At 37.6% G+C, this 64,998-nt stretch overlaps 1 protein-coding gene across 5 annotated transcripts; it reads left to right on the top strand.

Moving 5' to 3' along the window:
• Nucleotides 1-5,303: 5,303 nt before the first annotated feature.
• Nucleotides 5,304-51,867, top strand: UHRF1BP1L (UHRF1 binding protein 1 like). Of its 5 annotated transcripts, XM_015628565.1 has the most exons (22): nucleotides 5,304-5,509; nucleotides 12,600-12,746; nucleotides 18,502-18,664; nucleotides 19,769-19,807; nucleotides 22,280-22,371; nucleotides 23,878-24,067; nucleotides 27,011-27,151; nucleotides 27,652-27,822; nucleotides 29,094-29,274; nucleotides 30,756-30,839; nucleotides 32,960-33,142; nucleotides 33,242-33,360; nucleotides 34,158-34,299; nucleotides 35,043-35,236; nucleotides 37,175-38,673; nucleotides 39,163-39,338; nucleotides 40,653-40,789; nucleotides 41,497-41,647; nucleotides 45,459-45,715; nucleotides 47,899-48,007; nucleotides 48,918-49,087; nucleotides 49,818-49,943. In XM_015628565.1, the coding sequence occupies exons 2-22, from the start codon at nucleotides 12,724-12,726 to the stop codon at nucleotides 49,941-49,943; spliced, it is 4,347 nt and encodes a 1,448-aa protein (XP_015484051.1). In that variant the 5' UTR covers nucleotides 5,304-5,509; nucleotides 12,600-12,723. The 5 variants fall into 5 exon arrangements, with proteins under 5 accessions (XP_015484051.1, XP_015484052.1, XP_015484050.1 ...); XM_015628566.2 differs by lacking the exon at nucleotides 12,600-12,746 and having other exon boundaries at nucleotides 18,502-18,589; nucleotides 49,818-51,867; XM_015628564.2 differs by lacking the exon at nucleotides 12,600-12,746 and having other exon boundaries at nucleotides 49,818-51,867.
• Nucleotides 51,868-64,998: the final 13,131 nt, after the last annotated feature.

The following is a 64,998-nucleotide window of genomic DNA, read 5'->3' as shown; positions in this document are numbered from 1 at the left end:
GGACGCGGGAGTGCCGGCTGCGCTCCGCCTCTGCCGCGGCGCGCGCGCCCTGCCGGTGACGCCGCCGCAGCTGCGGGAACCATTGGCCGGGCGTGACCCGGCAGCGCTCGTCACACGGGTGGGCGTGGAGGTGGCGCGGCGTCACCGCGGACAGCGAGCGGGCCGGCGGACGCTTCCCCGGCCGCCGTCAGCCCCGCGGGGGCGGCGCCGGAGGATGTTAGGGCGGGAGCCCGGTGTGGCGGTGGTTTAAAGTTACGGGCTCTGGGGATACCGCGCCTCGGGAGAAAGGTGATGAGTGAAATCGCATTGACAAGCGCGCGGCAACACGGGCTTGGGCCGTGGAAGAATGTGACACAATGGAAAGGGAGACAACTCTAAATTCCATCATCATTATTTTACTGTTACAGAATCAATTAGGTTGGAAAATACTTGAGATCGTGGAGTTCAACCCATGACTGAACACGATGTAAACTAGACCATGGCTCTAATTGCCGTGTCCGGCCTTTCTTTAAACACCTTCAGGGATGTGACTCCACCACCTCACTGGGCAGTCCATTCCAATGTCTATAATCACCCTTTTTGTGAAACAACAACAACAGCAAGTTCTTCCTGATATGCAACCTAAACCTCCGCTGATGCGGTTTAAGACTGTCCTGTCATTCTATGCCTGGTTGTCTGGGAGAAGAGACCAACCCCCAGCTGGCTACAACCTGCCTTCATGCTGAAAGTTTATCAAAGCATGCATAATTAACGCTTTCATTATTAATATTGTGGAAAATGGTGCTATTGGAATTCTCTGTTCCTGACCAGCTTTTGTTTTACTGAAGTCTGTGTAATATAGCACACACCATTATAGAATCACAGAACCACAGAACAGCACCTGGAAGAGTGCTGGAAGATCATTTGGTCCAACCTTTCATAGTAAAGGGAACCATGATGAGATAATCTAACACATGTCCAACACCATCTTGAAAACCTGCAATGGGAGCTCCCTGAGGAGAGGTTTTTTCAGTGATAGGTTGTTCTCACTGCAAAAGTTCCCTATATCAAGATGAAAGCTCTCTTCATACAACTTAACCATTGTTGCCCTTTATCTTCTTGTGAAGAGAGAGCCTCCATCATTGTAGCCCCTCATTAAGTACCACAATACTGTGGTAAGATCTCCCTAAGCTTCTCCAGGCAGAAAAAGTCCTTCAGTCTTTCTTCAGGGTGTGTTCTTGAGCTTTTGATCATCTTTATGGCCTTAATTTGGATGCTCTCCAGCTGTCCACAAATTGTTTTGTAATTGCTGGGAGCAGAACTGGACACAATACTCCAGGTGTGGCCTGAAATGCACCAAGCAGGGTGTCATGAGCAAGTTTCTGTCCCTGCTAGCAACCCTGTGGATGCAACCCAGGATCTGCTTTGCACTCCTTGCTGCAGTGGTGCACTGTTAAGTCCAGTTCAGCCTGATGTCCATCCAAACCCCCAGGCCCTCTTCCACAAGGCTATTTCTCTGCCATACAGGTCTGAGCTTGCCCTGGGCTCTGTGGGTATGTCATCTCAGGTGCAGCACCTTGCACTTGTGTTGATCATGAATTTTGCTCTATTTATACATTTTACTTACCATCACTAGTTCCTTTGTTGTATTCTGGTAAAACAGAAAGAGCATTACAGTTTTGTATTTGTGTGTAATTGACATTCTTTAACTTAAAAATAACTGTTACTCTGTATGATGACTCTTTGTCCTAACGAATATAAAATATCTGTCTGTGAGCCAGGATGTTCATTGGAACACATGGCAATCTGCTTTTAGACAAATCCTCTTTATGTGCTTCTAAAGGAAGTGTATCTTAAGGACAGTTTCCTTAATCCTGACTCTAGCAGATACAATATTTGATTCTTGAGAAGAGGTCACAGGAATGATCAAAAGCCTGTTTTTCAAGTTAAGGAGCTCCTGGGTGCTTTTCAAAGAACTCTGTCGGTTGTTCTTCTTTGCCCACTGGCAGGTATACTCATAGAAATTTTGGGTTTGTAATTAAAATCCAAAATACACAAAACATAGAATAGTAACAAATTATTTAGGTATTTAGTGTTAAAGAGAAACATAAAATACTGCTCTTAAAATTGCGTATCTTTTACTTCATCATTTTACTTATATAAAGTTCTTAGAATAATTTTTTAGATTCAAAAAGTCCTAATATCTATTGCTAACCTTTGCCTTGTGAAAATAAAAGTGAAACCCAGAATTTAGTAAATTACTTTTTCCCTTCTAAATACTAGCTCCAGCTCTGTGAAGCTTCATCTGTTATCATCCAATGACTTGTGCTTGATTTAGCTTTTTCCTTTTTTCTTTTTTTTTTTTAGGATGTAGGACAAGTGCCAGGCTTTTAAGAGTCCACTTAGATTTATGTGAAGTGGTTGATATACATAAATATTTCAAATCTCTTTGAACTAAAGTTGGTGTATTTACTGTCACTCCTACTTGAGGGCAATTCATACATATTTACTGAGATTGTTTACACATTCACCCATATATGCCAGTGGCACTTCCGATAATACTTTCTGTTGTTGTTAGAGTATGTAACATAGACAAAGTCAGCCACACAGCAAGGACACATAAATAGGACTTTGGAAAGTCCATGTGGTAGCAAACCTTGTACATTGCCCTGTACAATAGTGAGAATTGATATTTTCTGATGCTCTTTGAATAATGGTCTGTCAGACTACTTAAGCCTTGCATATCTGCATTTGAAGACAGACCATAATCTTTTGCATTATCTATAAGAAGGCATGCCAGATTTCTCATTCTGCAAGTATGATACAAAGCACTCACTGAAACTTAGCTCAAATTTAGTTTGTTCTCTTACTACATCTCCTGCTACTTTATTTAATGGGAAAAACAATTTTATTTATTTATTTTTAATTCTGTGACCTTCATGTTCTTTGAAGTTGCTTGAGCTCCAGTTGGTTGTTTTTTTCCTCTCAAAACTCCATTCCAGTTTTTACAGTTAAGAAATCCCCATGAACATATGAAACTCTGAGAGATTCAAACGGAATCTGCACACCCTCTACAAAGCACAGGTGCTTTTTGGCTCCAGTCTGTGGGAATGAACAGCCTCAGCTGAATAGCACCAAGTACAGAATTTCCAGGTTGTTTAGACCATCCAAAGAAAGACATCCTCAAGGAAGAAGTTACTGCATGCTTTGACACAGGGGGTTGTTATCCTGGACTTTGCATTAATGAACTGTACACCACATACCTGTATTTGGGTGATGGTGAAGTGCAAGGTGGTGGTTGAGAAGACTGCCTGATAGAAAACTAGATCCATGGTTTCTTGGGTGTTCTCTTGAATTCACAAATGTTGTGTTCACAAACAGGCCCTAAAAATACCTATGGAAAATATAAGACAAATTTTTCCTTTGAGATCATTTCAGCATTGTGGATATGCTCACAAGTGGGGTTCTTTCTTCGTGACACAAGTGCCAGCTGCTTCAAGAGAGAGAGAATCCAGGAGCTAGGAGGGATGCTGTGGCCAGCAGGGTAGGGCCTTGCTAGCCAGGGCCTGTCCCACCACCCTCAGTCAGTGAGCAAGGCAGACAGGTGTAGGAGAGAGCCCAGAGCCCAGGTTATAAAGCAAAAATGACAAGGAAGCAGGTGGAACATCAAGCACATAAGACAATCCTCAAGTCATGAGCAGGATCAGGACTGGTGGGATTAGCAAGGGCCAGACATAGTCTGGGGGTCACCATGCAGGTCCATGGTGACTGGGAAGGTCTGAAATCAACATGGAAAATTTGTGCCCTTCTAATTCTCTTTTGGGTGATGAGGGTGTGGTGTGTGTTGATCTGTGCATTTTCCTCCGTTCCTCCACACAGTATACTCCAGGATGGGTGTATAACATGAGGTCACAATTCAGATCAATCCTGCTGGACAGAAATGTTTCTGGTTTTCAGTTCTGACATCAGTGAAGAGCCTCAGGGCTTCCCCTGTTCTTCCAGAGCTATGATTGCAAGACACTTGAAAGAGAACACATGGCATGGGTCCTGCTTTCATTGCCCTTTGTATTTTCTCTGTTGATGAGAAACTGATCAGTTGTGATGATAGGTATTGTTTCTCCATGATACTGGTAGACTTTTCCCTAGCTGAGAAAACTGAACATAAAACAGGCATAAAAGTGTTAGCTTCATACAGCTCATTACTAGTTTATAAATCTCCTTAAGAATATAACGAGGTCAGTATTACACAACTGACTGATTTTTAAATGTCTGGAAAAATCAATTGAAAATGCTAATCTCCTGACCTATTTCTTCTATTACTGCTTCATATTTCTGACTTAAAGGTCCTTAGGGTTTTGGTTGATTGCTTGTAAATTATTAATGTTATGTATATGAGAAGCAGAGAAAATAGTATCTGATGTCTTTCCTCTGCAGCTAAAGACTATTAGAGGCCCATCCTGCATATGGAGGTCAGATCTGAAAAACTTTGTAGTTTTCTGTTAATTTTTTTTTCTTTTTCCAATTAATATTTTTAGGGTACTTGGTTACCCACCACTGAAATTCTTCAAGATGCTTTTCATGAATGAGTGAGTGCCGGAGGAAAAGAGTTACTGGATGAACAAAACTAATACAAGACATTAATTTCTTAACTGACTTGGAGATTTTGCTACAGCATGAGAGGCTGTCCTCTCAAAAGTAAAATAAGTCATAGGCTGTATACTTGCCACAGATACCGAGCAAAATGGAAGCATCTGTGGAACCACCTGATGTTACAAGTCTCTGGGTTTGAGCAATTACAGTATGGGATGTATGTATGTGTGTGTGCATGTGAATTTCTTGCCATAGCATTGTCAGTTTCTACCAGTGAGATCTTCATCTAGCCTTGTTCCTTCTGTGTGGTGCTGTAGCAGCCGCAGCTATCCTGTCTTTTGGCTTGGCCGGTCCGGCTCAGGCAAAGGTGTGAATCATGGTGTTGGGACACGTTCCACAGGCGGGCGAGGGGATGGAGCCACAGGCGGGGATGCAGTGCCACGCTCCCAGAGTTTTGGAGATGGGAAGGCTGAAGAGGGATGAAAGAAACAGCTGGCGGAAGAGAGCGGGGAAAAGGCGAGCGGTAGGGCTGAGGCTTTGGACGCTGAATGGGGACGGAGATGCTGAGCAGGCGAGCAGGGGCTCTGCCCTCACCATGGTCCTATGTGTGCCTGTGCCCATGCCCGTACCCCTTCCCTGTCCCCAGTCCCTGCCCCGCTCGGCCCGCCCGGGGCCGCCGCTCTGGGCACGGGGCGGGGGCGCCGGGCCCGTCCCGCCCCGTCTCGCCCCCGTCACCAGGCGATGCTGCGGCCAAGATGGCGCCGGGCGTCGAGTAAGCGCGAGTATAGCGGCTCCGCTCCCGGCGCTCTCCCCACCTCGGGCAGGGGCGGGCGCAGGGATGAGGCGCGTTCCTGGTCCCGGCTGGTCGTCGTGAGGGGCGCGGGCAGGCAGACACCATGGCGGGGATTATCAAGAAGCAGATCCTGAAGCATCTCTCCAGGTCAGTGGGGCGCGGTGCACCGGGCAGGCTGAGGCGGCGCGGGGGCGACTGCGGGTCCCTGTCGCCGAGAGCGACCCCCGGTCTGGGCGCTGGGCGGGGGGACCGGGTCCATTCTGTCCGCAGAAGGGGGAACTGAAGCCGCCTCCTCGTAGTGATTTGAAGGCGGAGGAGGTGGCCGGTGGGCACAACCCCTTAGGCTGGCCCCTAGCCCCCGGCTCCTTCGCCCGGTGCCCGGCGGCGCGGGCGGGGAGGGGGCTCGGTCTGCCTGGCGCAGGAGGGAGTCACCGAGTGAGTCACCGCCGGGCTCCGGCCGCCTCCCCGCCGGGCCGACGGTGCCCGCCCCCGCTGCCCGAGGTGTGCGGGGGGCAGAGGAGAGGGGTGACCCCGACCCTTGTGATCCCCGGGCGGCGGGGGCGAGCAGCAGCCGCCCCGGTGCGCTGGCTGGCCGGGGCTGGGGCAGCTCGGCCTGTGTCCTTGCAGCTCAGCTCGCGATTTCCGAGCTCTTGAGACACAGGTGAGGCCGAGCAACAGAAAGGTGCACGCAGAGAGATGAAAATAAGTTCGTGGTTTTCTGTGTAACCGAAATAATGTCTTAGGTGCCTCGCGGCCTAAAACAAAACAAACAAACCTACTGTAAATTTCTTATATGTCAATGTCGTGTACTTGAAAGATGGAGAAATCACAGAAAGTACCCAGTCTGATTCATACAGTTTTAAAAAGCCGCATCAGGTTTCTCCCATTTTCTAAAGAGGCAAAAACCTGTTAGGTACTTGATCTGTCATAATACTACAGCATAGCTAATTCTTCAGAGCTTACTTTTATTTCTTAAAAGATATAACCTGAAATACTTAAATTTTCTAGGTTTTTTTTTTTATTTTACCCAAAATGTTTTATTCCACTTTCGTGTGGTATTTCTGTAAAGTGTTTATAGAGAAAAACAAACAAAATGAAGTGACAGATTGTCATTTGATTAGTCTGTTGTTGATGCACACAGAAAACATTCTCATTCCAATTCCTTTGATATTTATCTGCTAAATATGATGTATAGAGCAGTAGTAGAATAATTTTTCTTCTCCGCCCTGCTCATGAGTTATGTAGCAGGAAATGCTGACAAAGAAATCTTTTCTTCACATGAAAATGACGGAGCACCGTATAAATGGAAATGCAACAAGAAGATGTCATCAGCCTTGAGTCAGTTTTCTAATCAGCAGTGTGCTTGGAATAGCTGGATGTAGCAGCTTGTTTCCTGTAGTGGTATATAGTGAGCTGTATGGATAGAGAAGTGAGCTCTAGTCTCTGTGCTACAGGTTAACTCTAAAATGTGTCTGGGAGTAAGATGAGTCAGTTTTTGTCTAGTTTTTCAAATGAACAGCTGAATAGATTAGAACTAAGCACTTTGTCATGTTGGTAAATTTGTGATTCTTGTAGGTTGTGATAATGCTTACTCAACAAGGCTCTGTTAAATGCTTATGACAAATTTTATCACTTCTGGAAAACTTATGGAATATATCGAGTGATCTGAGGCTTGCAAATTGAATCTGATGTTCATAATCCATACTATTCAAAGAGTGTGTTTGCTACCTAAAATGTAGACAGTATTATTAAGCCTCTTGTTATGGGTGTTCTTCATTATATGTCCAGATAATATCTTTACTTCCTGCAGAACAGGTGTTTCAGTGGTTTCAGAAGTTGCTTACTCAGGAAAACAGAATTCAAGTGACATGAGCTTAAATTTCAGGACCTTGATTTTTCAGCAGAGATTATAAAAGTATTAATTTGGGATTTTCTTTAATAAGTTTTGTGAGAATGTGACTAAGGAGCTGAATACATAAGGAATTTCCTGTAACAGAGAGAGTGCCAAAGGACACTTTTACTATAGTAGTTGCTGTTCTGCAGTTTTCATAGTATCTTGAAACTGCTGCCTGCTTGTCATCTTCAGCTAAGCAGGTATTAGTGGCAGGATTAAAATTTATTGGAAGAGGTGCATATATAATAAAGCAATAGTGGAAAGAATTACCCTCTTATCTCAATTTATTTTAATTTTTGAATATTTTATTTCCCTTCATGTTTGAACAAAGATATGAATTTGTACCTTAAGTTACACAGAAGTACTTTGATTTTTTGCCACAAACCACGGAACAGTTGAGGTTGGAAGGGATCTTTAGTAGTCATCTTGTCCAGCTCCCCCAATCATCATTGATTTGGCAGTTTGCCATGAAGATTACTACAATATCTGTTAATCATGTGTTTACTCTTTTTCCTATCTAGGTACTGTGTTTGCAGATTTGAAAGCATTATGTCATTCAGCAATGCAGTTTCCATTTAGCAGTTCACAGTGCTTTTATTAGATTAATTAGATGAATGGACACTGGTGTAGAAGGAGCCTCATCATTCTACATTTGTTAGCGAAAATTTTACATAGGTATCAATCTTTAAGGTCTGAGAACAAGAAGATGACCCAAACTGCATTTTGAAACGGTTCTGATATCTGAGTTACTTCTTACCTTTGTAAAGAGTTTTTTTCTTATTGTTGTGTTGCAGTTTAAGAGCAGTGAAGGTAATAAAGCTTATTTTATTTGGCTTGTAACAAGTCTGTATCCCATGGCAGGATGTGGTGATGAGGTTTTTTCTTTTTCAGTCTTGAAATTTTAAAAAATGTCCTCTATCTTCAACATGCATTGTTCTTTCCCAAGGCTGTGGTAGAAAATGAAAAGGAAGGAAGGGGTAGGAACAAACTATGTGTTTTTTTGTTGTACTTCACTAGGATATGAAAGTAAGTGTATAAACCAAACTGAAGAGATGAGTTTGCCATTTGGAGGCTTGAATTTTGTCATCCACACTTCGATACTGTGTTAGGTGTGGTTTTACTGAATGCAGTTGACTGAGAGTCTTTTTTTCATGTGCCCTAAAAGGAAACAAATGTCTGGATAACAGCATCATCCTTTACAAAGGTAGGAAAGATACACCATCCCTAGGAAAAGTCTTCTCTGTAGTGCTGGGATCACTTACTCATACTGTAAAGGTTGAAATTTGTGTTGAATCTTCATTTGTGCTGTTACGTATTTTCATTGGGTGAGAGATTTCTTGTTGAACAGCATCTTTTAACTGCAAGATTTTCTGTTCAGTGTTCTGCTATGATGATTGCAGATATCCTTTAGCATTCCTTCTTTTTTCTCAGACTTGGTGGACAAGTGTATGAAACAATGGTCTTAAAGATTTCCCACAGGAATCTAGATTGCCCTGTGCAAGTTCACTGTGGTATTAGTGTAGTACTGTCTCTGGCTGTGAGTGGATCATCTCCATGGCAGGGGTTTCAATCTGGGGTTTTTTGGATGGGAGGTACTATACAGAGATTGGATATTACAAACTCAGTCTTGTATAAGGGCGTTTTCAGGTGTTTTTTAGTTTTGGCATTTAGTCTCATTGCAATTCCCTTTCTAGTTAATGAGCAGACTGAATCTTCTGTGTATCTGCATGATCCCTGCCTTTCTGTGAAAAATAGTTCTGTTTATCAAGATCCGTGTAAAAGAAGCATGAAGGCAAGCTTATAAACTTTGCCTGTCAGATAAGTAGCTGTACTGAATATGACAGTTTTCATCTCAATTGGTATTAAGTCTTAAGTTTATCAATGATAACACACAGTTCAACTTAAAAAGTTACAGTTTGCATCTTACTCAATATTTTCCACAAAGAAAACAGTAAGAGGTTTTAAAGTGTCTGGTATGGCAGAGATTGTTTTCAGTTGTGTCATTAGTTAATGTTCTGCATGAACTTAGACCTTTGCTTTTGCTTATCTGAATCAATAGACGTGAACGTACTGAGATTTCAATAGAAGAAAATTGCAGTGAGTTTTGTGACAATTATTTTCATCTCATAGTTGGGAAGTCATTCTAAAGCTCATACGAAGAATAGTTGTACAAAGAGCAACATCCTAATTGTGTGGATATTGGGAATCAGCTGCTCCTGATGTAAACAATGATATCCTACATCATCTGGTACAATTTCACTGATACACATCCTACCAAGTATTTGCCCTGCATATTGACCTGCTTTTATGCCAGTCAGACATGTCTGATTGGTGAGGAATGTTGTCCTCTCAAGAGATTTGAGGTGACTCCTTTCAGAGTAAAGCAGTGTAACACCTTTATTGGGCTAGAATGTGCCATTTTCTTCCTGTAAGTAAATGACCAAAATTGTTTGGATGAACTTTGAAAATTCTGCTAGTAGCAAAATATGTAGGTTTTTGCTTATTTTCAGTTTTGTGTATTCCACTTCTCTGTCACTTTAGTTTTGAGAAAGTTAGCCAATTCCTTTAGCCAGCCAAAGAACACAAAGTGTGTACTTTTCTGCTTCTCTCTTTGCTTGTACTAATTTTGTAGTGTATTCTAGGTGACTGACTATTGGCTTGTGTAGTATGTGAGAAAATTGCAAAACACAGTGTAGACATAACAATCTCTGTTGTTCCAAATGAGTTTGTATTGAATCTGAATGCAGAAAGTGTTAGCATTATGTCCATCTTAAATGCTGCACCAAGGGAAAGAATAGGCCTGAAAAACTACAGGTAGTAAAGCAGAACTGCTTGAGACAACAGACAAGAAGGAGGAGAAAGAGCAATTTAAAGTTTCACTGTAATCCTGTATTTCTTAAATTCCCTTATGTTTGAAAATCAATACTTTTAGTATTTAAGTGGAGAATTCATGCCAACAATTTCTTCTGTGTGAATGTGTTGGTAATGTTCCTATGAGCATGAACGAATCAATAAATGCTTTTTTTTCAACAGAAATAAAAAGCTTCCACTTTCTTCTGTTTTTGTTAGTAGCTTCATGTATTATATTGCATTTTAAGATTCTGTAACAGAACATCTTCCAGAATTCAAACTGAAATTGCTCTGGTGCTTTATGGAATTATACATGTATTTTGGAGATAAGTGAGCAATAATGCATTTTCTGGTAAAATTCTTAATCATTACCTTTATTAAGATTTGATATTAAGTCTTGTGTTACACCTCAGAAAGATCTCTTAAGCTTTCAGTATAGTTTGGGTTAATAAAATAAACTCACAGAATGACTTCTCATTTTCAGTCTGTTTTACGTTATTTTTGCAAATGTATTACAAATCTAAATGCTAGTTCTACAGACATTCATACAATTAAAGTTCTGTTGAAGCTTTGTTGAAGTCAGACAACTCTTGTTCATACATAATAAAAACTAGTACATTTGCACAATCAAGAGGAATTAATCAGCAGCATTTTAGTTGTATGTGATCATTTTCTTTAAAGAGTTCTCAGAATACTAGTAAGTTTCACAATGAAAATGATCTTGGAAGATTGTTCTGTTCAAGTATCTGACGCACTAGTATTAAGCTTTCTCTGGGAAAAAAAAAGGATATTTAAATAAAGCCTGTAAGGAATAAAATTGTCTTTTAAGGTCAAGTGATTATGGAGTATGTAAGAATCAAAACTAGCCCACATTTCATTTCTTTGAAATTTGTTATTTCTCCTGCCAAAGCCTTAGTATTTTGAGGATTTTTTCTTAATATTGAAGCAGAATAAAAGTCTGTATTAAATAACTCCAAGGATGAGAGGTGCTTTTTAAAGTGTCTCATTTTATTTTTTCTTTTTTTCTACGAGAAGATTGGACAAAGGAGATCAGATAATTTCTGATGAGACATTAATGGAATTATAAAAGCTTATGTGAAGTGATTTATTTCACAGGTTTTTTTGTGAATCATGAGAATAATTGCTAACAAGTAATTACTCAATTATATCAAGACTATCTTGGCTTTGGCCACTTGCACAATAACCCAGGTACTCCTGTAGGAGTAGACCTTTGTGGAGCTGGTTCTAACCACGGTTCAGATCTCTTTATTGTCTTTTTTTTTTTTTTTTTTTTTTTTTTTTTTTTTTTTTTTTTTTTGTTTTGTAAGGAAACATAGGAGAGGAAAGAGTTCAGCTAGGCTATGCTTTTTAGTTCTTCCAGCCTCCCTGGGTGGATGAATGAGCCCTGCTGGAAGAATAATGTCCTCAGCACAGATTTTGTGGCGGCCCTGCTGTGCATCTTTTACCATTTAGCTTGAGAACACCAGGGTTTGTTTTTTTCTCCTCAGAGACACTTGCTCCTTCTCACTGCCAAGGAGGCCACACTTGGATCCAGCCACTAGGAACCTGAAAGTTGTGTGGTTGCCTGCTTCTGAACAGTATTCATGTTGTAGTTTCTTCCATTGCTGGGGGTCTCTCTTGAGAAGAATAATTCTTCTCTTGAGAAGAATAATTTATAACTAGGTATCTGTAACTCACTTTGGTGATAAATTTCTTAAATGCTGTTCTGATATCCCAACAAACTGCCTACCAAGGCCACTGTCCAAATGTTTGGGTTTTGTTGCACCTGAAAGGGTAAAAGTGTAGGGATTCATTATATTTAAGCTGAGGCATCTCTTTGAAGTGAAAACAGTTAGCAGAGAACTTTGTTTTTGAGGAGCTTATTTTACTTAAATTTCATAGCCTGCAAAATCAGACTGTCAAACACATCCAAGTCTTTGTAGCACCACCCCAAACACAAAAACAAATCCAGAAGTCCCATTTTCCTACATCTTTAGAGTCAGGTTTCTTTTGTGTGAATTTTGAATAGCTGAGGTTGAGACATTGTAAATAGGAACAAGTAATGTGAGAAATCTCAGGGTAGGCAAAACAAAACTGAAAAGTTGTCTCCCATTTAAAAATAGAATAAAACCCTCTTATGCAGCATCTTTGGGCTGTCTTCCTTATCATCTTCCAAATGTACATACTGGGTATCTCTGAAATTACTTGGCTACATTATATAGATGTTTTCTGCATGATTAAAATTTTCTTCATAAGCTGTTCATTTAAACAGGGCTACAGCATAACTGTAGTATCAGATAGCAAGGGATATTCTCATGGGAGTCTAGTGTTTTACACAGGTCTGTTTCCTTTTGAATTCTGTAGTGTCATGATGTGTAACAAACTGTTGTAACTGCAGTTATCTTCAGCAAAAACTCTCTTACATTATTGTATCACTCCTTTTTCCCTTTGCACTTGATCCCTTGTATATCCCCTGTGTCCCATTCCCTGCAGCGATCCCAGCTGGCTCTGGTGGAGATTGGTTTGCTGTGATTATCCTTACTACCAAAATGAGTACCAGAAGCTTCTCAGAAGCCATGGCAACTGACCACTTGCTTTCACCAGGAATAGGGGCCTTATGTCTGAATACCTTGCCCTCAGGTAAATTCCCCTCTCCCACCTTTGTAGCATAAATGTAAGAGGTGGTATGTATTTATATAAATTTGGGAGTGAAGTGAGCTCTATAAGATGTAATTTAAATTTGTAATTTAAAATTCTGCAGAAATAGTTGTTTGCTGTGCAGCTGTGTGTTTCGGCTTCTTTGGGGTTTTTGTAAGTCCTAAATTAAATTTGAAAAATGGGTTTGTGAACTAAATCAGCAATCCCATTATAAAAATACTTTTGTGTGTATTTTCTAAATGTAATCTGAATATTCCCAATATCTTTAGGCTATATGACATTTACTGTTTTTTATTTGTATCTGGTAAATTCTTTTCCATAACTTTCTGTGTATTACCTCTGTATTGATATATTTGAAGAATCGATCAGCTCTTTAACTAGTTTACAGTGAGAAGATCAAGTCACAAGAAAGTGATTTTATTTTTTTTTAATTAAATGAGTTCTTATAGCTAATATCTTATGAAAATATTTTATTTTAGAGCTGATGACTTAACATTAAAAAAGATACATGCTGATGTTACATAAATAAATGATGCAGTTTCCAAAAAGCAGGTATTGTTATGCTTTTACACTGTATCATTATTTCATTATTTTAAATTTCTGTTTCATCAAATGGCTTTTTTTGCATTAGGTACAGAATGCTGTATTTTAAGTGGAATTTAATAGTTACCAATACAAGCAAATTAAGGTGTGATTTTTTGCTGCCTGCAGTGGAGAAGTTGTATATACATTGCCACATATTGTTTGATATATTCAGGATCTTTTGTTATCTTGTACTCAGCATATCAAGGCCTGACTTGTATAGGGTTGTCATGTTTGAATAAAGTTCTTTAGGTTTGATCATAATGGCCATTTCTCTGCTTGATGTGAAAAGACTCATGGAACAGAAAAGCTTAATTTTGATTTGTGTGAGGGTTTATCATAAATGTAAGATAAATTGCTTGAGCAGTGTTTTACTTGCAACATGATTATCATTCGTGCAGTGCAGGCTCCTCATTTATGCACAGTGCTTGGCTGTGTCTGTGCAGATCTGCTTCATGACACATAATTAGATAATAACCATTGATGACAGCAGCTGTCTCAGTTCTGCCTGTACCCAAAAAGCAAGCTATACAGCTTTTCTAAATGGAAAGAAAATAATTTCCTATATGTGTTATTACAGAATTAACTAAGGGAAGCATTATGTGCTGTCAAGAGACTTGGTGGGGATGTCCAAATTTGAGAAAGTGTGGAATGAGTTTTGAAGCAAGTAGGTGTGTACTAAGATGTCTTTAGGAAGTCACCTGGAGTGAGAGTCTGTGCTGAAGTCCTTCTGTGTTGTGATAAAATGGAAGCAATTATTTGGAAAGTATCAGCAAAGCAGATGTATTATTCAGGGTTACTGCAATGGAATGGGTAAGGGGGTGGTGTTATAATGCACCAGATGTGTTACACAAATACGGGTTGCTTGTTGAGCCGAGGTCCTAATTAGTGATTTCCCTGGAAAGGAAGATCTGTCTTTAGACTATGATGCATCAAAAAGCGTGATAAATGTTAGGTGCTTGAGGTTCTATATAGTGGCCTGAAAAGTCCCCCCTGAAGCTGTAGGATTAGGGGTGGTATTTTGGACATGTCCAGTGTGCATGGACATGCATAACTCATGGCCAGCCTGAGAGCAGTAGGTCCAGGCTGGGTGTGTAAACAAGGAAATGCTCTGTCCTGCTCCAGAGGGCTGGGTGATGAGCACCTTCACAAAGTGCTTTGCAGCAGGTGATGCAGATCCTTGCATGAATATCCAACAGCCCGTGGAGGGTTCTCCATATTGCACTCAGACACCAAATACACACCTGACAATTCTGCAAATGTTCAAGGTAAGATTAGCTAAAGCATGTAGGCATTCATGTGAAGTGGCCACAATACCGATAGGTAAAGTGGTGATACCTTACTTATGTACAAATGGATGTTGGAGGGTATAAGAAGGTGCCAGTTGGGTGTCACAGGTAGTGAGGGGTGTACTTGATCAAGCCAGTTTCTTAAAATCAGCTATGGTTTGTGGTGTTAGGCTGGATGAGAGGAACTCAGTTGTAAAAGTATACACTGTTGATCCCAACACTTTGTTCCTGTGGCAGATTTGACCAGGAGTTAGTTCTATTCCTCCTCTTCTACTTGAAGTCTTAAAACTTAAAGTGGTATAGTGAGCTGAATGGTAATAGACCTCGTTCACTCTGTTACTTAGAGTCACGGGAAGGAAACATCTTCCTGAGAAACTCAATTTAAAAAGACCATTCTTCTTGTTTCAGAAATGGTGTAATATTCCTTAGTGATCAAATAACATGGTTCAGCCAGGTGAAACAGTAAAAAAACCACTAGTTATCTTCATGTTCCATTTCTGCTGTTCTATTATTGATCTAGTTGCCAGTGCTTAGTAGGTCATACTTCCCTTTTTCAGAGCATGTTGTTTAAGCAGGTTGAGTTCATAACAAGGAGATAAGCAAAACTTGCAGCACATACTGTGATTTAATAATTTTTCATGATTAGAGCATATATTTAGAGTTATATTACTGAGGAAATTATTTAAGAAGTGGGGAAGGCACATGGTAGAGCTGAGGAAAGTGGTTGTATATTCAAGAGATGTGCAAAACAGCTGAGAATCTGTCCAAATGTGATCCAGACTTCTCTTATTTCTCTAGTAAATCCAGAGGTTGGAGTTTCCATTGTCAAACTTGACAAGGCACCTGGTATTCCACTGCTCCAAACCTTTGAGGAGCACTGCTCTGAGCTTCACATGGTTTGTGGCCTTCCATATACAAACCATAAGCTTGTGACTTCAGAAAAGTGTTTTCTGATTTTCTCTACATGTTTTTTTTTGGGGGGTATAGTTTTTGTTTTCAACTTCTTGGACATCTTCTCTGCCAGCATGGTGGAGTGCTCCATTCAGAGCTCTAAGCCTGTGGTGTTACAAACCTTTAGAAAATAAGTATTTTAGGCAAGGAGATAAATGCGTCTTTTATGTAGGCTTTGAGTTAATTTAGAGGGAGAGAAGTGAAAGAACTGCTGTGGTCCTGACAAAATACGTTGATTGTAACTTACTCCTCTTTGGTTCTTGAAACTGCACTGTTACTGTACAGTCTTTTATGCTTTTCATTAAACTCTTAGTCTGCACTTTGTAAATTAAAGTTGAACTGTCTATCTGGAACTTCATAGGAATATTTACTGCATACGTGTGTAGATGCACCCAAACATCTATGCCTGTGTCAGGCAGCTTGTGATATTGATAAATTCATATTTCTGGGTTCTTGCATTTAAACTGTAAATATTTTAGAGCATTATTCTACTCACAAAATTATTAAAACTTTATTGAAATCTATACTATCACATTGGAATCCAAACCTCATATATGTTTTGAGAAAGGAAGTGTAGTTTGTGAAATTGAAACTCAGTCTGTGAAAATGGTTTTGCTAAGAATATCTTCTCACAGCTCATGTGTTTTTTCCTTCCATGACTTTTGACATGAAGAGTACAGTCTAAACAGGTAGAAAGAAATCCTGTTATATCTGTCTCCTCTGAATGAAGCAGCACTTAGAGCATTTTTCCTTTCACTAGCTGCAGGAGGGGAAATAAATTCAAAGCAACACTCTTGGAAGAATTAAAAAAAAAATGTATATAGAAAAAGTGATGGTCCTTCTTGAATTTTTTCCCTGTTCTTCTGCTCCCTATTGAGAGAGTGGCTTCTATTCTGTTTGCTTGAAGGATACTGAAAGTAACTCAAAAATGGCTTTGCTGTTGCCATTCACCTCTTTAATGGTATTTTGGTATCTTTCTTGCTCTGAAGTTTGAAAACCTCTCTGTAGGTCCTGTGTGTTTCTCTGTGATGTGTCTGCAGCTGTCACCAGGATAATGCTTAGATCTGTCTCCAAGCTGAGAGGCATTTCTGGTGTTGCTGAGCAACAGGGACTCCAAGGGGGACTTCTTTCACAAAGCATGAGTGTCAGGAGACTTGCATGTACCTGTGTGCGTGTAATGGCAGAATGGTTTTGCTTTTGCTGTGTAAATGTGACTTTAAAATGACACCAGTTTGTAATTGACCCTTACCTACAAAGTCAAGAGTAAGAGGTACTACCAGCTGACCGAAAACACTCAATGGCTGGTTTTTTCCTTCTAGGAATTTTGAACAGCCTGAGTCAGATGAGATTTTGCAATGGTTTCTGAGATGGGAAGTTTTATATTTTGCAGTTACTGGTAGGTTGTTTTAATGAGGAAGGTTATTTAGCTCTTCTCATCATTCTTTCTTGTTGAAAGCAAGAAAAAAGGGTAACCAGAAAACAAAATAATTCAAGTCTTTATTCCCCTCATAATGTTTCTAAACAGAGCATGTAGAAGTACATTAGTTGCCAAGGAAAATACATTTATCAATAGCCTTATCTCAATATATTTTTAGTACTGAAATTATGAAACTGTATTACTCACAGATTAAATTTCATTGCTTGTGGATAATTTATGACTAAGCAATACAGTAACAATTGCAGTACTTCTGTCGTAAGAAATATGTCTAGTATTATTTGCAAATATGTTTGAATTTTGTAAATGCATTTTCAAAGCTAACCATCCTAGGAATGGAGTAGGGCAGTTGGACTCAAAAAATGCCTGCTCTTTTTCAAGCTGTACTTGGAAACTGTTAAGAGGAAAAGCTTGCCAACCTTCTTCATCTTCTTCCACCATCTCCCCTGTATCAACTTAATGAGGACCTTGTAGTTGAGTTAGAAGTTGGTCTCTTCAATGCAAAGGAAATGCTGGAATTGCACCTCCTGGGGCATTGCTTCAGGGTGATGTTCCATCACTAAAGACAGACAAACCCCTTTGCTCTCTGCCTGGAGAATAGCAGCACCAGGAGATTTCAGTGGGAAAAGTCACAAAGCATAATGCCAATAGCAGTATTTTCTGCTACCTAATCTTGTAAAACTAGACTCAATTGATGAGCAGAAACAATTTCTCATGGCAGATTAAAAGTGTGGTAAAGTACAGCCTTTTCTTAGCTTATGGTAGATACAGTGCTCCAGCTGTTGGTTTGAAGGTAGAGAACCCATGGCCTCTTGTTTTGTCAACAAGGAAGTAAACCATTTGACATGGTCACACAGATTGTTTCACCGTAGCAGCAAGTCCTAGTGCATTTGAAACATGAAGTAATTCATATGTACACTTTTAAACAGTTACACTTTTTACCACATGGATATCACATTCAGCTTTCAAGTTTTCATTCAGTATTTTATGTACTTCATGCTGCTGTGTGTGTATGCATATTTCTAATCTGTCATTAAATTCTATGACAAAATCTAATTGACATTGTAAGTAAAACTTTTTTATTGCAAGATTTTAACTAAATATATAGAAAGGTACTGCTTATGACAGTAATTTTAGAGGTTTGGGGTTTTTTCTTCTTTCGAAACATTAAGGAGTGAAAAAGATTCAATTCTACTTTATATAGTTTAAAATAAATAGTTGAATAGTTTGAGTCAAGGATCATTTGTTATTCTGGGTGATACAAAAATTAGAAGATATCTCACAATATATTTTTGTTTATGTATTTATAAATTGAGCTAAGGAGATTAAAAAAATTCAAGGGCAAGTAATTTCCATTATACCATTTCTTTCTAGGTTGAAATTTATCTAAGATTTCTTCAACCCCAGACCATTGCTTTAAGTTATGCAGGATAGCTTTGATTGCTTTATATATATTTACTTAAGGTGTGTTTGTTTTTAGGTTCACCAAAAATCTGTCACCTGACAAGATCAACCTGAGCACATTAAAGGGGGAAGGTCAGCTGACCAATTTAGAGCTGGATCAAGAGGTACTCCAGAACATGCTTGATCTTCCAACATGGTTGGCTATAAACAAGGTGTTTTGTAATAAAGCATCCATTAGGGTGAGTGTTTTATTGTGCTGGGATGGTAATTAACCAAATCTTTCTTTTCATTCTGTCTCTGTAAACTTTCAAGCAAATTTTTTTTTGTAGAAAACTGTGATAAGTACTTGACAAAATTTTAAAGAACAAAAAAAATTTATCAGGGATAATTTTTTCCTTATTTTTGTTTCTTATGTGATGACATAAAATACATCTGGAAATAATGAAAATAAGAGGGATTATTTTTATTTATTTATTTATTTTATTTCTGGGTAGAATTTATTCTTGCATGTCTTGAAAATGTGGTAGAAGTAAAAGTTTGTATTTGTCCATGGTAATTAGTCTATCATAATTATTTATTATTCTCTTTTTTGTGTGCTGTCTCTTCACTTCCATTTGCTTATTGCTTTCCCTCTTGTTCTGTTTCCATTTCCAAAAATACCTTTCTGAGGGATTCTGACTCTGTGGGAAATGTGGGAAACACAGTAAATCTAGTAGACACTGTGGTTTTGGCCATTGTGGCTGCTAATAGTTGAAACAATGTATATCATCTGTACCACATTTTAAGAATGTGGGATTAAGAAATGAAGAATGGCTTTTTGATGCTTGAAGTTACAATGTGGTCAAACATTAGCACCTTTTTAGTATTTTGGTGGGGTTTATGGGGTTTTTTTGGTGTTCTTTCTTTGTTATTTTTTCCTCCACTGATGGGATGTTATCCTGATTTTTCTGAATTCAGTGAACTTGATGTTTTGTTGCAGGCATCCAATCAGTTGTAGGTCAGCAAAGGAAATGCAGATTTTCTTTCCTTTTAAAGGAAAGAATGTGTAAGAAATGATACTTTTTCTGTTTCTTGACAACTCACTGTTAAAGAGACAGATTCTACTTTGTTGATCTGTTTTTCTGCTCAGTGGTATGTAGATTTTGAAGTTCAAACTCTTTAACATCTAGTGTCGGCATAAAGTTACCATACAGTATGTTCAGATGAACTAAATATTTTAAAAGTAATATTATGCTGAGTTCAGAAGTTGGAAATATGATTTGTATGCCTAAAACACATTGTGTGATTTATTTTACTTTATTTTTAATATTTAATTTGCTTTAGAATAGTGTTTTCTCTTGCAGATACCATGGACAAAATTGAAAACACATCCCATCTCTTTGGTGAGTTCTGAAATAAACTTTGAAATGTACTGTGTGTAGCAGAATCTATATAAAATATTTATATAGTTCTCTTGATGTGATTCTAGAATAACTGAAACATTAACAGGCCTTTACTAAGTGTCTTCCGGGTAGCAGCAGATCACGGCAAAAGGTCTTAATGTTTTCCTTGGTAGGTTTGTGTCCTTGATCTGTGGCTTTGGTGTAATCACTGTAATGTTTGACTGTTGGCTCATTTCTCTTAAGTTTTCAGTCATTACATGTTAATTTGTGTTTACCTGAAGGGTAGTTATTTATCCAACTAACCCGTTTTACAAGTTCCTGTCTTTCCTTTGGAGCTATCTTTTCTGGGACTTTTCAGTTCTAAGTCTGTACTTCACACAGTGATCTCAGCTGTAGCAGGTTTTACACACATAACATTTATAGGGTTTTTGTAACCACTTGGGATTCAGCCTGGATATAAATAGGAGGCAAAATGCGTAAATAGGACTCAGCAACAATTAGAAGTCATGTTAATTCTTGCATTTTCTTTCATTTGTTCTTTATTTTTAAATATACTAACAACTGTAGTATTACCAGAAGTAATTTGTTTGGTGACAAATAAACTTTATCAATTGCATTTGCTTAAGAGTGAATATTCCTTTAGGTGTTGTGTTTCCCAGTCTTGCAGTGAACGTGCTTGTAATTCCTTCGTTCTGAATCAGACTTGGGAAAAACATGTTGTTTTAAATAATTGATGCATTTGCTAGTGACCCAGTTGGAATGTACTGATGTCTGTACTGCTTCTTCCTGACACCCAGAACTTGAAGTCTGGTAATGCCAAGGTGGGATGATTCAACCTCGTGGCTGTGAGATGCAACTGCCAAATTAGGAAATCGGTTTAAGCTGTGCTATTCTTAAACATGACACACTTTGACCTGCGGTAGCAAGGCGCTGTTTGCTTTGCTCCCATTGAATTTACATTAGCACCCTTTGAGGCTAACATAACTTCCAAGGCAACTTTTTTTACATAAAGGTTTCCTTGAACAAGTGCATTAAATAGGTAACAAAAGTTCACTGTCCAATGGTAGATTGTACAACAGCCGTTTTGATTTCTAAAGGAAAGTGAATTCAGTGGCCCAAGTGCCAAACCTCAGCCCTTCATTACATCACTGAACTTCTGGTATTTTGACAGGGACAGGGGAGGGGGGGCAGAATTTTTTGCTACTGAGAGTTGAATTAAGTTGGAATAGCATCCTCTGTTAGCACAGCTTACTGGGTAACTAGAACCCACTTGTCTAGCCAAAGGGCCTTTCATTTAGCTGAGTTGTCCTTTGTGAGAATCAGTCTGTTAACATAGTGGTGCATACTGTTATCTTTGTTCATCCACTTCTGGTTTTTTATGACAAACAAGATAGTTTTGAGGAGTGATTTTGGTCCCCAAGGATGATCTGCAGCAGTTTTTACTTTATCCAAATACAGTAGTTGCTAGTGAGAAAAAACATAGCTCTACATCCAGGCATTCTTTGTTACCTCTTTTTTATATTGTGCAATCTCCTTGAATCCTGCTGTTCTGTGCACTAATCATGTAGTAAAGAGAATTCTTAGAAGAATGGTCAAATATCCAAAACTGTTAGGATAACTAGGAGAAATCCTGGCTTCCCCCCACTGTCCTCAAACATAGGGATTGGATTTTTCTTGGGGTTTTTTTCTCGGTTGTTTTCAAGGCAAGATAATCATTGAGACAGCTAAAAAAAAATCAAAATGTCCAAATTTACTGTCACGTTACTGTTATATTAAAATACAGTGAAGTATAAATAAATCCAGACTAAACAGTTCATGAATTTTTTGGTTGTAGTCAGGTTCTTCTCATGGATAAGAGTAGCAGATAAAAGTGTGGAGCAAGCAGATTATGACAACAGGCATGATTAACACAATATGATAGTAATCATATTGTATAGCTAAGGCAGGTTTAATAATGAAAAATCTAAAATTGAGGACAAGGGGGTTTTTTGGTGTTTCCCTGACCTGAGGGCATAAATGGGGGAATTCAGAAGGGCTGGTAGAAAGTTAGAATTAGATGGAAAAAGTCATAACTGCTGTGCTTTGAATCAGTTTGTATTAAGTATTACCTTGAAAGAACAGCCATATAGAAATAAAATTCAGCTAACTACACATTAAAGCATGTGCATTTTGAAATGTGATTTTTGAAAATGTGTGTTGGATAAATAATACTAAGGGATCAAGAATTTAATGATCTAGAATTTGACTGGGGATGTGTTAGAAGTCAATTAAAAAAAAGAAAACGTTTTAAAAAGATAATTCTAGTGAGTTACAAAAGTTTATGGAAAAATTGACATGGTAGGAAATGTTTTATATATATTTCAGGAACAGTTCTCAAGTGGTCTTTTTCTGTTTGGATTTTTGTTCTTCATATGTTGTCTATTTACTTCGTTACCTCTAAGGTCTGCAATTTGTTTTGTTTTGTTTCTCAAGTCCTTGGATAAAGTTGTGATGGAAATGAGCACATGTGAAGAGCCACGTGCCCCTAATGGACCCTCTCCGATAGCAACTGCATCCGGGCAGAGGTCAGTGATGGTACTTACATCTAATTGGTCAAAAAGAGTTTGGAACTACATAAAACAGATCAAGTGCAAGTTTTCAGAAGTATATAGGGTTGCAGCTTGCCATTCCCATCTCCTCCAAAATTTTATTTTATTGCTTTTGTGTGAAGTAGTGCAGTGACAATGGAGCTATCCAGGCACAAGCCTGGAGAGAACATGTGAACTAGGTATGGTGCTTGCAAAGTATGTTTCAAAGGGGTAAAACTGCTATGTCATATGTTTAATTGATACGAAGTTTTTAAAAAATGGATTATGTCTTGCCTTCATCCTTTTTGGAAAACAGATGTAATATTTATGTGGGTTTTAAAAATTTTCCTTTTTTATTTGTTTTATCAAAAGAGTTTTAAGGATTGTTTGTTAGTGCAGTGTTTTATTTCCTGAATTGTTTCCTTAATAATTCCTTAATCAGCTGATTCTTACCAAGAGATTTCATGCACATTGTGTAGCCCAAAAGTTGTGCAATTTGGTGAGACAATACAATGTTACATCAGTGATTTTTTTTTTTCTCTGCACCCCAATCATTTCCTTTACATGGACTCAAAACATTTTTCTGTGTTCACCGGGAGCTTATATGCAGAGAAATAAATTTGATGATAGATTTTTTTTTCTAGTTGTTACTGCTGTTCAATGTGTAGAGGTAGTCCATGGGCTCTGTGTCTCCTAAGGTGTACTTAGCTTGAAAACCACTACCATAGAGATTTTGTGTAGAATAAAGGTTGGAAAAGGAATGACAAACCACACAAGTTTGTTTTTTTTAAACAAGCAGAAAAAAACCTAAGAAAACAAAAGGGCAGAAATTTTTCAATGTTAAAATGATATTTAATATTCAATTCTCCATACACTAATCTACAACAATCAGAACATATAAGATTTTTATTTTAAGGTTATTTGCAACAGCTTAATATTTTTCAATACTGGAATGCATGTTGATTTGCTTTCGAAGTGTAACCACCATTTGGGATGCCATTCTTAATAGAATGAAATAAAGCAAATACTTTATACTATTTTGAATATCTGAAAGCTATTATTTTTAGTGGACAAAATAATTTGGCTTATAGACATAAATACTAACCAGACTGGAATCATCATGAATTGACATGAATTGCTCCTTATGTATGCATAAAGAAGAGTAAGCTTTCTGCATAATGATATAGACTGTTTTTTTAATGTATGTATAATGACATATAATACATACATCCACATAACTTGACATGGAAGCATTGCATTAACTGTTGTACTTTGTGTAGATTGATCTTGGTCAAATATATGTTCTGTAACTATGTAGAGATGAGGATCACAGACTGAAAATTATTGTAAACTGCATCAAGTGTATTGAACAAAAGTTGTTAACTGTAGAATATGCTAGTAGCTTCATTTATTTTAATATCTGTTTCATAATTTATTTCATCTGTTTAATTTTGTGCCCTTTCACTCGGTTTATGTTTAATATGTTGGTATTTCACTTTTTAGTGAGTATGGCTTTGCTGAAAAAGTGGTAGAAGGTATTTCAGTTTCTGTGAACTCCATTATAATAAGGATTGGCGCAAAAGCCTTTAATGCTTCATTTGAACTTTCCCAACTGAGAATATATAGCGTAAATGCAAACTGGGAGCATGCTGACCTTAGATTTACCAGAATACAAGAAGCTCAACGTGGAGAGGTAAATGATTCCTTTTACTAACTTTTTTCCCTTGTTTTTGTGGTAAAGGAGGAAGCTGAATTACAACCTTTTATAGGGTAGAGAACATGCCATTACTGGGAATGGAGACATTCTCTGCTCAGTAATTTCAGTTGTTCTAGGAAAATATGTAAAAATGGTGGATGTGAGTCAATGGCCAATGTGGATGCTTAGGCAAGAACAAAGACCAGGGGAAGCAGGTATATGGTTTTCCTCCTACATTCTCTGAGTGGGTGACTATTCTAAAATGCAAACTGAGATAGACTTGAAGAGTACTGAAAGAACAAAGAATGGTATATTAAATATGGAAGGATAAGAAGTTGTGCTGGTTTTGTTATTGTTGTCGTCATTAGTAGTAGTAGTAATAATAATAACAACAACAACGATTATATTTTAATAGTTTTAACTGGCTATTTATTTGCTTGTGAGGGTATTTTCTAATAAGGATTTTCTTTTTCTAAAGCAGTTTTAAATGAAATTTAGTTAAGTTCTTGAGCAATTATTTTCTTGGAATAACTAGATCATGTGTATATATAAAAAAAGTAATAGCAGTAAAGTGTATATGTTTCTACTGTCCCTGAGAATAGCACATGGAAGTGCTGGTTTGATTACACTGTTCATTTGCCTTCTCCCAGCTAACCAAAGTTAAAGGTATACTGAGTGCAAGGGTGATTCTAAATATTGTATTCAAGGAGACTTATTTTAGCATCATACATCTGGGCCAGCTTACTCCAGAATTAAGGAGTCTTGTAGTTGATTTTTATTTAGGGAAAGAAAAGCCAAGAAAATATCAGTTAAAAATACCACAGAAGTAAGAAGTTGAAAACTATTTTTCTGAATTTTCCTTTCCTTCATTGTATATGTATTCTTATGTTCTCATGGTAGTGAAGTCTGAATGGGAAGAGTTAGTTTGACTAGATGGAGATTTGTATTGACAGGTTTTTAGATTTTGTGGTTTTTAGGAAGAATTTGATTCTGAACAGTTGTACACAACACAGTGCACAACAGAACTTTCCTTGGGAGTATGTTTCTTTTAGTGTAATTAATACCAGAAACAAATATCTAGAAATTACAGTGAATGATTTGTTAGCAGTAAGTTGCATGAAAAGGTGGAAATCCAAAACCAGTACTTTGAAGATAGCATAGCATATGCTGAACCATATATTTAGTGCATGATCATTTAGCTTTGCACTCTAGCTACATTCTTATTATAGTAAGGAGTTTCCTGAGAATACTTTTAGAAGCTTTTGATCACACTGCATCTCCTGGATGAGGAGCATAGGTACTCTGATTTTCTGCAAATAGTGTTTCAGGATGCTTTGCACTGCACTTTACATCTTGCTCACTTGACAAAGTGCATCTCCTTTCCAGACACACTGAGTATGTTTTACTTAAGTCTCTGCATATGTTCTCAGGACATATGCTGTAAGGTTTTCAAACTGACAAGAGGCGAATGACACATGAAGAATAAGACACATACTGAACAAGTTCTTCCATCTTGCTCTTTACTCATGGCTGATACTTTTTTCTTCAGAGAATAATCATAGGGTCATTAAGGTTGGAAAGACCTGCAAGATCATTGAGTCCAGCTTTTGACCAAATGTCACCATGCCCACTAAACCATAGCACTAAGTGCCATGTCCAGTCACTTCTTGAAACTCCAGGGATGGTGACTCTACCACTTCCCTAGGCAGCCCATTCCAATGCTTAACCACCTTTCTAGTGAATAAATTCTTCCTCATGTCCCTGCCTTAGCCTCCCTTGGTGCAACTTGAGGCCATTTCCTCTTGTCTTGTTGCTACTCTTGTTTCCTGCCTGGGAGAAGAGACCAACCCTCATCTTTCTGCAGTCTCCCCTCAGGCAGTTGTACAGAGCAATAAGGTCGCTTCTGAGCCTCCTTTTCTCCAGGCTAAACAGGCCTATCTCCCTCAGATGCTCCTCAGAAGACTTGTGCTCCAGACCCTTCACCTTCTCTGGACGCACTCCAGCCACCTCCATGTCTGTGCTGTGGTGAGGGGTCCAGAACTGAACAGTCATTCTCCCCAGCCTGCAATGCTGCCTGCACTTGTTATGACCCAAGTGCAGGACCTGGCACCTGGCCTTGTTGAACATCATAAAATTACCCTCGGCCCATCAATCCAAACTGTCCAGATCCCCTCCAGTGCTTCCTACCCTCCAGCAGATCAACACTCTCCTAGCTTAGTGTTGTCTGTGAACCTACTGAAGGAACTTGATCCCATCATCCAAATCATGTAAGAAGGTGTTTTGGATAAACTAGAATTACAGATTTTCCCTGTCCTGTTTTTCCCTGATGTCCTGTTCATTTGATGTGCTCCATGATGTTCCTGCTGGACAGTCACTCATTTTTCCATATTTGATTTTCAGTTTCTAGCTGTACTTGATGCTCTTGCATCATTATTCTAACATTTGCTTGCTGTGTCTTCTAGAAATGCATTTAGTGTATTCAAAGCTTGTGGGGTCTACATGGCATCCAGTGTGCTCAATGTTTAACTTTCTCTTTTAATTGAAATAAAATACTCTAAAAAAACTTCTATCATGTAGCTTTGCTTCCCTCCCTACTCTTTTCTTATTTAACATTTTGAAACTAAAGTACATTAATAATTTTTTCCCTCTCCCAAGCAGCCTTCTATGCAATAGTTGTGACCTTTATTTTCTTCTGAATATTTTAAATGCTGCTTGTTACCTCAGCGTGCTTGGAAGTAGCTTAATGTTTCTGTGACAAGCAAGGTGAAGGCTTCCTGACACATTTAGGTGGAATAACAAGTGAGTTGTATTTGTTCTGTTTGGCTCATGTGGGTTTGTGTGTACATATGTACAGATGTATACATATACATGCACAGGGCTAGATGCAAGTAACTGTCATATTGCATCATGGTGTTTTTCTTTTTTTTTCTGTCTTTAAAGGTTTTGACTTTTAAAGAGATCAACTGGCAGATGATCAGAATAGAAGCTGATGCAATCCAGAGTTCTAAGCATGAAATCATGAGTGCTCCAGTTCGACTGATTACTAACCAATCAAAAATTAGGGTCACGCTTAAAAGAAGGGTAAACTTGAAACATTTGAAGTCTTATTTTATTTTTTATTTTGTAACTCATGCTCTTAATGCATGCATGCATATAGTAAAGATTTTAAATTTAGGCCATACTGAATGTAGAATTCCCTGAACTAAATTTATTATAACATGTAACTGGTAAGACTATTATAGAGTTTACAAGAAAAACTGCAGGCAGGTTTGAAAATGAAAACCTTATGCAGGTCCTGTTAATAAAATGGTTTGATCTCCAGAGCTTTGTTTATGATGGTGCTTGTTGTTTAAGCTCTCTAGATTCAGGTAATATACAACTTACATTTAGAGAAATGCAGCAGTTTAATATCTGGTGCATGCCAAATACATAGAGTGAGGCATAAATATACTGTGTCTTAGGTACTTCTTAGTTAATGAGAGGAATGAAATTTAAAATAAAAATAGTTTGTTACTGCTTTTTGCATGCAGCTTTTCTTTACCCTCTGTATAGTTCAACTTCTTTAAATTTTTATTTTATAGTTAAAGGACTGTAATGTTGTGGCATCCAAACTGGTTCTGATTCTGGATGATTTGCTGTGGGTTTTGACTGATTCCCAATTGAAAGCCATGGTGCAGTATGCCAAATCTCTTAGTGAAGCCATAGAGAAATCAGCAGAACAGAGGAAAAGCTTGGCTTCTGAAACAGCCCAGGTATGAGAACTGATTGCCCCACTGTATCGTTATCAGGTGTTCTACAATACAACACAGTGTGGTTACTTTTGTTATTTTAGAGAATGTTCAATTATTCATTTTCATTCAGCTGTATATCTTAAATTACATTGGGAATGAATCGTAGTTTAAATAGGCTTGATTTTGCAAGATTTTGTGTTTTGATGTTAGCTGCAGAATATGGAAGAAGTTTTATATCTTTATGCATGTACAGAGTATTTAGGCTTCTGTATTTACTTAACTCTTTATTGACTGTTTAGTAAATCTGTTCTCCAAATATTTTATGGTTATGAATGTAAATAATTAAGGCACAATAAGGTAGCCTTAATGTGTAGGTAGATATGCTTACTATAATAATTTAAAGTGTTTGTCCATTTTCTCATGGTATTGAAAAATTAGGTTTTAAGAGCTTACCTTCATGCAGCTTTCATTGGAATACATAGTGAAAACCAATTCTGCTTTAAATATTATTTCTGCTTGAGTATCTGCTATTGATGCTGCATGTAAATATTGGTGTACTTCAGCACATAGAGCAGGATAGACCAACTGGGCCTTGTGAGTGTTGAGGGGAGGCACCTCTTCTTGTCTGTGAAGCAGCAGGACAAGTACACTGATAGAAGATAAGTGCTGTAAAGTAAAATATGATTGATTACTGAGTACAGTCAGTTGTTGAGAGTCTCTTAGAATAAAAGCCAGTGTACTGTAACAGGGAATTCAGTTCTTGTGCTGGCCCTGATGCTTTATGCTGTGGTGTGAAGGTTTAGCCACAGCAATCTAATGGTTACCTGCTCTTGAGTAGGGAGGTTCTGATTCTTCAGTGCTGTACTTGCATCTCCCCTGTTCTCTGACACTGGCAAACTCATGTGTGACCCTATTGTGATGTAGCCTGAGGAGCTAAATTAGCAGAAAGGAGCCCACTGTTGGTTTAGTTCCCTGAACAGCTTGCAACGAAAGTTAGAAAAATGCCAATGCTGCAAGTGGCAGGAGTGTAAGGAAGTGTGAGGAATGGAGAGAATGGGGAATTCACTGGTGCTGCAGTACATTGCACACATCCATTAGCTCAACTTAGCTTTATTCTAAAACAGTAAAAACACCTAAATCTCTGTAGTGATCCAATGGGGAATGCATGTCGTGCAGATTTTTCCTTGTTTCAAATGCCTGATTTGTGTAAATAGATGGATACTTATTGAAAGAAACAATATCAATTATAATATCAATTATAAATTGATGTGGTTGACTAAATTTTTTTTCAGAGCTCTGCCCCTGCACCCAGCTCCCAGCAGGTGAAAGCGCACCAGACAACAGCAGCACCTGATCAAAATGATGCAATAGTAAAGTTGTTTAATGATTTTGATGTTAAGGAAACTTCTTATCACTTAGTAATTTCCCACTTGGACCTACATATATGTGATGATATCCATTCTAAAGAAAAAGGTAATTTTTTTAAAGTAGCATGTCTGTGAATCATAATCATCTTTGGGGAGACATATTGAGGAATATAGTGAGACAAAAGTAATACAAGAAATTCAAGAGACTTTAGTTCAGAGGAATAGTTAGAATTGTCTCCAGTATCTGTGGACTCATGTAAAACTCTTTAGGTGGCTCTGTCAGGATAACATTTCATTATTAAGTGTAATTATTTTAGAATAAGTGCAAAACCTAAGAGTGTTAGCACCTTCTGTGCCTTTTCTTTTTCTAGGAACTGATTCTTTCAGTCAGATTGTTACTGCTGCATTTTTTTCTAAGTTAACTGGTTATGAAGAATGCAGTGGCAACATTCTTGTGGCTTGAAGGGGTCACTATACAATCTGCTTCTGTAATACTCTTATAAATACAGAGCAATAAAAGAGCAGTCCTCTTTGTTTTACTAATTTAGAAAATTTGGTATGGTCTGTGGCATATGGAAAGAATGGAACAATAAAAGAGCAGTCCTCTTTGTTTTACTAATTTAGAAAATTTGGTATGGTCTGTGGCACATGGAAAGAATGGAACAATAAAAGAGCAGTCCTCTTTGTTTTACTAATTTAGAAAATTTGGTATGGTCTGTGGCACATGGAAAGAATGGAACAAGTGTCCTGTGACCTTACAATATTGTGTGTAAATCTTGTACTGCTTCTTTTTAACAAAAGCTTATTGCATGTAGTTATTTTTAGAATCAGAAAAAAAAAGAAGATAAATAAGGGCACTTTTTTCATGCCTTTTAAAAGTGATCACAGGAGACTAAGATATTAGTGTGTATTCAAGAAACTGGCTAGTCCCTGAAAAATTTATGGAAATATACAAGGTCTGCTGAAGAAGAGCATGAAAAACATAGGGCTTATCAAATGCATTTCCTTGATTAGGGAAGACACTTTCAGAGCAGCAGAGCATAAGGTTCACTGGCTAGAGACATATTTCCTTACATGCAGTGTATCTATGGCAGTTGGAATTTATCACTCCTAGTGAGATTTTTTTATTGGTCCTTTATTTTTAGCCATGAAGTTTAAATTTAACAGTGGAAAAAGTCAGAAGAGATGATTCTCAGAAGACCTCTTTACTGCAATATTTGTCAAAATTATATTATATAGTATTCTTGAAAGTAAATGTTGACTTCAAAGACTGATCATAATCATATATTCAGTGTAAGAAGTTTTGTTTCAGAAAAACTGCAGTAATATGTTTTCAAAGTGTTGTCTTTTTAATATCATTGAAAACAGTATGCAATTTGTAAGTAATGACTGACTTTGGAATTATAATCTTTAGAAACCAATGAAGACTATCTGAATGAAAATTTTGAGGGGAGATAATGAGGTTGTAAGGAGAGACAGTAAAGGGAAGAAAGTAGTAGCTGTTAGGTGTTTAAAGGATTACAGCAACATGAGAACTGACATGCTAAATGCAATGTCCACAGAGCCAAGCATTGTCTTGTTTTACAGACCCAAACAGACGTGTTACAGGAGGGGCCATGCAGCTTTCCTTCAGCTATTTAACAGTGGACTACTATCCATTTCACAAAGCAGGTATGAAAGTGAGCATTTCATGAATTACCTGTGACTGAAACTATCTTCCTTGAATGCTAAAATGCTACATGTATACATCTTGGATAATTGTGCTCAAACCATTTGAAACACACCTTTTTACTTACTTCTGTATACAAAAAAACAAACAACAAAAGCAACAACCTGGGAACCAATTTAATTTCTGCAAATTAGCTGTTTTAGGTCAAATGCTTTTCACTGTTTTCTTTGGTCAGCAAAATAGTGTTTACACATTTCTGACATGAAGAGAATTTTGTGGTGACAGAGGAATGCAGTATTACATATTTAAAATTCAGTAATCGGATATTTGCAAGAATCAATCTGTTAGATTTTTTTAATATATAGAAATCTATAATTTTATGTCCACTTCCAATCAGTGTTTTGCTTTTTATGTTATTTTGCTGAACAAGAATCTCAGTGTGTAGAGGTTAAATTATGTAGCCTTTTGTTAAGAAATGTTATTTAAAAAAGATAGCAATTTCCAAAGACATGTTTCTTACAAATAAAATATTTACCATAAATGATTTCTAGTAGAAATCTAAAAAATTTAAAAGAGGATACATTACAAAGCATGTGACAAGAAAGAGGGTCTGATCAGCTTCCTAATTAGATGGTCTGGAGCAGAAATCCACGTCATCATCCATGCTGGTCTGTCCTCTACTCTCAACCTGTAAACTCTCAGTTGGCTGACGATCCATCCCAAGGCTGAGCTCCATCTGTTCCCACCGGTCTTGCCCTGCACGCCCTCTTGTGCTCCCCAAAAGCCCGTGTTCATGCCTTGCAGCATTTCAGCTGTGTGTGCTGTCTCACCACCTGTCTGTGATCCTGATGAGATCACAGCCCTGCAGACAGCAGTGTGGTTGCCCTGCTCCCACATAATGCTGCATGTATTAGTGTTCATGCACTTCAGAGAGGCAGCTGCACAAACTGACTTCCCAGAAGGGGAATTAGAGCTTTCCCTATGGTGTTGCTAACCAAGTCCTGTAGGTCCTTTGGAGTCTGTGTGCATGTGCTTGGAGTAACCCCGTGCTAGCTCTGTTTTGGAGAATCCCAGTGTCATGGACTTCAGTCTAATGCATCTTTGTCCTGCTGTTCCCTTTCTGGTTTCTTCCCTGTTCCTTTATCTTCTTCCTTAGCTATAAAAATGATAATAACTGACAAAGATAATTGTGCAGAAGAGGGGTGGGGGAAAATGTCTTCTCTTGTTATAGACCCCACCCTAAACATCCATTTCATGCTGCAATATTTGCATTTAGACGTGAAATAACATTTTTTTCCAAAGTAATTTTCCTATTTTAATAGCAAACGTATTTGCTCATCCCCAGTATAAGTATCCAAAAATTCATTAAGTCACAGATAAAGTAAATTTTCACATGGTAGTATTTAAAGAATGATGTACCAACTGAAAGAAGTTATTGCATCCTTATTATTGAACAGGTTAGTAGAATGCCTTTACAGGGACTACTTGAAGATATCACAACTTCTTTCAGAGGTTTGAGTGCTTGACCAATAGAAACATGTTGGAATTGAAAAAAGGAACAAAAGAATTTCCAGTGGGATTGATTTTTAAGGCTGTGTGTGCTGCAGCACTTCTTGAACTTACCTTGTTGTTTGTGTGCCATAAAGGTGCTAGAGAACCAAGACAAAAAGAATACATTTCTGGAAAGGGACCAGGAACGTCTTAGGACACAGTTCTGGCAGGAAAGATAAGCTTGGAAAAAGTGAGCATGAGAACATCGTTCTGTTACTTGCTCTCACTTTTTTTTTTCAATTGAACATTTTTTTGCATGTTCTCACATATGACATTAATGTGTCATAAGATTTCTCTGAACTGAAAATATCCAATGATGTTTTGAGTGTTAGTGGTGTTATAAGGCAGCTGGCAATGCTATATTCTGAGTGATTTCGTGAAGTGCTGAGACTTGGTTTATGGAATATATAACTTCTGTTTTAACGTCTGGTATGACTGCTGTTGTTCTATAATTACAGCATGCAATGAGCTTATAGTTCAAAGAATACTTGTGAAATAGTGGAAACTTTTAATCCTGTTAAAAGGAAAATTTCAAATGAGCTAATATTTTCCCCATTTCTCTTATTTTCAGGAGATGGCTGTGATCACTGGATGCATTACAGTGATGCCACTAAAACCAGAAGTGGATGGGCCAAAGAATTATTAAATGAATTCAAAAGCAATGTTGAATTGCTTAAGCAGGCTGTGAAGGATCAGGTCATAGATTCTCCTCCCAAATCACCACCTGCTCTATCTCCTCAGAACCTACAAACAGGTATTTTGTTTACATCACTAATTCTCTACTTCCAGGAAATAATTAAACTATGAAAAAAAGTGTTCTTTTCAATAATTCCATCACTATTCTTTCTTGCAGGCAAGGAACAGATACCAAAAGGAACATCTAGGGCTTCCTCTGTATCTTCCCAGCAACCAAAGGGCAAACTGATGTCTAGTCCCATTGTGGTTAGACTTGCAGATTTCAATATATATCAGGTACATTTCTTTTAAGTTAGTAAAACTGGTGTTACTCCACCCTTGACTGTTATGTAACTGTGGTTTTTAAGGGACAGTATGAAGCCCATTGAAATTAATGAGTCTTTCCATTTATTATTGGATTCGACCTTTATTGACCTGCTTCTGCTTTGTTAAAATAGTGATCCTATCGCAATTGTGTTGGATCTAAGTTCTATTGTTCTCCAAATTATGAATTTGGAATTGAAATTCAATCTTTTCATTGTATGATCTTATGTGCCCAGTATTTTAATATGTGGTTTTGTATATCATGCTTTTCTTATTATATTTTTCAAAGTACATTAAAAACCGTTAAGAAGTTTTATTAGGTTTTTAAAATCTTTTTCCAGCCACTCTGTCTCCAGTGATACTTTGAGCAGACACTTTGACCATTTCCATCCCCCTCCCCTTTGTTAGAATAAGTAGATTTAGGTGCTTGTTGGGGTCCAAATTGACTATTCTGGGGCAAGTGAACTAGAGAAGCATGTCTCCATTAGGCAGAATGGTAGTGATGTGGGAGGATATACTCTAAGTTTCAGGTCCTAACAAAAATGTTTAGTGTGTGTCCTTTATCATTGTGATTTCTGCTTGCTTTTTTTCTAATTTCCAACACTATTCTGCCATATCACTTCTGGTTTTGTGGGAGATTGCTGATTGTTGCTGGGAGCCTACACCCAAGAGCAGTGGAACCTCAATAGGGACAGTACTGTGCAACTGCAAATGCTTAATCATTCATAAGAATGTAATGTGTTAATGAAATAATCTTTCATCTTTTACAGGTTTCAACAGCAGACCAGTGTCGTTCTTCCCCTAAAGCTCTGATCTCTTGCAATAAAAAGTCACTGTATCTTCCACCAGAAATGCCAGCTATTCATATTGAATTCACTGAATATTATTACCCAGATGGAAAGGACTTTCCTAGTAAGACTTCCTTTTTTTTTTTTTTTTTTTTTTTTTTTTTTTTTTGTACTGAAGCATAAATTTTGTGTGTTACTTTCACCTTTGTGAAGCTTCAAGCTCAGAAATAGGTAATGGCTTTCTAAAATGGATAGAGCACAAGACTGCTCCACTTCCACAGTGCTTGCTCCTGGCAAACTCCTGTTAATACTGTTTTTTATAAACATGGTTTTTCAGTCTGAAAACACTTGCAGCATTTTTACTGGCACATGAATTATTCATTCTCCAGCATCCACATATTGTTTCTGCAGTTTCACTGTCTGACTACATAAAAGAACTCCAACTATTGCAGTAATACCTGAAATATAATGAAGAGCTGCTGGAGTTATTTGTAGGAATGTGTTCTGTGGCTGGCCTTTTTTTATATACAGAAATGCTAGTGGATTTCTTGGGGATGGAACTTGAGGACAGCAAATTTCTGTGGTCTTGCCCTTCCTCTGTAATGAGACTATTCTCCCCATTTCTTCAGACTTAATTCTATTCTTAGTTACTAGAATTCAGTCACTTGCTTGGAATGAGAGAAATAGACATCACTTCAAGTATCTCTTAACAATTAATTCTTCCTTGAGACTAAAGGACCAGGTTCTTTCTTTCATGAAAAGTAGTGGTAAAAATATAAGTTTATAGAAAGAAAATAAAAACCAAAGAAAAACCAACCCATAAACTTTTTACTTCTTCTCATGGTTTTGTTTTCTTTTCTCTTTTAGTTCCATGCCCAAATTTGTATGGCCAGCTGAATGCTTTACAGTTCACCCTGGATCAGAGAAGTATTCTTTGGCTAAACCAGTTTGTATTGGATTTGAAACAAAGTCTTATTCAGTTCATGGCCATGTACAAGTTAAATGACAATTCAAAATCAGATGAACATGTTGATGTGAGAGTGGATGGACTAATGTTAAAGGTATGCTGTCATTGAGTGAGGGTTTTGTGCTTCCTTGGAAGAATATTTCTTCTCTTATTCTCTTACAAATACCTAAATGAATGAAGAAATGCTTCTCTAAAAGAATATGATTGTTTGAAGACGGGCATCTTGTTTCCTGTACTCCTTCATCTGAGTTCTGATATTTTGGTTTTGATATTTGGGTGTTTAGGTTTTGTATTGAAGATCTGAGTGGGAGTACTAACAAATTATTTCCCTGTGGTCAGTGAACTTGACGTAGCAGAACTAAAAAGAAATTGAGCACTAAAGTAAAAATAACTAGTGAAAAATTAATATTTGTACTCTATATCAATGCAAGGGCCCTCCCTTGTTCTTCTGGTTGTATTATATCAAAACTCTTTCGTTTTGTTGGTGAATGCCCTAGCGTAAAGAAAGCGGTTCTCCTGAAGGTTTATTTCCTTCTCCAAAACCCATTCTCACCATTTTCTGTTTCATGCTGGCTGTTGGTGTAGTTCAGGTACATGAGTTCTCTGTACTCTTATTCCAGAGGAGTGTTGCTTGTTAACACAGCTGAACATCGAATTTGTGTTTCCCTTGTCTTCTCCTTCTTTGTAAAAAAAGGATTATTGAGAAGATAAATTTCTCATTCATCTCCTGTTTGCACTGGGCATTTCATTGGTTTCCAAGGTTCAGAGGTGAACAAAACAATTCTTTTCAGTGGTACCCACAGCAGGTTTCAAGAGTTCTAAAAAGTCAGCATATGGACCAAGGGTTATCTTTCTTAAGCTCTTGCTACGTTCTTAATGGAACTTTACAAGGACATGGTTTGTACTGAATAAAAACAGTTATTAACAGCAAACAACTGGAAATCTGCAAATATAGATTGATCTGATATTGAATTATTACATGTGAAATGCCTACTAAACTACAAGAGGATAAAAGTATTCTTGATTCTCAAACCTTGATTCATATTAATTATGTCACCCCTGTATTAAAAGCATTATTTTTATTCTAGAAAATGATGAATTGATGTTTACATAGCATATAGTCAATTATTTTATTTGGTTATTTGTTTCTGAATCCTTATATTTAAATGAGGAAGCTTCATTACCTTTTAAGTGAAATGAGGAAGTTTTCATTACCTTTTGCCATTACCCCTTTAAGTGTCTTTCGGAATGCTTTTTTTACTCCTGCTTTATAGATTCATAATGGAGATATTGTGATAGAAGGCAGTTTCACTGATATTTGCAAAATAAGAGTGGCCAAGGTTCATGTTAACAATTTAAGATTCAGGATTTGGCATAAAATATGTTTACTTTAAAATATGCACTAAAATTATGCAGGTGAAATACCGTGTATTGAAATATTTTGTTGTTCTTTAGGAGTTGAAGTATATTATTATTTTCCTGATGAAACAAATGTATTATGATTATCAAATAATTGTCAAGAATACCTGATCTATATTCTGTGATATTAAGAATATTAGGTGCATTAGCACATTAAACTGTTTGCTTATATCTTAACATAGAAATAAAATACTGTAGTACTCATTATGGTGAAAAACCCTATCTGACATGCCGGACTGAACTCCAAATTATAATTCTTTGTTTTCCAAAGCTGTACATTTTGGAAACACTTGAAGAAACTTTCTACTAAGCTGCTTGAGTTGAAGAAATGAGCCACTTCAGCCTAATACAGTTGAACTAAATTTAAGACCTTCAGATAATAAATACGTTTTGTACAAATATTGATACCACAGCATCCTTCTTAAAAATGAGAGAAAACATAAATCATAGTCTGTGAGCCTGACACTGTTCTGTGTCACTGTACTTGATTTCCCATAAAACTGTAATTATATTCCTTTGTATAAACTGTTACGGCTATAATTTTGTTTCTTTAATTGTATACCTTCTTAATCTACATATTTTTAACTAGACAAAATCTATTTCTCCCTTTCAGATCATAATCCCATTTGAAAACAAGCCTGAAATTCATAAAGATCAACCTCGTGCACTTTCCATTCAAAGTTCAGAGATGATTGCTACAAATACCAGATGCTCACCAAACTGCAGACACTCTGATCTAGAAGCTTTGTTTCAGAACTTCAAGGACTCCGAATTTTTCAGTAGAACTTTCACCACTTTTCCTAAGTCCCCCAAAAATTTTAATCTTTTACATCCAATCTTCCAGAGACACGCTCATGAACAAGATACCAAAATGCATGATGTTTATAAAGGTTACATCATCCCAGAATTGAATAAATACGCATTAAAGACATCTGCAGCTACTGATGTTTGGGCCGTGCATTTTTCCCAGTTTTGGGTAGATTACGAAGGAACGAAAAGCGGGAAAGGCCGGCCAATAAACTTTGTGGACTCCTTCCCACTTTCACTTTGGATTTGCCAGCCAATAAGATTTGCAAAGTCACAAAAAGAGCTGGTAACCCATAATCAGTCAGCCTTGAACATTCCAAAAAGTGAATCTAGTGATCTCTCTAGTAGATTGCAACGTAAGAAACTTCTAAAGGAGTATTACAGCAGTGAGATGGAGCCCTCAACCAATGGCATTCAAATGTCTGAGACTTCAGGAGCGCTTTCTGAAAGCTCTTCCTCCGATGCAGATGTAAATGTTCTTGTCCATGTTCAAAAACATGTAAGCGTGCAGATCAATCACTACCAGTACCTTTTTTTGCTATTTCTCCATGAATCTCTTGTATTGCTACTGGAAAACTTAAGGAATGACGTAGAGGCAGTGACAGGAAGACCTGCAAAGCAAACAGATGTCTGCATTGGGATTCTACTGAAAAGTGCAGAAGTAGCCTTACTGCTCCATCCGGTGACTCAGGGAAACCCTTGTAAATCTCCTCTTGAGGAGGAAGGAGGTCCCGTGGCATCAGAACTCTCCCCTGTGGGAAATGGGGAAACTCTTACTTCAGAAAGTAAATTAGTTGGTAGTAAGGTAGTGGAAGCTGGTATTACTAATTTTGGTTATGTAAATGACTGCAAGCCTCTGAATGCCGAAGTTAATAAAGGAATTTTGATAGATCCTCTTTTGTTTAAATCAGACAGTAATATGGATTTTCAGAAAGCAATGTCATTTTCCGATGATGCATCAGATAAAGGTTTGGGAGATACAAGTGAAGGAGCAAGCAGTGGACTTTTTAGTAGAAGTGATTCAGAAGAGGTCTGTGGACCTCTAAGTGAGAAAAGTAGTTTGAATCCTAGGGATTCGGTGTCCATTCTAAATAAGAGAGAAGATTCTACTGAATTTTTCATTGATAAAGAGGATGACAGAAACATATTCTCAAATAAGTTAAATGAACAGGAAGGCACAACTGAAGGCTGTCCTAACCAAGTCACTGACTTGGAAACAGAAACTGCCTTAGAATCTGAAGAGCTTGAAATCAACAAAGAGAAAGTGACTTCAGTTAAAATGTTTGCATCCCAGCCTTCTTCAAGGTATAGAAGATTTAATACTAAATCAGTTTTCCTAGTCATTGAAAATATTTATCAATCTTGTTTGCCGCAGACTTCTAGTATTTTTAGCAGTCAGGGTGGGAACATCTTAGGAGTTGGACTCGATCCTTCCAACTCAGGCTGTTCTGTGATTCTGTGCTCTAGTAGATGAAAAGTTTTAAAGCATGTAAGAAGTTATGCAGTATCCAGCATTCAATGAAAGTTAAAATGAAGCATTAGCCAATTGATTTAAACTATATGTTTTCAGTTTAAATGTTAGGAAATGTGTATTGAGAGAAGTATTGACACAAATACCTAGATGAATGTATATTGTTTCTAGATTTACTTCTTTTACTTAGCAAAGGATACTTGAATAATCAGATTTTTTTCTTTTATATCTTGCCTGGTTTAGAGAAAAAAAATTCAAAGTAACTTCTATGTATTTCCTTTAATTTTAAATAATAATGTCCTCATATCTTTTTGTTTTAAAAGTGCTAAGCCTAAGGAACGTTGCTCATCCAACCTCCCTGCATTCTCTGTTTCTTACAAAAATATGAAGAGAAGTCCTTCACAAGTCTCTCTGGACACCATCTCTATTGATAGTATGATGTTAGAGGATCATTTGATAGAGAGTGATGGAAGTGATAGTCAAAGCTTTCTGGAGAAAGGTAAGTTGTTGGTTTAATAAAATATTTTTAAGCAATACATGAAAATGTTGTTTGTTGTTAAAGTCCTGCTCAAAAGGATTCTAGTCCAGCAAATCCTGGATACTTTACAAGACTATTTCTGTTACCTTCACCAGTAATATGAAGTGTATTCACCATATGTCTTTTCAGGGGAAAGGGATAATGTGTGCTACTTAAGCAGCACTATTTAATTTTAACACTGCTTAATTTTTCTCTCTTAAGGAAAGTAAGAGCATTGAAGTGCTGTGTTGCAAATCTGAATTAAGGAAAACTTGTTTCTTGCTGTGCTTAAATGCAACTGCTTTGGCTGCAAGTACTTACAGGTTGTAGCCTGAATCAGTGTTACACTTGAAGTGGTAAAGAAGCTTTCATTTTAGAAGTGGATGAAAAAGAAATGAGTTTTCACTAATGCTCACTGTGCTAATTACCAGGCAGATAGATTTTGTAGTCTCCTTGCAGTTCACCCCTTGAGGAGTAGTTCCCAGCTATTGACTGCCTGATAGCAGGTATTTGTCCAATTTTTGCTCATCTGTGCATATACTGATGAAATAATTTTCTCATGTAAGGAAATAGAGTAAGAAGACCTTATTGCTACCTCTTTTCTGATAATTCTAATTTGCATGAAGACTGACTATTTTTTTTCTGTAGGATTTCTCTTCAGTCTAGAGCAATAATGAGAAGACTGCTACACTTGCAAGCCTGTTACATATTTGAATTGTAGGAGTATTCCTACATGTGCTTATGTGGGAGTATGCCATAAAATAAATTTTCCATTTTAAATAACCTTTATATATCTTTTTAGCTTGTTCAGCAATATTTAACTGTAGATTAAGTATGCTTTCCATTTGTCAAGGAAACACTATCGTGATTGCTCTAATGAAAAGATATGTAGCTTACTTCTCTAAATATACAAGCATCTGCTCTAAAGGCACTGTGCAGTATTTTAGATACACAACTTGGATTTTTTTTTTCCAACTGGGTCACATTTATATTATTTGATTTGGAAGACTAAAAAATGCCTTCACAGTTTTTTTTTAACAGTGCATGCAGAGTGCGGGTTTGGTTCTGTCACAATATGCTGCTTTACTTTTGATTAGCATCTAGAACTTCCCTCTTTGTAAGAGGAATGGATTTGGCAGTTCAGTCATAGATATTTCCTTAATAAGCCATTCAGCTCATGTTAAAAAATGAGTTAATGTGTGCATACACTAACAGACACTGACTTTATTCTTAATGTAGGAGTGATTCAGATTATGCTGTGCTAACTTTGCCTTTTTTCTGATATAAATATGGAAGGTATTACAGCCACAAACTATCAAAGTCCATCAGAAAATGTCCATGAAGGAGGCACAGTGATTGAAAATTGTGATGGGTCATCTCCAGATGCCATGAGTGCTGCTTCAGAAAATGCCCATGAGCCTAGTGAAGAAATGGTAATATTATTGTATTTCATTAGAATACATGATTCCATAAATTAAACCTTAAAACAGAACTAAAATGGCTTCTTTTAGAGGTAATTTTTCAAGTCATTAGAAAAATGAACCCAAAATAGCAGTAACGATGATGAACACATATCTTCTGATACCAAAGCTGCCTTTAAACTGGCTTCTACTTATTTTTTAAAAATACTGCAACCCAGTAATTAGAGAAATGGGCTGACCACTATGCAGATAGCCAAAGTTTAGTAGCCTATCCTAGCTTTTTAACCTGGTCTGATTCAACACTGCAAGTGCTTGGTTGTGCTTATGAAATGCCTGAAGTTGAATGCAGTTGTAGGTAATGTCAGATACCTGACATTTCAGGTATCACGTAGGTAATGTGCTTCTCTGTCAGAGTAAGGAAACTCTGTATCACATCCATGGCTTTTCTAGCCAGTTCTGAGTTGGTGTCAGTGGGGTATGAATACAAGTGTCTGTCTTTGGGCAGGCTGTTGAGCAATCCATTATAAAGCCAATGTGTACAAAAGGAAAAGAAGAAGAAAATGAGAAAACTTTGTGCTTCTGTGAGCACAGATACAGAGGGATTGGATACAGAGGGATTTTTTCCTTTTGTGATGGAAAAGGTTTAGACATCCCTTACAAACAATCATTGTAAATTCATTCTATAGTCTTACATTGTTTTATTTGGGTTTTGTTGACAGATGTCTGTTGTGGTTTTTCAAGTATTTGGTGTTAATGGTGAAATTGACATCAGAGGAGAAGACACAGAAATATGCTTACAGGTCAACCAAGTGATACCGAACCAACTAGGAAATATTGGTGTTCGACAATATCAGTGCAACAGAACTGTTGGTAAGAACTGACAATTCAGGATGGTGAAACTGGAGCTGGAAGCATTTGTTCTAAGTAAATAAAAATGCAAACAAAGTTTTATGTTAGACTAGCATCCCTTTTATGCTGGTTTAGATCTCTGTTTTCTTTCTTCATTGCCATACACTAAAAAGGAAGAATAAGTAAATAGAACTTGTGTATGATCGTGTGGGTAGAAAGGTGTATTGCATTGAATTATGGTCATTAGTTTGCTTTTTTGAAAATGAAGTAAGCTACATTATGTGCTACATTATGTACATTTTGGTTGGGGTAGAATTAATTATCTTCATAGTGACTGGTATGGGGCTGTGGTTTTGGATTTTTTCCCTATTAAACTGTCTTTATTTTAAGCCACAAGTTTTCTGGATTTACCCTTCCAATTCTCTCCCCAATCCCACTGGTGGTGGAGTGAGATGCTGTGTGGGGCCTAGTTGGCCTGGCTGCTGGCAAGGTGGAACCACACCACCTTCCATTGTGTTATGGTTTCAGAAAGATGGAACTCCCTTATGACTCTAATAGTATTTTACTTAATGTACCTTACTTTGAAGGAATGTTTCTTTTTTTCAAGATCAGTTTCTCTAGATTAAATGACACACACAGTTTAATCAGGTTTATAATATGTGATTTAAGAAAAATTAAAGAATTTTTCGCTGTCAGGAAATATGAGTTTTAAAGACAGACAACTGGTTTTGGTTTGGTTTGTGTTTTTTGTTTGTTTTTGGGGGGTTTGGTGTTTGGTTGGTTTTTTGTTTATTTTGATCTTAATACAAAGAGTGTAGTTTCAAGCCAGATATTTGCACAGCTAGATCAACCAGTGTCTTGTCAGACACTTTGCTCCCCTCTGCCAGCCTTCTACATGGATTGCTGGATGTAAGCTCTGTTACACTGTAGGGTTTTTGGGGGAGATCCCAGACGCACCTGCTTCTGGTTCAGCTCCTTTCCCAGGAAATAGCTGTAGCAGCTGTTGGCTGCCACTTTTTTTATTCCAACCTTCTATCAGCATGGTTTTTGTTCAGGAGGTGCTTCAGAGGTGGTACAGCCTCTGATGCCCTGGCTAAAGAACCCATTTACTGGTAAGCTGAGCCACTGCCAGCAGCTGCTGCCTGAGCAGCTGTTGCATGGTGTTGTATTCAAGCATCTGAAGGCTAGGAGAAGGTCCAGCAGGGAGGACTCATGGCTGACCTTCAGATCATGCAGCAGGCAGATTGATTCCTGGTTATCTGCCATATCCTCTGTAAAAGCCAGAGGGAGTAAATAGTATGAACATGCCACCTTCCTGCTCTTGTGTGTATCTACAGCTTGAACCTCTGATAATAATAATGCTTCTCAGCTGATAATAGGAGGCTTGTGCACTGTCTCATTATTTTGTGGATAGAAAAGGTATGACCTGATTGGAATCTCCAAATACTTCCACTTCATATCTCTTCCTTTTCTCTTTCTGGTGGGTACCTGAATGGGTGAGCCATCAACACTTTTTTTTGGTTTTATGAATTGCTGGTTACTCCTAATCTATAACATACATCTTCTCTCCACTATGATTTCTGTATTGTCAGGAATCTTATGTAGCTGCTGCTGCTCCCCATGTCTCATAATCATTTCTATTAGAACAAAAAGAGGAAAAGTTTGGAAAAAGCTTGAGAAACAGGTCAAAAGAGACTGTTTAAAAGAGTTAATGGTAACAAAATACAACTACAAGAACATTTGAACAAATATGTACGATAATATCCCAATAAAAGCAACCTCCTTCTTCAACACCTTTAATAAAATTTTCTTAAGTGCTGTATTAGCAATTGAAACCAATAACCTGAGGAACCATGCAATGCAGTGAATACTCAAGTTATAATTACAGTCTACAAGATGTTCTGGATGAAAATAACTGTTTAAAATCTACTATACTGTTAATGCAGTAGATGTAAAAAGGGAATAATGTGGCTAAAAGCTGGACTAAGTTGAAGGCTACATGGCAGCTGTGCAATTCCCTGCAGGGCTGGATGCAGGACTGCAATATTGCAATGATCTTGCCTGGCAGCAAATGCAAAAGAAGGCGGGATGGAGTATGGCAGAGGTGTTGTGGGAGGGCTGTGCTTTTACTGAGATTTTACCATGCTGAACATGCTTGTGAGAAGGCAACAGCAGTTCACAGCAGCTTCCAAAAATTTTAACACACTTTTTATTCCATCTTCCCTTGACACTGGCCCTTTCAGGTATCTGCAGGATAACTAAAATTGTCTCAAAGATGAGGTTGAATGTGTGGTCTTTTCCTCTGCTCTTTTTGTGTATTTAGGGTTCTTCCAGCAATGATGCAAGCACTCTCTTCAGCTGCAGAAATGCTTAGGGCACCAACTGCTTATTTCTTTATCTGTATGTGTGGGAAGTATATGTGCCCTTGAGGGAAATTAAGTTTCCTGAACCAGTTGCAGAGATTCATTGAACTGAGTGGTCATTGTTCTTCTATCTGGAGGGTATCTCTTCTTCTCCTGGGCTGCCGGTAGTTTATTCACTTCCCTCTGGACTGAGCCTAAAAAGATAGTTGATACTTATGGTTTGGGTTGGTTGCTTTGTTTTCGGGGTCAGTTTTGTGGGGGAGGGGAACATGAGATTTAGCACTTCTTAAACACTGGAAAGATTTAAGGATGGAGTTGTGGGTGTTGGTGTTGTGGAAACCTCTGTTCACAGAGGGAACAAAGGGAGAGATTCTGGTTCACAGCAGAGGATGAAGATTCTCATGTGTCTTTGCCTTATTGACAGTGGGTCCATCTACCCCAACTCTAGTGCCAGTAGATAACTGTGTAAGTCCTGACTGCTGCTGTGGCAGGTCATCCATGAACTGGCACACTATACAGGAAGAGGAACACAATTAATGTACAAATAGGAAAGCAAATCAATTATGTTGTCAGGCTGCTGTAGCTCTAAGCACTGTCTGTTGCATGATGAATTGACGTAATTTGGTTGGTTTTTCTTGAGTTTCTTTCTTGAGGTAGCTTTCAAGTTTCAATGCTTGTTTGTTTTATAGTTTCTGTGACTGTGATTCTTGTCACAGAGATAATTTCTGTAGCTCAGCCATCATAGATGGCTTGAAAACCATGAGATGACTTGAGAATCCCACAGCATAACTATTTTGTACAAGAAATGGATACTGCTCAAGCACCTCATCTGGTTACCTTAAATTTTTACTTTATTTTAGTTTAGTTTATTTAGGTTTTTAGAACTTTTTAAGTTGAATGTTGCAATAGTTTTTACTGTATAAAGATACTGAAATTAGCAAGAAAGTCATAGAGTTTTTTAACATTCAAATCTATTGCCACTCAAGTAATGCATATGTGGTCATATTCTCTATCTTACTGCATTGCTGTTTATGGTTCCTAAGTCAGGAAGTTCAGCCTTTCCAAGAAAACACCTGCTCTCATGAGAGAGTGAAGTGACTTTAATGTTTTCCTGAATTGAAATTTAAGGACTTAGTGGAAAAGCATGCAAAATAATTGTTTTCCCATTGTCAAGACACCAAGGAAACACACTTTTATTTTTTTTTTGTGGATGGTGATAGTTCTGCATTGTCCTTTCTCTTGTCACAGTGAGGTAGTAGCCCTTATACGTACTCTCTATTTTTTGTATTGAAGTGATATACTTAGAAATTTGCTCTGAAGTTCTGTATTTGCAACACTGCCTTTTATGAATAATAACTCTATGGTGCTTTTTGGAAAATCAGTTGGATAACAGAGGCAGAAATTACATCATAATTGATTTTTTTGTAACTGCAAAATTTTAATGCAAATTTGTTTTCTTTTTGCAACAGGTTCTGACTGTAAATCTGTGGCTGGACCTGTTAATTCATCACCTGAGATTAGTCTGAGATGGGAAAGCGGGCCTAGTGCTGTTGTACATTCCCTGCTAGCTGTAAAAAATGGGTTTCTTCAGTGTCATGTGGAGAACTTCAGTGCTGAATTTCTAACATCTTCTCTCACAAACATTCAGCATTTTCTAGAAGATGAAACTGTCGCAGAAGTGATGCCCATGAAGATAAAAGTTTCTAATGCAAGGATTAATTTAAAAGTATGTTAACAATGAGATACTTGGCTGCTCTAAAAAAAATTGTGTTCTTGTTTCTTTGATGATAAACTACTAATCTGGATACAGTTAACTTCAAAGAAACTGCTATCATGCTCTGAAAGGTCTTTAGATAACACTAAAACAATTTTAAAATCCATAGATTTGGTTAGCTCTGTGGTATGCCTGGAGGGGAATTATCTGCATGACCAAGCTATTTGTATGAATTAATATTTTATACTATTTCCTCCTCTCCCAAATCTTTCTTGTAGAGTGATACTGTCTGGGAATTTCATATGTAAGGTAGATCAAGCTTCTAGAGGCACAATTTGATTTTTATGGTTGGGCTTTTTTGCTTAGAAAAGGATATGGTTTTCTAATTACAAACCATAGATTTTAAAGGTTACTTATCTCTCCTAGTTGGAGGGATAGTTCTTGCAATGAAAGTTCTGTACAAAATAAGGAAAGAGGTTATGGAATTCCAGTACAAACCATTTGAACACTGTTTCTTACAACCCAAATTTCATGTTCTGCTCTACCTAGAAACAGATACTAAACAATGCAAGCATTTTTCAGCACCATATCTTAAAATATTAACAATATTAACAATAAAACATTAAGAAGACACTTAATGCTCAAGTCTCTGCTCAAGTCCCCTAGGGAACTTTCAGACATTTAAAGAAGATGGTGAGTTCTGTGCTGTACAACCACTGAATACAAAGATAAGGACAGTTTTTTGAGGGGTGTAGAAAAACAAAGAAACAAACATAAAGATAATTATTACATTGCTTTGGACAGTAATAATCACTCATACAAACTTTGAACAGGGTGAGGATTGGAAGAGCAGCTCCAGTTCTCAATCTGGGGCTAAGGTCTTTATTCTGCCAAGATCATTATTGACTGGAAAGGCAGTTGTGTTCTGCTAAAGAATACATCAGTATTCCTTCCCTCAGTGATACAGCCCTTCCATCCCCTGAAGATCTTGGGGCAGTCTTTTAGAGCTGTTCCTCCTCTACAGGATTAGCATAGCACAAGCATTTTCTGTAAGAACTGTGGATCTGTTCCTCTCATTTCAGTGGATCACAAACATGAATTCCCAAATGGAAATAACAAAGTCTTTACATATAGTCATTTGCATTTAAAGCCAGGATTGTGCTAGTTTATTGGCAAGAAGGCAGACTTATGCAAAATGTTCTTGAGAAAGCAGCTGCTTGAGATGGGGAATGTACAATAATAAACTGGCAACAAGATTCTACTTGGCAGTAAAAGCACTGAAGTGCTCACTCAGCAGTGCACACAAGTCATGGTGAAGTTACTTATGATGGTTAACTGCAAATTTGACATAGAGATGGTTCATTTCTACAGAGTTGTTGGGTATTAAAGAGCAAGAAGATATGGTTAAAATGTGTGCCGCATCTCCTATTCAATGCAGTATGTTCTTTGATTTTTTCTGCATGAGACTTGATGCAGTGTGTTTCATGGCAAGGGAGGAATTTAAGAAATTATTTTATTGCTTGCATTTTCTGCTGCAATCTCAATGCTGTTTCAAGAAACTGTGGAACCTATATCTCAACGGCTTTCTTGGTACACTATTACTGCTGATATGTATAGTTTCTGATTATACTGGCTGTGTTATTCTGTTTGACAGGGATAATGAACTATAAATACTTACTGGGGAGACCCCAAAGAAGTAATTTGTGAAGGTTCTCTTCTGTTAGATACAGTAGTATAACGAAACTGCAGCTGGTGTCGTCCCAAACTAAATTCTGACAAGACAAAATCTGCTCAAGAACGATAGCTGTACCCATTCAATCTTTAAGTAGTTCAAGGGAAAATCAGATACTATATAGCACAGGCTTCTTATCTGTGATTCAGAGAGCTCCTGAGCTAACAAATGTCTTGAGTTGGGATATAATCTTATTGAGATGTCTGTAAAAACACTTTGAAGTATTTTAATAGGACTGTATATTGAGTTCAGCAGACTTACTCCAGAGATAATTTTCAGCCTTTAATACAATCCCTGGGGGAAAAAAAAATTAAGCCAAAGTTTAGTGGAGATCCCATTAGAAGATTCTGCTCTGAAACATTCCCTTTCAACTTTCATTAAGTCCACTTATTTTTAAATAAACATCCCAATTATCTATTTTGATTTCCTTGTTAACTCTTTTTTTATTATGTGTATTTTTTAGGATGATAGTCCACGTGAAAATCTTAAGGCATCTGAGCTTGTACCCATAAAACTGCATATTGACATACTCTGGATAGAAAGAAATGATGATGGCACTTTTCTCATTAGAGGTTTGTATGTTCCTGCACCTTCATATCTCAGTTCTGTAATCCTGTTGTTTTTTCCTTTTTGCATACATGGGACTAATTATGAAAAGATAACTGATGATAATTTGTGTAAGCTGTGTTGCCATATGCCATAATTCTAAGTGTAGTCACAAAAAGGAAGATTATCTTTTTGAATAGTATATTGGCTGTGAGAACTCACAGCTGACTCAACCTGGGAGAAATAAAAATATGCTTATAATGTCATCAGGATATGCTTCATCAGTGCATATCACTTCATCATGATAACTTTAGGGTTCCTTTGTTGCTGCAAAACAAATTAAAAAATTGTCTTTCTTTAGAGATTACCAAGGTGGTTACCATTTTTGTTGTTTTGTGTTGCAGCTAGTAGTAGAAACTACTGTAAAACCATGACCCTGACTTTTTCCCTTGATGTACAACAGTATATTTTAACAGATGTTATAGTGCAGTTCAGTTACAAATGCTAGAAAGTTTCTTTAATGCCAAGTAATTAAAGTTATTTTCTAATTTAAAAACTTGATTCTGCAGGTTTATCACACTCTTTACTCTTTAAATGTAAATGCAATCTTCAGAGAGACCTGGAGACAGTATGTTAGTAGCAATATTAATAGTTCTCAAATTTCTGATTATTCAGAGTGCATATTCTGTGGTGATGATACAGGTTGGTATAAAAATGTGTTTATTTTCTCCAGGCTGGAAGTTACATATTGTTTCTTTCATCTTCTAAAAGGTTATGTTTTTAATTAAATTTTATTCTTAAATTTGATTTTGAGAGGCAAATATCAATGTACTTAATATTATATTTGTTTTAGGCGGGTTTAATTTTGTATTGATAAGAATAAAGCTTAAAAAATTTTTTTTGACAAAATCCCTGCACACTATTTCTGTAATGCAGACAATCAAAAAGTAAATGATGTGTCAAAGATGAAGAATTCAAGCAGTACATTGCAGCAAGCAGTGGGATCTGTTGAACGTAAAACACAGGACCAAGCCACGCAAACTACTTGGGAAACACCCAGACCTTGTAAATCAAGCAGGGATTCATCTGAATTCCTTAAAAATGAGGTATTAAGAATTCATTTTGCCTTCACCTTGCTCCCTCAAAATTATATTACAATCATTATTAATCATAATTTTAAGGCTGTCTGGGGATGAGCCTTAAATACTCAGAACAGTGATACTCTTCTGTTTAGAAGTCTGTTTGAGGTGGAAAATATGGATTGTTGATATTATAGTGTGGTTCAGCAATTTAATACTGCTCTCTAAATAGTGTAGTAATACACTGCACACTGACTTTTCCATTATGTCAGAGGGAGTTTTATAAGGGAGTTTTATTCTCCCTATCTCCCTCATTCATGTACCACACAACTGCCAAAGACAAGGGACTTGGCTGTTTGGTCAGACCCTTACTAATCTGTCATACATAGATTTTGAATGGATGATGACAGAAGCCACACAATATTTTGGCTGTTTTTCTTACTGACTGTCTTTCTGGTAAGAATCTGTTCCTAGAACTTAGAATCTCAGGTCATTTCCATTCCTCTCCAGAATCGAAATGGCATAGCTGAAGCACTGGCTATCCCACCTTTTGGTATCAAATATGGTATCAATTTAATGGTATCAATTCTCTCCATGTTCTACACTTACTGAGAATCAGTTGCAGTTGACTCGGCCTCAGCAACCCTCCACCCAGCAATGAATGGGAGCATTTGGTATTTTAAAAGTTACTGTAATGGAAAAACTCATCAGTATGGAGGTATACTAATAGGTTTCTTTTCTAACCCGATCATTTCAGCTTATTGAAGAAAATGAATGTCTCAAACAGGAACTAGCCAAAGCCAAAATGGCTCTTGCTGAGGTCCAAATGGAAAAGGATGCTCTGCTTCATCGCATGAAGAAGATGAATGTTGATCATCAGTAGGACAGTGTTCTATTGGTGCAAAGCATCCTCATCAGAACTGCAAGTGGTGGTGGTACCTAAAATACTGTCTGCAAATCACTTGAAAATGTGGTTATTTTTTTGCTTACAGACAAAGTTTTTTCATTGCAAAGAAATTGTTTGTGAACCAGGTACTATTCTGAAATTATCATTAAGCATTGTAATTTTTCTCAGCCCATTTTAAATTGAAATGATTTTGGAATAACCAGTTTATACTGTACTTTATTAATTTACTGAGAAAAAAAAAATCATATCATCTACTTTTAATATTATCAAAATAAATGTTATATTTAAAATGTTTTCTGAAAAGTGGATGGTTCAGCAATGAAAGAAGGTGCCTGGGTACATAAGAGTCCATGTACCATGCCTCACTAACAAGGTGTACCTCTCTTTCTAAGGTTATGTTGTTTGATTGTTGCCAGAAGATATCTATACAAGAGGTTACATTTGCACTATGATGATACAGGCTAGATCCTCTAGAATAGTATAGCTACTGAAAATTAAAATACCAGCCCTAAACTGGCCCTACATTCAGTGTAATTTGCCCCGAGAGGATTTTAAGTATATTCCTCTGGTGCTATAGAGTTCCATATATCCTTTCCATATGCACTCCTAAAATAAAACAGCAAATGCTGGAGAATTTAAATAAGAGGGCATACTACTGGGCTTTCCTTCTGCATGAAGGTCCACTGTATCTGTACAGCTGATGCAATTTACACATTCACACTTAATTTTTCCTTGCTGTGTGAAGAGGATGTAGTCCTGATGTAGGATCTGGCCCTTTGTGACAGGTGAGCTTTGAGCCATTTTGCATGCATGTCTGATTCCTGCACAACTTATCAGACATGCCCAAGGATTTGGTTCAGTTTATTTAAATAATGTCAGCGTTTGTGAGGGGGAAAAATCCTACTGGGATTCATTGATTGTATATTGCGCTTTTTTTTGATAAAAAAAGCTGTAGAGAGTCACTTAATTACCCAATGAAATTGTGAGATTACATGAAATGTAATTATACAGTTTTAATAATGGGTGATTTGTACAAATGGAACAATAATTTTCAGCTAAAAAATGGTACAGATGAAAAGTAAAAAAGCACAACACTGTAAAATAGAGACTATAAGAGTGTGCTTCTAAACAATTTAGGAAACAATGTACAAAACCATACATGCCTGTAAGAGATTGTCTTTGCTGGAATTAAAACTGATAGAATAATTTAACTAGTGACCTTGAATCTGACAAATGAAAATCTTTTAATTGCTACCACAATTGTTTCTGCTCCATAGGATGTTGGAGGGAAGTGGGAAGTTCTGTTTGTAGATAAGCAAACAAATCTCAAAAAGTATTTAGTATCCTGTGGTTTGACTTTGCATATTCAGGTTGTCAAACCAGTTTTAATTAAAATGGTTTTCATCAAAACTTTTTGAAGGGCACATAATTTGCACTGCTGGAAATAGTTATTGAAAGTGTACAGATTTTAATCAAGAACTCTGTGGAAGAACTGGTTCAGGCAATATTTTAAAGCCTGCCGTATGAATTCCTAGTTGAAACTCTTCTTAATGCCCATGGAAATTTCTATTATTCTGAATTAGATGAAAAAATAGACATACAATATTTCTATTAGAGAAGCAAAATATTTGTATTTAAATAGTTGTATTAAACAACACAGTATTAAATATGAGTGGTGCAATTACACATAAATACAATGTCAGATTCAGGGGAGGAGTTCTCCTTTGGTTTAACTCTGGATGGTACTATTAAAGTAATTCTTATTTGGTTTATCCTTGCCAAGATCTAGTTGGAATTATTCTGAAGAAGGAATGTATAGAGTGCTTAGTAGCATGTTGCTAGAATATTACATTGAGAATTATCTAATTTTTAAAAAGAAATAAATAGCAATATCAAATGACTGGGTTTTTTTACTACATAAAATAAAACTTGCTTTTTTTTTTTTTTTTTTGAAAAAAACCAAACAATTGCAAATCAAATCCAGAATAACAGCCCAAACCCACCCTTCTCAGTACAGTTGTTGAAATTCAGGGTATCACTTCCTAGCACTTCATTATAACTGAATACATTTCTCCTTCATGGCTGTTGAACAGTAATGAAAATCACCAGTGGACAGTTCAGAGGAGATGGGTGTGTTTGGTTGTGAGCTTGACAATACTGAGATTGACAGTACTGTGTCAGATGTGTTTTGCTATTGAAAAAATCTACAGAGGGAGAGTTAATAAATTAATGTTTGAAAGTACAAAGTTAAACTAAGCTCTAATAGGCTGTACTAAACATAGTTATGAAAAGCCTCAGAATTAAAAAAAAAGGCTTAATTCATCCTCAAGGCTCTGCTGGTGTTCATAGCTTCCTTCCTAGACAGGAAGTTTGTACTGTCAGTAGAGCCTCTTGCTTTTATTCTGCAAAGACCTAAATAGAAGATAGTTTGGAGAACTTAATTGCATATAGAAAACTGACTCCAGAAGTCTGGTAGGAAAACTGTTACCGTGTTTTGTTTTACATTTTCTGTGGAAATTTAAACTGGTCTACAGTTTAGCTTAACACTCTTCATCTTTTTTAGAAATGTTGGTTTAATGTCTAATGAAGCTTTCACATTAGCTCACCTGAAAGAGGCTGTGCCCTTTCCCATGCTTGGCCACTGAATCCTTCTGGCATGTGCTGTTCCAGTTCTCACTGCAATTCTAATTTTGTTGGTAAGCAGCAGTTTTAAATCAAAATTCTGTGGCCTTACAGTATTACTTATAAAAGGCTCAGTGAAGAGGGAGTTTTGTAGAGATCGTACCTACTCAGGCCCCTTCTGTCTAAGTCCTTTATTTCCCACTTCCATTAGCCATGTCTGTTTCTCACTTAGCAAATTATTTGGGTGTCTTAATCTAGGATCACAAGTGATCTCTAAAGGATAACTGCTAGCTGCAGAAAACTTCCTATGTCTGCCATGATAATGGTTACCTTTATTCAAAATAATTTTATAATAAATGTGGGGAGACTGTGATAATAAAAGTAAAGACTTGTTTCAAGCATCTACAATTCCAAGAGTACAAAATGTATGTAAGTATAGCAGAAGCAAACTCCCTGCAGTGACCAGATTTCAGGTAAGTAATGATGGACACAATGGTTTCTATATAAAATAATGTGCTTGTGTTGGTCTAGTTCTTAAAACATTAATTACAAAATGCTTCAAGTCGATTTTCAGCTCACTGTTGTCATCTGCACATTTTTAGAGAGTACATCAGATTCCAGTTCAGTTGTTGGTATAAATGAATGTATTTTTCTCTGCTGCAGGAACAGAACATCACCTCTCTGGTATGTTAAGTAGCAATGACATTGTGGGCACTTGCTGTGAAATCCACTAATTCACCCCTCCCAGCAGGGAAATGAGTTTTTTGACAGCCCTGCAATACAACCTTATCTTTTTTTAATTCCAACCCATGCCACTTCACTTCTGCTGACTGACTTTTGAATAGCAGCCTCATTTCCTGTGCCTCATTGTGAACCCAGTGGCAGGCTTTGTAGTGCTGGAGCACAGCTCTAGTGCTGAGGCTCACGCGTGGCTCCCAGCGGTGCAGCACCAAGCAGCGTGCTCAGCTCAGTCCGCTGAGCTCTCTGGCAGTGACCTCCTCGTCTTAGTAACAACAGGAACCCCGAGAGCACTAGCAGCACAAAGATCATGCTAATCGCCGTTAAGGGATGCAAAACTTCGATAGGAATAGTGGTCTTTGCTGGAGGAATGAAGCTTTGCTTCTCAATAAAATCAGGAAAAAGCATTAAGATTGCTGGTAAATAAAAGCTGTGTAGTTGTTTACAGTTTTAGGTATTTTTAGCATGCTTATATAAAAAGAATTGTTCTGATTTTAAAGTTTATGGAAGATATTTTTGAACACTTTAATGTTTCAAGAACTTTTTTGCAACTCTCAGCTTCTCAAATACTATAGAATGTCTTGCAAGTATGTGTCATGCTACATGCTAGCTGGAACAAGTTGCAGGAATTAAATCTTCAAAAATCAACTCAACTCTTAATAGCCTGTGTTCTCTCCCATCATAAGGGGTAACTTCTACATCCCAAAGAGATGAATCTTTCATATTGCCACCGAATTAAATGGGTAGATAATAAGTTTTTTAAAAGGTCGTTTTTTGGCTTTGTCTGCCATTGCCCAAACCACTCCTAAGCAGTTACATTAAAGTATCTGTATTCTATTATTCCTTCACTGTCTCCTGCCTTTCTTTTTGTTGCCATCACTCATTTTAGTATGAGTGGAAGAGGAATATATGCATTTCCTAAAGCTTTCTGTCATGTAATCTCAGTATTAAATCTTAATGTAGTTTTAACAATCTCTGAGAGCATTGTTTTGGAATTAAAATAGGATGTACTTAGGCCGTATTTTCTTTGAGAGTAAGAAGGCACTTTGTGGAGCATAATGCATGAACCAGTTAATGCAGTTTTCCAAGGACAGAGTCTGTTTGAAACCACCATGATTTAATTTGAGTTAGGTAATCGGTAAGTATTTTAAACATATGACAGAACACGGACAAATGAGCGCTTCGGAAGCGGTAGTCTGAGGCAGTAAGTGCTGAATAAAGAGGCACCCTCTGCACAACTTATCTGTGGAACAAATCCGCAACCCTCATTCCAGCGGTCCCGCGGAAGGTGCAGCGGCCAGGAACGACTTGTGTCCGTGTAATGACACGGTTGTAGTACCGTGGAGTTTGCAGTGAGCATTCCAGTCCCTGGCGGTGGATGTGCTGCGGGTGCGCCCGGCCGCGCCGAGCAGCGCTGCCGCCGGGGGGCGCGGCGGGAGCCGTCCCCGGCAAGGGTCACCGGACACACAGCCCGGAGCTCCCGTCAGCTTCCCACGCTCCATTTCATAGCGTGACTGGAAATCAGGCGGTGGGGGGGTTTTTTTTCAAATTTCGATACCTTGGAGTTGTTTCTACTGCCTTGTTGTTGTTAATTTAGATACCTTGGAGTTGTTTTTTCTACTTGCCTTGCCATATGTTTTCCTCTTTAAGTAAATCACATGAACTGCCTGAACAGTGGCAAAAGAAAGATTTTCTTCCCCCTTTAAGCTTTAAATAAATTATAAAAACTTATTTTTCTACATATTTTCCCTTTTACGTTAAGATTTTTATCGCATTTTTTTGTGCTTCATCTCTTCATTTATCTCTTAAAACTGTAGAATAAATTTTTCTGGTTTTCCTGTCCTTGTAGAGATTAAAAGCTCCACCTTGATGTCAACAATTTATTTGTTCAATTTCCTTGCTAACTAGAAAAACCCCTCGTTTTTAATAAAAGGAATATACAGAGAAGTTTCCTATGTTTCTCTGGGAATAACCAAATGCAATCCCTTACAAATGCTTACCTTACCCACCTTCGCCAGATGGTAATCTAACATGACAGTTTATATTAACACTGTAGTGTGTGGTAAATGATCTGGAGTTATTTCTTTTTATATCCTCTTTGGCTATTCAAAAACTTCCAGGCAGAATGACTAAGCAGATAGAAAAACAATTTATATAAAATTTACTGGAGGAATGGGGTAGCTTTATTTTTGTCAAATAGAGAAAATAGCATAGAAAGCAGCTGTCTCTTCATTTCTCTGGAATCTTAATGTAGTTTTTTCCTTCCACTTATTTTTAATTCTGTTTCTAACAAGAGGCTGCAACTCAAGATAAGTACAATGGAGAGTTTTTTAAGATGTCATCCTGCAGTGCCACATACTAGAACACGTTGCAGAACATGACAATATACTGGACACCAGCAAAATCACAGCTGCTCACCTGAACTGAGTTGGATGTAGAAATGAGGCTTCTCTGCTCAAACTCAGCAGTAGGATAGTGGGAAGTCTCCTGAAAAGTCACTTCATTCCAAACATGAGATTTCCTATTGCTGCAGTATTCACCAAAAATATATATATATCTATTTACAGACTTTTGGAGTTTATATATATATATATATATATACATACACACACACATATATATATATACTTGAAAGTATTTATACCACAGCTTTTTTAAAGAATTATAAAAAATATGTCACCCCCAGCATTTTATTTACTATCCAGAAGTAATGTAAGAAATATGGTAAGTTGCAAACAGTCGTTGAGAAATTCTTTAAAGCTGTATCAGAGCTATTTGCTTTAACTGTGTCCTAAATCCTTCCAAATCAGCTGGCAATGCAACTCATGGAAACTACAAGTAGAGTTTCAAACTCTACTTCATGCTCATCTTAGGATATATCTGAGAGGGATCATGACCTGAATGCTGTTCTTAGACCTTCCTTTGCAATTATCAAAAGCATTTTCAGCTTATGCAACAGGAAAGAATACCTTCAAAGTCATAGCTAAGAAGATTTAAAAAACTCCTTGAAATGGGACTTGACAAAACACTTCAGCAGGAAAAGGCAACCTAGAGTTAATCTCTTTTGCCTTTTCATTATGCAAAACATGTCTCTTATTTAGTTATTGTAAGTCAAGGAGGAAAAAGGGAGAGTGTTTGAAATAAGCATAAGGAAAACAATACACTAGAACAATTTCTGAGCGACTTATTCATCCAAATGTGTTCCCATGTGGCTGAACAGCTGTCATCCTTAATGTCAGTGTGGCTGCCTTTAAATCCACAGCTGCTGGAATCAAAAGGAATATTTTTACTTAGTAGCAAATAGTAATGTATAGACAGTAAAAGATTTATTTTTTTCTTCTCCATCTGGTGATAAAAGTCATATATGGAACATCATCATACTACATGTGATAGCTGGATATTAATTGACGAACACTGTCATAATCTTCCACTTTGCTGATGTCCTTTCACTTCAAGGACCCTTGGAAACTTACGGCAATCAGGAGACCCTACATCAAGTGGAATTTATGAATAACAGGAAACTTAAGTATCAGATACTCAGTATCAAATCTCACCCACTCTCCCATTCCTGATATCCACTGGAAACAGGCCTGCCAGAAGATTCTGAGCCTGAAACACTGGAGGTGATTACTGTGAGAACTTAATTGAAGCTGTGTGTAACTAAAAAAGGATAAGGCAGAGCTGTAGCACAAACATGTCCTCAGCATGATGTACATTTTCACTACAACCATACTAACAGGGACATGAGAAAGAGAGTTGTATTATAGAAGGAAGTAGAAAAGAGAGACTGAGAATTTCTGTGAAAGGAAATTTAAAAATTACAGCAAAAGAGAAAGGCACAATAAACAGCAAGCTGAATATTAATTAAATCAGGTGCTATAAATGTTTAGTTACTGTATACACAATGTGCATTATATCACACATTACAGTACATAACAAAATGTATCAAAACATTACCAAATAATTGGAAAATATGATTTGATGTAAAAACAATCTTACCAGGAAAAAAAAAAGAAATTGAGTTGGATTCGACAGCAAATCTGAACTGTTGTTTCCTTGCTCAAATGGTGGTGGTGGTGAGATGTTTCTGTCTCTCCTCACAGGAAACAAGTGGTAGGACAAGAGGAAACTACCTCAAATTGTACTAGGGGAGGTTTAGGTTGGACATTAGGAAAAATTTCTGGACCAAAAGGGTTGTCAAGCACTGAAACAGTCTAGCCAGGAAAGTGGTGAAAGCACTATCCCTGAAGGTATTTTAAAGATGTGTAGATGCAACACTTCATGTACAGAGTGCAGTCCATTGGCACTGGTGGGGCAATGGTTGGGCTCAATGACCTTAAAGGTCTTTTCCAACCTAAAGGATTCTGTGAAAAGGGATTGGGCTAATGCAGGGTACTGTCTTCACTGGGATATTGCTGACAGAAGCAATAGTTTGATGAAATACTAACATCAAAATAAAACTGGGCAGTTCCATATTTTGATGTTTCAAATTAAAAACTGTTTTATTGTATCTTCAATATAAAAAGGAATGATGTGATAAGATAGCAGTGTCATAGAAGCTCATTAATTTGCCATTACAAAGTCTATTTTCAGAAAACTACAGTGTGTGGTAGGTCCAGAGGTGTGAAAAGAGGAAACAAATGTAAGAAAATAGCAGTTACCAGATTTATGTGACTTCAGAATTTTCCCACTTGAATTATTCATCCTACTTTAGTTATTTGCCCAGCTTTACTGGAGGTGGATCTTTTTAGCTCCAATTTGTTGTATGCTTAATTATTTGATTAAAGATTACTTTGCGTTAATTATTGCGTATTTTTCTAGGATTATGTCAGCCTATTTGCATATCCATAGCAGAGCCTGTCTCTGTACTTTCTATTCTCTTAATAGAATATGGAAATAGAACTTCTGTCACAAATAGCTGCACCGGTTTTCTTCCAATGTGAAGTAATGCAAAGATTAATTCCTAGATCTGTTTTTCTGAATCAGCTCCAGCAGAAGATTGTCGCAGACATGCTGGTATTTCTGTAATCCTCTCTGCTACCTTTGCTACTGATGCTCTGGGGTAGGTCAGTATGCTGTTACATTCTTGAAACATTAATCTTACATGGAACAATTTTTTGTGCATGGTTTTTCTTTTGAGATCTTAGCTTTTACTTAGCTGCAGAAATGAAATCAGGGCTTTTTGCCTGGGGTTGATAGTCACCTTCAGTTCAGATGAATAAGTGTAAATCAAATTAATTGGCGGACTTAGCCATGCACTTTACCAATTATTTCTTTAGACCAAGACCTATTGTATTGTTAGAAGGCTCAAAATGAGGGAGTTGCACGTCAGCAAACAAATTACTCATGTTAATATTTTCCTCTGTAATCCAGTTACACAAGAGGTAATTGAGATTAAGAAATGCACTGCATAACCATGTCCTCATTCAAAAAGCAATAACTTTCTTCCCTAGGCAGTGCAGCACTAGCTGTCTGATTTAAACACTCTAGAATGTTGTTTTGTGGGGCTTGAGGAAGTAATTAAGAATGAAGAACCTTTTTAATGTTGGGCTAACTGAATAAAATATGTTGGGGCCCTAATCTTGTGCTAGGAGCTAAGTACCAGTTTCACAAAATCACCATTTCTAACAAATTTGATATTAGTTGGTGGGGTTTTTTTGACAGACAGCAGCAGTACCCTTAACATCAGAATAACTGTGTGGTTGTTGTATATGTACCTTCTGTGGTTGTATATGCACCTTCTGTTTTACTATCTACTAGAACAATGTACTCCTTCATACTCAGTTTTTTATTTTATCCTGAAACCTGTTGTTTTGCTACTTTATTTCACTTATTATTCTCTTCAGAGGCGCTTTATGAGTCTGCTGGACATTGCAAGTCCTAGGATACCTCTATATAGCTGTGCTGTATTGAGAGGTATATAACTGTGTATATATGTGCTGAGGTAAGAAGTATATAACCACACCAATGTGAAAACTAGCCATCTTTCCCTTTTACCTTCTTTCCTTTAACCAATTGTCCACTCACAGGAGAATCATCCTCCTTAATAATAATTTGATTTCTTTAAAAGTATTCTCTAAGGACCTTGTCAAAAGCTTTTTGGAAAACCAAGTAGAACCTATTGATTGACTTGCAATTTTCTATATGCTCTTTGACTCCTCCAAAGAACTCCAATAGAAACATGAGACATGACTTGCTTCTCCAAAAGCTGTACTGAATCTTCACTGTTGTATGCTGCCAGGTGTCTACCAATTTTCCACACATGCAAATCAACTCAGTCCCCTTCAAGCCCTCAGGAGTTATTAGGATCATATTTGCCACCTTCCACACATCTAGTACCAAGGCCAATTGAAACAATAGCTCACATGTCATCATTTTAATTTCGTGAATGTTAGATCTGAGGTTCTTCAGACTCTTTGAGGAATTGAATCTGATCCAGGGAAGTTACTTTTATTTAGTGATTTGTTTCAACAAAGCCTTTGCTTATGGGACTGTAACTTCAGTGAACACCTGGGACTTGGCCTGTAAAGAAAGGCCCTGGTAGTTGAAATGTCAACTACTTTTTCACCACAAATAGTTATATCCACTGGGAAAAAAACCTGGGCAGACCAAAAATCCAGTGCAAAGTTAGCTATCTGCTTAATTTGTGTTAAGAATAAGCATCAAAGCCAAAACTTGCAAGGATTTGGTAAATTAAAGTTAGTAAGAGAATCAGTGGAAGACTGTACATTTGAGAATGCTATACTGGGAAGAAAAAAGAGTGCAGTGTCCATTTGGTTATAGGTTAATTCCTACTGAAACATTAATCAAAAATCTGTCTTTGTCATGTATTTCTCCTTTGAAATTTCAAATGCATTCTGTCTTGTTGGTCATCACCACATGTATGCACAAATACGAACATACCTAAAGAATGCATGATGCATGAGTGTTCACTCAACCATTTACATCAGTTCTGAGGAGTGATATGTATTCATGTAGGATAGTTACTATTAGAAGAGACAAAATCAGAATAGACCCCCTGGCAGAACACTTCTAACTATGCTACTGCCTTACAGTGCACCAGCCCCCCGTGGTGCTTTCCTGGATGTTACTGATGGAGAGCAAGGATAACACTTGCACACAATTCTACCAGCTGTCTGTACTTGCAGTTGCAGTCCCTTGTCACTTGCATGTTTCAGCTGAGACTTCTCTATGATCCTTCTTTCAGGCAGTCAAAATCTAATGTGCAGGCAATGTTGTACACATCCTCAAGGGAAGATAAAAAGAGGAAAATATTTTATAGTCCGAAAGAGGTTGCAATGTATCAAAGGTAGAAGGAAGTTGTTTTTTATGCAATAAGCTGTGCATTAAGTAGTACAGGCAAGGCTTTAATACTGTACTGTATCTGTCAGCACACACTGGACTGGGGCATCTAATCAGCATGCTGCTCTTACCAACTCATATCCACATTTGATTGTGCATTTCTCTCTAATGCATGAAAAATAGTCTCAAGCATATTTTGATAGCACACTGATGTAAACCTAACATAGAGCAGAAGGATTGGATGAATAATCATACTGCTAATCCCACCTGCTGTCACACAAGAAATACATGTAAAGATATGTATAGATATCCCAGTTAACCTTAGCATCTGCCATCAGAGCAAAATCACAATTGCACTGGAAATGGCACAGCAGAGAGATTTGACTTTCTGTCAGTACTATCCCATGCCCATATTCTGCAGGTTCGGCTCTCCAGTGCTAACACAGCCTGCAGTCTGTGTGTCCTTGACACTTTCCAGCAGTGGGATGTTTCAGCCCTGTGAGGAATGCAGCATGTTTCCCATGGTATATTCAGATGACTCTGTAGATTAGTGGCTGTGAGACAGAATCACAGTTTAATTTCTTCCTCTTCTGTAATGTGTTTAGAGCCCCATAAGAATGATGGTGTGGGGTCACTGCAAATGCTGGGATGGCATCTTGCTGTTGTACAACATCACTAAAGGACCAGTTTTCAATTCTTTTCCCTTGAAACATTTCCAACATGCTTGAAAGGAAGTGTTTATAGAAAATGGGATCTAGTCAGAATTGTTTGGTCAGAGACAGGATTGTTGTGGATAAGTTGTCAAAAATGGCTTTCCCCTCACGTTATTTCAGCTTCTACTTCATCGGGTGAATCCAAGAATCTGTGCAGTGTTTTAAGACCACAGAACTCTTGGTGTTTTTACATCCCTCATGAGTTAGTTTTAGTACCTTCAGTTTCTATAATTTTCTTTTACAGTGGGGGAGGATGCAAGTCCTTTTGCATATTTCAGTGGTGAGAGCTAAACTAAGCATCATGTGAATATTATGGTGTGTCCCAGTTTTCCAAACCGAGGCCATGTCCACTGTGCCATCTACCTGCTGAGCCTATCCCTGAGGAGGGCTGACCTGCATCTGGGTTCCACCTTGGCAGGGAACCAGGACATGATGGCATTCACACCTGGCCTCACGAGCTCACGGTTCTTTTTTATGCTGTAGATATACACTCTAAAAAGCAAAAGACAATGTCGAGACTGAAAAACACTTGCCACCCAACACTTGCATGAAAAATACTGCTTTCTCTTGGGCAGCCGTCACAAAAAATTAGAATAATAATCAGGCCTATTTAATGCTAATTTATTTTCTGCTGTCAAAAAGGGCTGATGGTTTATTCTAGCATTTTCTGCTCTGTCTCAGAATACCCTTCGGAATTTGTAATCGGAATCTTAGGCCTTCCCTATATCTTTACGTGAGAGAATTGATAATACATAGTCCTGAAATATGATGTCAATATGTTTGCTATTCTACACAACTATTTTTTAACAACGTGGATTTAGTGTTTTCTTCAATACCTGCAACTCAGTTTTTCATACTCCCTTCCATGTGTCTGCTTGAAAAGAGAGAGGGAAAAGTCATGGAATGTTAGAAAGCACCCATTTAATTTGCGTTTAATTCCGGGAGGCTAAAGGAGGAAGAAATGAAGAAGTTGTCACCCTGATATGAGAACAAAGCCAAGTGATAGTTGCATTGTAAAAACATTAAGGAAACTCCCTGCTTTTTACAGTCACTTCTAGTCCTTTCAAATGACAAACCAGTTAAAGAATTTCTAGGTAGGCTAAGTGCTCTCTCTGGTATTCTAGAAAATGGAAGAAAACAGAAGGTAAAGCATATGTTGTGTTGAGAGAAATTTTGCAATTGAAGGTGTGATGCCACTTAGACACTGACAGCTGCAGTGGTCATAACTTAAAATGTCTTCACAAATACTAAAATCATAGAATCAAAATTCTGCCGTGATATAGAACATTACCGCTCAAAAAGCATATAACGTTTTGAAAGATCTCTTTGCTGTTTTACAAATAATTTTTCTCATCTGTAACTACTGCAAATTATACAACTAGAATGTGTTTCTACATTCTGTGTCTAATTTATCATACATACAACTTTTAACATTCCACAGTGTTGTCCTGACATTACCAGGAGTAAAAAAACCTAAGACATTTAAAAACACAAAGGAGTCTCCTTAATCTATGAATGGGTTTGACCATTTACGTTCAACTCTGTCTAGGTACTTTGTTTTTCTTACTACTTCATCTTAGGAAACAGACCAGCCCATGTTCTCAATTTTTTGCTTCAGTAGCCCTTAGAATTTATACACGTTTAACCCTTCAATTAAATAGTGCTGCTTACATTCCTTTTTACGTTTCAAATTGATAGAATTACTCTGTTCTGCCCTATTTGTTAATGAAACAAAATCTTCTATTTGGCCTTCACAGATTTTTTTGGGCACTAGGCTATGGGTTTACTGGGGTTTTCAACCTTGCTACATTCATAAAATCTTTCTGAATTTGCTGGCTTCTGCAAGCATCTGCACCATTGATATTTCTATGCTGATTCTCCATACTGTTCTTCAACAGCTTTCTGGACGATAATTTCAATTAGAGCACAGTCTTAATTTTCCCCAGAAGAATTATGTAACATTTATACTGAGTCATATTTGCCATCTGCTGATCCAAGCACATAAACAATACAAATTCTTGAAAACCTGAGATTTTCCTTAGTATCTGCTTCTAATCTAGTTTTTCACAAATGTGCAGGTTTATGCACACACCTCTGCCTTATGATTAGCTCTTCACCAAATACTGGCACCTCTTCAGAGGCTCTCAGCAAATTTGAAGGAATCTCTTCACGCAGAGCATGCAGAGGATACATGTGAGAAGGTGTTTATCAGGCAACGCACGTGACTGCGTACAAAATCAGAAGCAAGGCAGGAATACAGGGAAATTATGGCAACCTTAACAAGAATTCACAATGCAGGGGTGCTCTTAGTTTATGGCTAATTTCTTGGGAACTAGTTAATGTTTAAGTGGCTGGCAACAAGATTCAACTTTTTAGCCCAGCTTTAAATTACACTTTTCCACTGTGACTCTGCTGTGACTAAAGACTTAAACTATGAATCCTAATTCATGTGATTATACATTTATATATTCAAACCACAATGAAACACTTGTGATCACAGAATCAGGCCTTAAAATTGCTATTTATATCAGACTCTTTCAGTAAGAAAAGCTGTAGTTAGAGAGTCCGGAATAATTTTATGCATGTGTTCAATTCTGTGTCCTGCTGACAATATCAGAGAGGACATCATTTTACACCCTGAAAATGACAAACTATGTAAATTACATTTTCTAGATAAAATATACTGTTTTGTTTCTATGGATGGCTTTATTGAAATAACAGGTCTCCATAAGGATTGTTTTTTATTTTGTAAGAGAAAATCAGACCCCAGAATGAAATTTCTATCAATGTTTAAAATATTAAAATTGTTCAATTAGCTAACAGAACGTTACACAGGACACAGAAACAAAACAAAAAAAAAATCTGTAAAACCATTACTGACAGGAACTAAAGCAAATCATTAGTGAAATTAATAAGGATCTTTCCACCGCCTTGAATGTACCACAGGTTTGGTGTAATAAACACTGTCTGAAAACATAACATTAGAATCCTGCCTAACACAATGTTATTTTGCCATTGTTCCCATTGCTTCTTGTGACACACAAGAGGAGAGTGGGACCACATGGGAGAGAGCCACGGATCCCAGTTAGGGAACGGTGAGGGATCATAACTTACTTGCCTATGGTCCTACCTACACCAATTACTAAACTAAAACAGGAACACGGGGCTCTAATTTACTTCTCACATACGCACATCATCAAACGGTGCATTTGTCAAGAATATGCCTGTGAGCCGGCCAGCACTGAGTATTTTCAGCATTGCTTGAAAGAACCCAAAATCCAACGAGGAACGGTTATTTTCGGTGCCCGGAAAAGTCACACAATTTAAAAGGTCTCTGTAACGGAACCGGGAGCTCCAGAAGGGCAGACTGGATTTGATACTAAATACATTCAGTTATACCTCCTATCCTTGGAAACCCTGAGAGGCGGCGACCCTGGCGTGCGGCAGGTGCCGGCAGTCCCGCCTGCCCGATTCGCTCCTGCCCTGCGCGGGGCCGGATTTTCCTCTCCGCCCGCGGTTCGCGCAGCGGAGCCGGCGCCGTCCGTGCGGGGCTCCCGGATGGGCAGGGGCCGCGGATGGCGCCGCCGCCGCCTCGCACACACTGCGCTGTCACACGGGCCCCTCGCCCCGCCCGCACCTGCCGGCAGCTCGCCCCG

This window comes from Parus major, chromosome 1A (genome assembly GCF_001522545.3).
Source record: "Parus major isolate Abel chromosome 1A, Parus_major1.1, whole genome shotgun sequence".
Lineage (NCBI taxonomy): Eukaryota > Metazoa > Chordata > Aves > Passeriformes > Paridae > Parus > Parus major.
This window is presented reverse-complemented; position numbering and strand designations above follow the sequence as displayed.

Bases quoted from the DNA above. Each gene is read 5' to 3' on its own strand.
- UHRF1BP1L (XM_015628564.2), top strand. From the start codon at position 5,466: ATGGCGGGGATTATCAAGAAGCAGATCCTGAAGCATCTCTCCAG. The intron at 33,361-34,157 runs GTACATTTCTTT...CATCTTTTACAG, and splicing joins CAGATTTCAATATATATCAG to GTTTCAACAGCAGACCAGTG. The intron at 45,716-47,898 runs GTATGTTAACAA...TGTATTTTTTAG, and splicing joins ATGCAAGGATTAATTTAAAA to GATGATAGTCCACGTGAAAA.